This window comes from Argiope bruennichi, chromosome 4, assembly GCF_947563725.1.
Source record: "Argiope bruennichi chromosome 4, qqArgBrue1.1, whole genome shotgun sequence".
Classification (NCBI taxonomy): domain Eukaryota; kingdom Metazoa; phylum Arthropoda; class Arachnida; order Araneae; family Araneidae; genus Argiope; species Argiope bruennichi.
The window spans coordinates 100,379,164-100,451,252 of NC_079154.1; the positions used below are offsets into that span (position 1 = coordinate 100,379,164).

Below are 72,089 nucleotides of genomic sequence, written 5' to 3' on the forward strand. Positions count from 1 at the left end.
AATTGAAAATTATATGCAGAGTTCGTGACATTTTAAAAATATTAAATAATGTGTATCTGACATAAGTTCTAATAGTTTCTTCAATAGAAAATTATGTGTATTTTGAAGTGGTAATTAAGTAAATGAAAATATAAAGACCTCCTTTTATACACACACTTCAATCTTTGTATAGTCAGATAGATAATGTTCGTCTAAAAATGACTGGAAAAAATAAATTATATACACAATCATCAATTATTACCTATAGCAATTAGTAAAAATTGACCTCTCTGATAAATGTTCATTTGATTAACATTTTATAAAATTGCCCATGTAATTTTTTTTTCCCTAAAAGAATATCTTCAGCAAATGAAAAGAGTTTTTCTGTATAAGGTAAGGTATGTTTTCTGTATAACTGTATATTCAGTTTTTTTCTGTATAAGGAACTTCCGATTAGCAAACTAATTTCCCAAATTGCTTTTACCATGCACATTATCTAGCATAACAACTGGACATTGCGTTGATTTTTTAATCGCTCTATTACACTTCATTTGCATTTTTGTATTTAATTTCCTCTTATTTCTATGTTTCTTATACACTGTTTTAAATTAGTGATAAGAAACATACAATATAACTCGAATATCTAAAAATAGTAATATGTAAACTTTTTAAGTTGCATTTTTCATTGATGATGCTAAACTCGATGCAGAAAACTCCCTCCCCCTCTTACAAAGAAAAGTCGACAGAAGGGTAGAAGAACCGCTCCCCTTCGTGTTCGGAACACTATTTAATTAATTGTATATTCACAGAGGCATGGAATGGTGTATATTATGCTATGCTATACTATATTATGAATGTTATGGTGTCATAATATTGTGTTTAATATACTGATGTGTAAATAAAATACATAATTTATTTATTTTCAGTCATTATTATTATTATCTATTTCTATTACCATTTAATTTTAGTAATTTGTCTATTTAAACATAAGCTAGTATATAATTTAAAATAATTATATTTATCTTATAATGTAAGACATTAGATCATAAGAGAATGAACAATTATATGTATTGAAAAAAGCATTTTAAATAATTAAAGTAATTGGTACTTCTGTGTTGAGAGCAAACCTTTAAAATTTAAAAAAATATTTAATGTAGTTATTGTTTAAGAACAATTTAGTTCATCACATGTTTTAAACAGATAAGGAAATACGCCTTCTTCTGTTAGTTTTTGGTTTAAAAAATAAAGACTATTACTAGAAGAAAGAGAGTGGGTGAATGCATATTCTCTATAATTTCGGATTTAATCTTTCTGGAAATGAATGAAGGTTATAATTATGTAAGAACAATTTAAACCTGTGGATTTTTTTTTATTGTTATTGTTTTGAAATTTCTAAAAATTATCTTTTAAAAAAATCGGGAAAAAAATTGTAGGATGAAAAAATTCAATCTTCAACAAAGTTTTTTTTTTCTTTCATTTGTGATTTTATTGTTTTTCAATAGACAGAAACACGAGTTTTATGAACCATCTGGATCGATACTTCGCTAAAATTAATTAAATTCAATTGTTTGCTGTAGTCTTTTCAGTATAAAAATAATGAAGCTGTATCAAGAACTTCTTATTCATTCCTAGTTATTCTTGCAAATTCTTTATTAAAACACACTGTCTCTATTCTGATGTGCAGAAATGTCCGTTTAACTAAGTAATCTGCATCATGTCTCCCTTTTGTGACCCAAAAGTATTCTTAAGGATTAACAGCCCCAACGGTGATATGGAATACACGGTTAAGAACTTCTTATTCATTCTTAAATATTCCTCTACATTCTTAAATTTTATAAATCATATTGTGATTCACCTATAGTACGAGGATGAGAAGTATCCATGTATGTAAGCTGGTTCTTATTTCCCTTTTACTGCTCGATAATAGGATTCTTTGTTATCAACATTCTCAATGATGATGGCTAGATTTCCCTACAAGGGATTTTGTCTAAATGGGATTCAATTTCATCTGGTTCTGGCATCCTGGCATAGGGGTAGCGCGTCTTCCCCGTGATCTGGGTGTCCTGGGTTCGAGTCCCGGTTCTGGCATGGTTTTTCTTCATCTGTGTTCTATCTGTGAAGTGTATGAATGTGCCCCCCTGTAAAAAGGGGTTGTGCAAGCGAATGTGCGAGTTTCATCTTCATATGAGTTAGAAGTCAGACTCGGGTGCTCAGGGGTCTTTACCCTCTGAAGCTACTGCACCCCTTTCCATGGTAACGCGGACACGACATTATCATCATCATTTTATCTGGTTTTCAATGTCTCTGTTACTATTTGTGGCAATCCGGTCATTAATGTAAACACAGTACTGCAAGGGCGAGTGGAGTTTTATGATGAACAATTATGTATAAAAACCATGAATATCATGCTTCATATTTTTTGAATATTTAATAATAAAACTTAATAATTATCCTCATAATTTATTAAAGTCCATTAGATTTCTATTAAAGAGAAATAATGTATTATAAAATATATAATTATAAATCATGAACAAAATATATAATATATATATGATTATAAATCATGAACAAAATTGTTAATAGATGCTCTCGCACAGCAGGTAAATTTTTTTTTAATTTCTGAAGAACTCAAAAGTATTCTGAGAAATTTTGAAAGACAGATTTACAATGCATACTAATATTTTCTTCAAACATAAAATGTAAATTGAAACTAAAATACATATGTAATATAAAAAATCCCCACATTCTCAAGAGAAGTCATGATGTGAAAGAATCCAATCTTCGATCATCATTTTCAGAAAGTTCGAGAACTTCAAATATTCTTCTCCGCTTTATTGACTTTCTATTGTCAACGTCATACGTAACTGTCAAATTCACTATCGGATATCCGATTTCTCCGCTAAAAGCTCTAACAGAAATTTCTCGCTGAAATCGCATTACACATAACATCCATTAAATCTTCGCCGAAAACTCTATCCTTAACATTTTAGCTTGAATAACATGTCTGCAGATTCAATTGATTCCAAGGTGGAACTACATCGGTCAGTCTGAATTCTCGTCTTTTCAAATTTGTCGGAAAATATTGACTCTGTGTCACAGTTTGACATAAAACGTATTATTTAATCTAAGACTAGATTTATTCTAGGTATTTATTTCTTCAGCTGTGGCCTAGTTAAAAATAAATTACATTTTTTAAAGCTAACATTGAAAAAATTATATTTCCTGATTCAACTCTGTTGAAAACATTTTTTTTTTAATTTTAGAATGTATAATCTGTTTTTTTTTTAATTATTTACGTATTTCATGGCCAAAGCAATAGAAATATATTCGGTATTTTCAGAATACGTTTCTAATTATTTTCAGAGAATTATTTTTAATGAAAACCAATGTCTCATTCTCAGAAGTGATTTTTTTTCTTTGTTGGTATTGTTATTAGCCTCCCGTAAGTCACGACTTTCTAATCTGATGTCGAAAATGGATTTGATTTAGTTCCCTAAACAGTTCTTATCTTTCGAGAGAATTGAAATAAAAGAATCAAAGTGAAAGAGTTTCAAAATATTCTTATTATGAAAACATTATAATGGTTATTGAGTAAATATTATCACAATAATGGCGTTATGTTTACTAAATATTCAAGAACTCAAGACATATGTTTCTTTTTCTGGCAACTTTTCATAAAATTAATAAGATATGTTTTAAAATTACTACGTATATGAAATACAGATGTTTATTCTTTTTTATCATGATCAAGGAAATAGTTCAGTTTTTAAGATATGTTTAAAAATGTTTATGTTAGAGACCTACAATAGATGCAGACCAAAAAGAAAGGACGAAAGCAAGAAAAAGTATGCTGAATATATATATAGTTTTAAAAGGGAATTTGCTGAAGTAGCGTTTTGATTCAACACATGTTAACTCAGAAGTAAAATGAAACCTGAACTTCATTCATTAGAAAATAATTGTTTTAGAACGCAGACAAACTGAATTATTGTATGCATATATGAAAATATTTCTATACTAAACCATGGAAATTATTATTTCATTTTACTGTATATTCATTCAATATGACCCTATTCTCTTTTGTTATATGTTGATGATAATCTCGTACGCATTTATGCCTTTGCCTTTCCAATAATTGAATCCAAGAATTTTATAAAGTTTTGCATTCCAATGCCGAGACCGCATGTAAAATTTTGATCATTTTATTTATTTTGCTTTTCACTAATTGCGTCCGCACACTCGTTAACAGATAAACCAACCGACAGTAAATTCTTTGACGAATTTGGTTCATGTTCACAATTCTGGTGTTTAAGGGAAATCTATCCGTCAAACCCACTTTTCTTTCTTTTTCTTTCATTAATGCATATTAACTGCATGCAGGCGGACAGAGATAAACTGATACATTTCTGACTCAGTTGCATTCGAACGAAATCTACAAATCTAATGTAAATACCAAACATTGAAAATATGATTTTAATTATCCGTTACATTTTTGAATTAGTAAATTCACAGACACACACTTTCAAAAATATATTTTTAAAAGCTTCAGTGAAATTTAAGCGCTGAGGTTTATCAAAAACTCAAGCTCTAATTTACTGATGATTATAGTCCCATCTTTATTTCATAAACAAGAAATCAAATTGTTATTTTACCAACCATTTTTCTTAATTAATTGAAATTCATGTAAGACTAACTGAAATATCCAGCAATATTGGGAATGAAAGTTTTTTGGTTTTATATTCAATAAAAACATGCTATTTAATTATTGTCAACAAGACTTCATTAACATCTAGTTTATATTCCAGCGAAAAAAATTAAATTATACATTGCATGTGAAAAAATAAAACTTCATTTGATATTAGCATTCGGTGGAATCCCGAAGAGTACATAAAGAAATGTTTTGAAATAGTTTCTTTTTATCGGAAGAGTTTATTTTGTAAATATTAATGAATGCAAAATCACTCTGTCATCTACAATTTTATCTTTAATAGATAAACTTTAAAATTCTTTTAAAACCAATAAAAGAAACTGCCAAAAAAATATTTCAAAAAATAAAACTGAAATATCAAGAATTGAAAGTAAAGAGTTCAATGTCTCATTGATGCCCAGACAATAGAATATCCGTATTTTATTTTATTTCAAAATCATCTGCATCTATTCAATTATTCATTACATTTCGGAAATTTTATAAAACCCGGAGAAAAAAATGTTTGCTGAAACGAAATTGAAAAGATAAGAGAGTGACTTTGAGAAAGGCATAAAAATATTTATCGAAAAATGATTTGCTTGTACGGAAAAATGCAAAATTTCAATGAATATCTAAATAGTTGAATTCTTAATTAACTTTTATGTTTTAAAAAACTAATATTCTTTGCACTTGTTTGCATATGACATTGTTTGCATTGTATTCATGATCATAATTATTTATTAATATTAATAGCACAATTTTTTTTAAAAAATATATCAGATCATAAGTGCAGTAAAATATAAATAAATAAATATTTATATTTAAAATTTATCGTCCATGTTACTAAGCAATGCACAAGCTGCGAAATTTTTTTAGGGCTATCCATTGTGAGATACATTCGAATTCTTTGAAGGCACCTTGTTAATCTAAATTTTATCCGTTTTTATGTATGTTATTTACTTTCTAGTATACTAAATATACAAGGAAAAACTATTGTAATAATTTTTTAAAATCCAATTCGAAATTTTGAAGGATTTTCACGTATCAAATCTTCCTGAGATCGAAGGACTCATTTTTGAAATTTTATCTGCATATGAATGTGATGTCTGAAAAATGAGCAATAAGAAATTAAATTTGGTGCTTGGTTTTTTTTTAACATCAAAATTCTAGATTTATATCTAATTTTGAACTAAATCCCTTTTCATCCCCTTTCGGAGAACAAGTGAACACGAAAACTACAAAATGTATAGATCTACATTAATAAAGTTTGGTAAAAAAGTTTTTGAATCTAAAATGTATAATTAAATCAAATTTTCAATGAAATTCACCAACGAGTTGACCGTCTGTCAGTCCCTATATTTAGATGCATGTAAATGTTACTAAGTAATGTAATGTAAATGTAAATTTAGTAATACAAAAACTTACAAAAATGATATTTAGTATGTCACCTTGTTACTGAAATTGTAGTTCTGTGACAAAATATGGTTTCAATCGATTAAAAAAATGCATACAAGATGCATATCTAGTTTTATTTATTATTTTCGAGATGCGCTGAAATTCGGGACTCTGAAAATAAAAATTAGAGTACTTGAGACATCCGTAGGCAAAGTTTTACAATTTGTATGAAGGAGGATGGAGTTTAATTCAGTTTAGTTACATTAAAATCCCATTGTAAAGCAACACTAGGGCTATTTTGGAACGGACCTCGCAATTTTGAACCGCGATTAGATCCCCCCCCCATCTCCACACCACACCACTCCAGTGGGAAAAAGTTTTTCCGACAGATTTAAAGTGCAACAAACCCCCTTGCACGACGGTTCTTCGGTGGAATCGGGTCTCGAACCTGACATCCTACGGCTCACGAGCCGAGACCTTATCACCAGGCCACCACGGTTCTGAAGGCAGATGGAGGATAACACCTTTATTTATCAGTATCCGATATAAAGTTCCTTATCATTATTAAAAAATGAATTCTGAGTATAATAAAATTAAATTAAATTAAAACAAACGGAAATTAAAATACAAATTTGAATGGGAAGCATGTCTATTATTGCTCTTCATTTTACTTATTTTCTTAAATCAAATGATATTATATATAACATTTTTTTTTTAATTTTCAGGAAAATTTCGGATAACAAAATATTGAAAGTGGCTTAGTTACATGTGAGACAGTTTGTGACTACATGCGAGACAGAATAATGAAATAATTTTTAATAATATATCAAGAACAAATAATTCAATTTAGAAGCGTTTATTGCTAAGTTTGAATATGGGCACATTAATTATATTTAGTAACATTCTGAAGCACATTTTAAAAGTTACAAATTGCACATTTCGCGTTAAAGTTTCCCAATGTTTCTAATGCATTTTAAATAGATTATAAATTAAATACATGCCAGAGATTATATCTAGTTATAGCACAATGTATTGGAAATATACGGATTTGGCAATTTCTCCATTAGATTCATTTAAGTATATGCTATATATGTACAGATCAAATCATCAGAAGAGTTGATTTATCCAATCCTGTTAGTTCAACTTTTGTCATACACTGTTTTACATTTGAAAGATATATCTACCTTATCAAAATAATCTAAACTAGAATACTGGACTCTGCAATAATTTCCAAATAGATAGATAGATAGATATAATTCAATGGGATGTCTCGTCCTCAAACCAAAATTTTGGATAGATTTTGCATCTTCAAAAATTAATTTTTAATGCAAAAGAATTCGTTTCCACGTGTTTTGCTTTAGGGTGTATGGATTATTTAAACTTATGCAAAACTGCAATTTTACATGCCTGAAAGTCAAACATTTAATATTGTTCAGTTACAGTAAAGATTATTACAAAAATTGGAATAGTTTTCCAAAATGTAACCAATAGCATCATACACATTTTGAAAAATATCAGCTTTTGCAGACCGTTATAGAAAAAAATGTAATATAACATCTTTCCAGATTTCATTATTGTTATGTCAATGGTCTTTTGTGAAATAAATTTTATTCGCCTGGTTTTTAATCAAAAAGTAAATACACTTAGAATTCAATCTGCGATAGTGAATCAGAAATTCTTTGTAGTTTAATGTTCCAAACTGCATACATTGTTTACAACTAAAATTCCCAAAAAATCAATAAAATTAACTATAAAATATTATGCTTCCTTAAAAAAATTTTAGATATGAAATAATTAAAATAGGATTAATAAATAATTGACTTCGCTGCTTCATGACCAAGCATAAATGCAACATCAATGAGGATTTCATTCAAAATTTATTATGAACAATTGTTAAGGTTAGAATGCAATGCAAACATCAATTTCCTTACAAGAATAAACTTCTTTTCAAATTTAAAATTTTTATTTTTGAGCAAGTGCATAGCTTTATGCCTCTGGCTATTTCTTTCAAAATTACTTGAATTCGAATCTAAAGCTTAAAAAAGGGTGTATGAAGAATTTTAAGAAATGGTTTTTAGCACTGTTAAGTAGAAAAAGTAGAAATCATTTTTTTTCAAATATTCATATGAATATTTTATACATATGTGTTTTTCGTAGATCTTGGATTAATTCAGTAACTCTACGACGTAGGGTAACATCTTTTAAATCTAAATTAACAAGATTTCTGAATCCAGTTTATCTAAAAAGGGGTATCATAGCAATTAGTTTCTAAAAAAAGAATAATTCTTCTAGATATTATTTGAAAAAAACAAAGTGAAATAATAGAATTTAAATGTTCAAATAATTTAGGACAGGTTATTAAGTTTTTGGTGATATACATAATAAATTTTGTAAGCTACAATAAAATTTAAATATAATGTATAAAAATGTTTTTTCTACGTTCATAAGAATTCGGATGATTTTCAGAACTAATTTTTAAATACTGAATAAATTAAACCAAAACTTTAAATTGCGTCATGTCATATCAAACGCTAAATAACATCAAAAAATTTTGGAAGACAAAACGAGATGCAACAATGTAACATTAATAACTTATATATATTTATATTAGAAATTACACAATTGTCATTATGAATACAGAAAATTTAAATTTAAAAAATGTATTTATTTATTCATGCCAAAAAAACATTAAGAAACGTTTTATGAAAAAATTATGTTAACAACTCAAAATAACAATTGTCACAAATATTAATGACACTACAAAATGAACTTAATATTAAAACAAAGGAAATTCCTTGTGAATTTATGACCAATGTAAACATGCCATTTGTACTTTTCTGACAATGGCATTAAAAACTTAAAGTAGGCAGATAATACTGAAAAAAAACCAAATTATTTTTGATGTTTCGCAATAGGAATACATATTGATTATATCAGAGTTTTTCTCTTGATTCATCGTTTCAGAGATTGTATTTGTCTCCTGCATAAAATATTTAAAAAAAATTAGGATAGTGTTTGTTTGTTTTTTTTCACTATTAGGAAACCATATATTTTAACAAAAAGACATAGAGAAATTCAGGAATCAAAAGTTTTTGATACTTTTGATCACATATTACATATTTAAATATTGTTTCGTCATTTCAGAAAAAGAGAAATATGGTTTTATCACATAACTTTAAACGGGCAATTTATATATATTTCATGCATCTCAGAATGATTTGGATAAAGCTCTAATGATTTGGATAAAATTTTATATTCAGATAAGGTTTTGCTTTTTAAGTTTAATCTTTATAGATGTCTTTCCGGAAAAAACGTGATTTTACACAAATAAAAAAACTATTATTTTATAACTATTGATTAGAACCTTTTACTATCTGCTCTCATGCTGATAATGTTATATAGTGCTATCTCGGACCAAACTTCAGCGTGGTAAAACTGAGTTTCAGCATATAAGTAATGATAGATAATCTGTACAATGAATACTGTAATATACCAGATTGTTTCGAATAACATGTTAAACTAAGTGTATTTATGATTTTTTATTTAAATGTCCTGTTCATATATAGGTAAGATTGAAAAACATTCATATGTAATCAATATGCGATTTGTATCTAAATATTTTTATTGAAAAAATATAATTTTACAAAAACCTGCAGAGAGAAACTTTTTCCAGATATTAATCAGTTAGAGGGTTATCTAATACCAATCAGTTAGAGGATTATCTTCACTAATAATTTTTTGCTCTACACGTATTTTTTATTAAATTCCCATTTTTACAGTAAACTCCGAAGGGAGGGGGGTAGTGCTTAATAGAATATTGATCAAACAATAATTATTATTACATGTTATGAATTTTTATTCTAATAAATGATTCTTTCTTTAAAAAAGGGTCATTTAATTGTGGAATTTCATCATCTAAATTAGATATTGGGCAAGAATTTTAAAATCTCTAATATGGCAATTAATGGAAAATAAAGACTGTATTCATACTTCAAGGTGAGAGTAACAAATATGTATATTCTTTTTTCTCTCGTAGTTAATCAGTTTTTCTTCCTCAAAATAATTTTCTACTCCTTTAATTAATTTTTATTTTTAAAATCTGTAAGATTAATAGTTTGCACTTATTGTACATTGTTTAAGAATATAAAAAATGATTTAATTGCAAAATTTCAGTATTCTATAAAAAAAAAACAGATAGCCAAATACCTGATAAAATTGCCAATTATCAAATACTATAGAATAAGAATAAGAATTTATTCTATAAGAAGAATCGTTTTACTTTCTATAGAACTTTATTTACATTCCGGTTAAAACGCTGAATTTTTTTCATAAAGATAAAAAAATGTAAACAAATACATTCATTTTCAAATTATTCCAATACAAAGCCAGAAAATAAGATAATAAATTGAAAAGAACAAAAAAATATAATAAAATCACGATTCTATACTTATAATAAACGAATAAAATTAATGTAAACGAATAAATTAAGAATTTATTCTATAAGAAGAATCATTTTACTTTCTATAGAACTTTATTTACATTCCGGTTAAAACGCTGAATTTTTTTCATAAAGATAAAAAAATGTAAACAAATACATTTATTTTCAAATTATTCCAATACAAAGCCAGAAAATAAGATAATAAATTGAAAAGAACAAAAAAATATAATAAAATCACGATTCTATACTTATAATAAACGAATAAAATTAATGTAAACGAATAAATTAAGAATTTATTCTATAAGAAGAATCATTTTACTTTCTATAGAACTTTATTTACATTCCGGTTAAAACGCTGAATTTTTTTCATAAAGATAAAAAAATGTAAACAAATACATTCATTTTCAAATTATTCCAATACAAAGGCAGAAAATAAGATAATAAATTGAAAAGAACAAAAAAATATAATAAAATCACGATTCTATACTTATAATAAACGAATAAAATTAATGTAAACGAATAAATTAAGAATTTATTCTATAAGAAGAATCATTTTACTTTCTATAGAACTTTATTTACATTCCGGTTAAAACGCTGAATTTTTTTCATAAAGATAAAAAAATGTAAACAAATACATTCCTTTTCAAATTATTCCAATACAAAGCCAGAAAATAAGATAATAAATTGAAAAGAACAAAAAAATATAATAAAATCACGATTCAATACTTATAATAAACGAATAAAATTAATTTTATATTATAATGCTTCAAAATCTCTCAGTTTTAAAAATAAAATTCTGCAATTTTTGTTTCGTCCTCATAATTCATTCAGATTTCTTTTATTCTTAAACAAGAAAAGAAGTCCTATTCAAGTTATTTCAGTTTTCACAAACTAGAAAAAGTTATTTAGATTTTTTTCTCACAAGTTTGTAAAAAATATATTAATGCTGTATTATTCTTTATATATATATATATATATATATATATATATATATATATATATATATATATATATATATATATATATATTGTTGAAATAATTGTGAGAGCAAAAAAATCAACATTGTTGAGCATTTTTGGCGATATTGCAGCTAATAATCACAAAAACAACTCTTTATACCTTAAATTTTCTTTCTCACTATTTATAAAGAAGATTTAAAGAATTTTTAAAAAACGCATATATATTAAAAATGCAATGAAAAAATTCTAAATACGAATTTAGAAATAATAACACTTACTTAAAAAAGTGGAAAATTTTCAATGTGGATATTTCTTTAGAGCTTACTAAACAAACTTTTTCCGATCGCTTTCAACAGTTAATTTAATTTGAGTTCAAAAACGTTTTGACTCTAACAAAGAACAAAAAATCTGGAAGGTCAGTTCCTCTTGTAATGAATTTAGCTGGCTTTAATTTCTTTCTTTTTTCGCCAAAAAATTTCACAGAACATTGCCTTTTTTAAATTAAATTCCCTCGGAGAAACAGTTTGATAATGATTTCACCCCAGCTTAGCTTCGCCAATTACTCAACTAGAAGAAGCGAGAAATTGCACCAGCCGTTGTCTCAAGTTACTAGCGTGCTCTTATTTTTTTCCTAACCCAAGAAAATTATACTACGGCAGAAGATAAATTCCTTAAATGATTTCCAATTTAGGAGGAAAGAAGAGAAATTGGTGAATGGAAAAAGAAAATTTTTCATATTATTTTTAGAAAATGTTTAAAGGGTTTCAAAAAAGTTCTAAAACTCATTTGCAACAAAAAAAAGTTTAAATGAGATTGTTTTAGGAAATATTTCTTTTAGAAGATATTTTGGATTTAAGCAATAGTTAAAAGCATTCAATGAAATATCTAAATATCAAGTCTATTCATCAAAATTTTGCGAGTTTCTTTTTAAAAATATTTTTTTTTATTTATTTTTTTATTTCGTTTTGGGGAATATTAAATCTCCAAGCATTTTCTATTGCCAGACTCCACATGGCATGTTTTGGGTTCGTACTTCAAAGATCAGGATTACTGCCGCTTCTTTTGATTCCCAAATTGATTAAAAACAAGTACATGTTTTATGTCTTCGCTGTTATGTCAAAAATTACACGCAATAAAATATTTGAAATTTCTGTGCAACATCTGGAAAAAATTTTGGGGGGAACTTACAAATACAACAATCTAACAGCAAATACATTTAGCTAGTCGATACAAGAATTTGCTTCAATAAAATACCCGAAATTTCCGAGTAATATCTGGATAAAGCAAAGACATGAGAGATTTTCGTACAATTTACAAATACAATAATCTGATAGCAGATACATTTACCTAATCTATACAATATTTTGTATTAATAAAATACCGAAGTTTCCATGTAACTTCTGGTAAAAAGAGTGGCATAAGAGATATTTTTTGGGAACTTACAAATACAAAAATTTGACAGCAGATGCATTTAGCTAACCAATACAAGATTTCGCAACAATAAAATACTATTTGTAAATTTCACATATGATATTTTGACATAAAATTAATAACATGAAATAATAATACCACTAATATTTCTGATTTTAACACTCAGAAAAAAAAATTAATTCTTGAAGTTCATTTTCAAGAAGCGATTGACTTTGTTAGAACTTATTTTAAGCATACTAATACAAAAACTAATAAATTTCCCTTACAATTTAACTTTTTAATTCGTCTTTCTGATATAATACCCTGCTAATCATTAAAAACAAACAATCAGTTAAATCAGATAAACAATCAGATCATCAAAAACAATCTTTCATAAAAGAAAGAGTCACAAAGATTTGCTATTATTTACCTATGCTTCTTTACTTATCCATCTTTACTTATTAATTCTTTACTAATTTTTGGACTTGTTTCATTCGGTAGGTCCCATCCATTCAGTATAAGGAGTCGAACATTCCTTATATTAGAATGACCACAACTCAAAGTGTGAAAAAAAAACTGCTGCTGGGATTTTCTTTTGTACTATTTGTCGAATTTGATAATAATAACAGTATAAGTATATTTTGTGTAATAAGCATGGGATTTGATGTTAAAATGTGTGTATTTGTGTGTTTTACTTTCTCGTTTATGAAGTATGCAAAGAGAAAATAGAGTAAGCGACAAAAAAAAATTAATTCTAGCTTTTAACTAATTTACCACGTTTCAGACATCTCTGAGTTTGAAGAACATATTTATGGATTTATGTCTGCCTATGAATACGATAACTCACTAACAGTTTCAGCTATATGGATGAAATTTGGTATGTGATCTTTACATATAATTTAGGGATTTCTATCTAATTTCAAATTGTGTCTGTCTGATTGTTCGAGCACAAATTAATACGATTGTTGCAAAACGTAAGGAAATAGATTGATAAAATTTTGTACACAGATTTAACATTTAAAGTGCACATCCATATCAAATTCTGAATAAATTCCGGAAGGAACTGACTGCCTGTCAGTCTGTACTTTTGTTTGCATATAAACATAATAACTCAGAAAAAATGATTTAGATAAATGAAATGTGACACAGTTTTAGTACTTAAAGAGTAAATCCAGGTCAAATTTTGAATGTCGTCTGTCAAAGAGTTGATAAACTCTCTGCAATTTATATATATTTAAACGCGTTAAATCAAAATTCAGTTATTTATATAAATGAAATTTGGTAACTAATTTTGCTATTAAACTTTTGCACCCGGATGTCTCCTCTCAGGCATTATTTTGATGGTTTATTTGCTTATTTTTCAATTTTGATTGTTAAGAATACCCACAAAGTGATAAGATGTGTGGTGCAAATTAATTCATTTTCGGGGAAATGAAAATTAAAACAATTATATATATTTATTTTTGGAGCAATAAAAAAGTTCTTTTAGTAGATAAATAATTATGCCTTTTATTACCTTTGCAAGGGCAAAGTGTTAAAATTGTAGTTCTGTTTCAAATTTTAATTTCAATTGGTAGAAGGAATATCATCCAAAATGCATGCTCAGTTTTCTGCACTATACTACGAAGCCCAAAACTCTCATGCGTTGAACTAATGGCATTCACTGTTTTGTCCGAGATCTGCAATTTTATGCAGGAAGAAGGGAATAACACTTTCATCAAAAATTATGCGAGAAAGTTAAAAAGAGACCACTCAACTGTTATTCTTTTTATTTACTAAGACGGTACTTTTATTAATACAGCAGACTTCTGTATTTATTTCTTGTCAGGTTATGGGTAGAATATGGTTATTTATATCAAAGAAGCCTTTTCGCTTTAGCTAAATGATTTTGCCTGTGTTTAAAATGTCATATTTATTTTTTATTAAATTTAAGCATCTTTCTAAAACTTTTGTTTTTAATAAACTGGTTTTCACTTTTTTTCAGGTTTTCAAGCCTATTATTCTGATATTTCTAACTTTCTAAAAGATGTGCGCCAAAATAAAACAAAAAATAAAAAAAATTGTATAGCTGAAATATTTGCTCACATATTTATCTATCTTGAAAAGATACATTTTTTTTTCTGTTATAAATGCAAATTTTATGCTTTTTTTTTTCTTATTTCATTTTCAATTATTATTTCGGGGGAGAGATTTTTTTTTCTATTTAACCATGTTTTTTCTCTTTCCCATCTTTCCCTTCTAAATGTAAAACAAATAGAAGAGTAGGAAACTGAATGAAATATCATGCGCGATATATTTTTATATCTTTTAGTCTTATGACCGCAATAAATCGTTTGAAGCATCTTATAATTTTGATGCTTTATTACATTTTTATTTATCTTGAATTACTCTTACTTGTGATGATAAGATCTTACAATTCATCTTCTATTCGTTTTTTAATGGCGTCCGACTTTTTATATTCTTTACATTTATAATCTCAATAAAAATATACTATTCTGATATTTTCAGAGCTTTATAGTCAGTTTATCGATTCATTTAATTAAATTTACATTGCATGCCTGTGTCGCCATCTAGTAGCGAAAGTGAAAACTTAATTTTGAAATACAGTTATATTTATAAACATGAATTGTAAATTAAGGGCTCAATAAAAAAAAATAATAAAATTTTAAAAATTACATTTTTAGTACACTAATGAAAGTATATTTTCAAAAACTATTTTTTAACTAATTTTATGGTATTTTTTACATGCTCTTGATCAGAATGGGAGATATACATTCGATTTTAATAAAAAAAACCTTTTACGGTAATTAATTCTAGAGCATTTAGTTTAACAATATACAGAGGCTTAAAACTAATTTTTTTAACACAATACCTGAAGTAATTTAGTTTAGCAATCGAAAACAGAATTCCAAAAAACTAATTTCGTGTAACTCGTTTCCAATTATTCCGTTTAGAAAAATAAACTGGAAAATATTGTTAAAAAAAGGCTTTCTCTTAAAAAAATATTTTTTTAATATTTTATGATATTTTCAAGCTAATATTCGTATGAATCTGCCCTTTTAACGATTGCATAAACAAAATAAAATACCAAACATATATCACAGATAATAGAGCTATCAAAACAGTATCAAATCAAAGAATTTTAATATCTGATATATATTCAGTAATTCTGTTATAATTATGAAATTTGATGGATTGTAATATAATTATAATTACTCTGGTTTCAATTATAATGATATGAAACTTTGGATTTCAAGGGCGAATACTAAAATATTATATATTATTTTAATGTTGAGACCATATATAACATTATTTATTACATTATTTATCCATACTATTGCAAACATATAACAAAGAATATGCACTTTATTAGCATAATGATCCTTATAAGCTAGTATACTACGCAAAATCTTCCAAAAAGCTTTACAGGCCGGTTCATTAGAACAAGAGCTAACAAATTTGGAACAATATTACTAAGTAAAATAAAATTACTGATTTTTTTTAATTATTTGTATTATTATCTAAATTTAAACCATAACTATACCTCAATCGGAGTTCTTAAGTTATATTTAAGTCCCATTATGAAGCAACAGAAAGAATATTTTTGAGAGAACCTAGAAATTGTGCAACATGATCACAAAACGAGGCTTCATCCTTTCTCCGAATTCTACACTTCACCAGCATGAAAACACTTAATCCACGACAACAGATACAGCGTTCATATACTTGTCATTCTTTCTTGCATAACGATTCGAGTTTCAAATAAAGAAAACTCCAGTTCCTAAATTTTGCCATCAGGACACCACGGCCTTAGAAAGCCATTCGCAAAGTGCTGAAATGTTTGAAAGTTGAGTTTTTTAAGCCCAAGTTTTTTTATTATTATTATTTATTCATTTTTATGTCATTTTAGCATAATATGGCTTATAGGCTAGCATACCATTACTGAAATGTGACATGCATTATGAAAAATTATTCCAAACGCTCTATAGAGTAAACTGATGGATCAAGAATTACTAAATTTAGCACAGTTACTTCTTAGGTAATAAGTGCTCTTAAAGAAAGGAATTTTCAGCATTTTAATTAAATGCATTATAAAAATTTAATCAAAGATATCGTTTTCTCTCAATAATTTCTAAGTGCATAGCTATACAAAAATCATTTTATACCAATCTAAAATACAAAATAAGGTATTTTCAGTTATATTATTATTTGCCTACATTTTTCTATTATTTTAATTTTTTTTTAAAAATACCTCAAATTTTATTTTACATCAATATTTTGCATCATTTTAATTAGTTGTTTACAAAGAACACACATTTATTACAGCGATAACAAAAGTATTTTTGTGTGCATACATTATCATAGTTATAATTAAGAAAGTATTTTTTAAAATAATGAGACAAACAAATAATGACATGAACATTATTACGCTATAATGCTTCGAGTTTAACTCATTTTTTTAATATTAAAACGACGATTCAAAAAAATGTATGCGTAATATGTAAAATAATGTTCTTATATTAGAATATCGTCATCAGCAAATATTACAACTGTTTAAAATTTAAAATTTTTTTCCTCCATCAATATTTTTATTATTATTATTATTATTATGAAGAAGCAATTATTTTTCTTTCATATTCGGTAAATCAAAACACACGTGTGAAATTTTGAAATTTATTCATTCATCTGATATACAATATAACTTAAATAAGGACTTTTTGGCCAAAATATGATTTTTTTTAATAATTAGAGCTTTCTTTTCTAGATTTAACTCTCTGTTTCAATTAGAAGTCATTGCAATAATTTAAAATCATATTAAATTAACGGGTATTCAAAGAAAGTTCCAGTTAGAAGATTAATTTACAAATTTCTTGTAAGTGCTTCTCTTTTTTTTCTTTTTTTTATTTCAAACTACACTTGAGTTTTGGCTTCATGATGCCTTAATTATGATTATAAAATGAGAAAAATTAGAATTTGTATTTATTATTAGAACCATTTATTAAAATTTGTGGCATAGAAGTATAACTATAAATTTATAAAATAGGTAAATGTGTGTGAGTGTAATTCTATTTAATTCATTCATATTCTATTTAATTTTTCATATTATGATTTGACCTTTATTTCTTTTAAAATGGCTCAAAAATCAAAATTGCCTCTGAATTATTCCACGAGTTTCTACAATTTTTTTTAATTATTATTATAATGTACCAAATGCACGTGCAAATTTTCTTAGTAAAATACGCAATGCATATAAAAACATTTAACAATCGCATGCAATTTTACGCAAAAAACTGAAAATTAGAGACTCATAAAAATTGTTTAAATCAAAGACAAACCTTTGAATCTTTTTTTTTAACCTCACCTTTAAATCTCAAACAGTCTTCTATTTCATAAACTAGTTTTTTCACACTATGTATCATCTGGTGCTTTCTGAATAAGTTCTGTTCTATGCAAAAAATAATCAATTATCTAAAAATAATCAATACCACTCGTTTCAGATCTTTTCATGTTACATTTCAAAATCTAAAATAATTTAAAATATTATGTCTTCAGAACTTTCCTACTGAATTAACTTCAAGTTATTAAAAGAGTCACAGTGGCGTTGTGATACGGTCTTGTCCTCGACACCATAAAGTTACAAGTTAAAAAATTTATTACATTAAATAGATTCCTTATGTATATAGGCCTGATGCACGTTAAAAACCAAATGTCTTTTTGTTGAAAAAAGAAGGTGTTCCTTCACAAAAATTGTCATTGTTTTCTGATCTAATATCAAAATTATGAGGTCCATCCCCAAATAACCCTCATATTGATTCAAAATTTAGCTTTAAATATACTAAATAATTAAAATTATTAAAAATTATGCATTAAAGTTTTAATTCAGTATCAATTAAAATTATATCAGACCAATAACCTTTGAACCTTCAACTTAAAAGTTTCTTTTGATTGTTTCACCTTTCCTTAAAAACAGTTTCACTTAAAAATTAATATTCTAACTCTCTACGATTGTCAATTTAGACTGAACGAAATTCTAGGGCAAGTTAATTAATAAAAGTACCTTTCAATCTTCCCTCAATTCATCTCAATACACGAGTGCAATCGTTATCTAATTGTAATCCGACTATGTATTCATAATGTACTGAAGACAAACGATTTAGCAATTTCTTGTCTTCATTTGAATTTGCATCTGATTTCTGATCAGTCAGTAAAATATTAACCTTCGAACTTTGAGCCAAGGTCAAACTACAAAAAACTTAATATTCTGCAGCAGAACACCACTATGTAGTCATTATTTAATCCATTCAAAAAGCTCTGCAATCACTTTAAAAAGAAAATCTATTTCTCCCTTGGTTTCGAACCAGCTCTCAATCATACGATAACCGAACTGTTCTCAGAAATCTTTAGAAACCAGAATATATAAATTTGAAACACAATGCAATACAAATTTTTAAAAAAAATTTGAAGCACAATACAATAAAATTTCAAAAAAAATTTGGAACACAATACAGTATTTCTTGAATTATTCTAATAGGTCAGTTTTGCTCATTCTGATTTATCTACTTTCTATGATCTTTAATTGAATTCAAACTCGAAATTACTTTAAAAAACTACTGATGGCAACTGAAAAGCGTCCTTCTCAATATAAGGGTTGCTATTTTTCTTAATTCTTTAAGCACTTTGCCACAAATGCTAGCCTAAGAGGATTTTTAAAGAATTTTTGGAAACGGGTTCAAGTTTAATAGAAGGGTAAAATCATTTTTTGTTTCAACAGCATTCTTTTTTTAAGTATTTTTATATGTTTATGCTGAAGATTCTTGCGAAATCTTTGTTTTATATGAACTTTCCTCACTTATTATCATCGGATAATGGCATGTGTTGATTGACTTTTAAGTAAACACAGTTAATATATAACATTCATTAAGAAGTAATGATTTAAATTTCTGTTTTAATTTTTTTTAATTCCAAAGGAAATAAACTAATTCAGCAAAGTAGAAATCTGTGGTTTATTTCGTTCTTAAAGGTTTGAAATATCTCCCTTTTCTCCTGCCTTGTATATGAATATTTGCTGTTGGTGCATCCTAAACTACCACTTCATGGATTTTTGGTTCATAAGTGAAAACTGTTTGTAAAAGTATGTAATTTAGAAAGCAAATCTGAACCAACCTTAATTTATTGCATAACGTTAATTTATATCGCTGATAAGATCTTATTGGAGCTTTGGAACCTGATCTTTTGACATAAGTTTAAATGTTAATGCAAATAATAAATGGCATTCAGCATTGCTTAGCGCCAATAGTCTGGAATCAAAGACTTTGATAAAAATATTTATTCTGTTGCATTCAGGTGAGGATTCATATTAAGTGCAAGATTATAAATGATCTGGGGAATAATTTAGTACAATTTTTTGAAAGTGTGAAACCAAATATATTAATAGTCATTTTTTGGAAACTAATGTACTTGTATACATCGAATTTCACAAAAATAACAATGTAATAAAATATAGTTAATGAGTCGTGAACTAGTTTCTTCAGGTTTTATGAATGGAATCCGATTTTCTAACAGTTTCTTTTCTAGTTGTAGGGTTTTATTATAGATTCTTACTAATAGCAAAGTTCCTTTTTCGCTCTTTAGTATTATTCTTAGTAACCAGCAATGTGTTATTTCATCTTTTTCAAAAGTTATCCATAAATAACACTGGTATTCGATTTGAGTGACAATACTCTAATCGATAAGTGAAGCAAGTATTTTACAAGCTAATTTAACTAATTTGATATATAATATAATATATTTAATTAAGATTTATGAAATGGATAATTCCATGTTATATTGCATCGCCTCTTAGCTGCTAACAGAAGGTTGTGAACAATTGTATAAGGTTAGTGATTAAACTTCAAGCAAAATTGAACAAACTTCGCTCTATCTTAACAGTTTTGATTTAGGAAGCTACGTGAAAAACATCTGTTTTGACACTTTTGCTAAAAAAAATAATTGTCATATATGTCAATATTTTTGATTTTGAATGTATGATGAATCCAAAAAATTTTGTTCTATGCCGATTAATATATAAATTATCCTATAATTAATAAAATTCTTTTCAATAATATGTGTTGTATAATATGTGCTTCAATAATATGTAATGTGCATTGCTGCATATCTTCTCTTTTGAAATGCAAATATTTCCTCATCTTTTCTAAAAAAATAGTTTAGCTTTTATAATTACCTTCATAATTTTGCAGTTAATGTATCGAGTGTCATTACGCACCAGTGCATCATTTAATTGACAAATCGAATCGCAAGATTCTCGGATATATCAATGGCAAGTCGTAAGGTCATAGAAATGCACTTGTAGATGATTTAATTGGATAACTTATTGGTATGATATTGATGATATATTTTACCAACTTTTTTTGTCCACTAGTATGTATTTGAAGTTTTTTTTTATTTTCTTTATTCTTTTAGTAAATTGCCAAGACACAAAAGTAGCACAGACTTCCAATGAAAAATTTCCAAATATCTAAGTTTAAAGTTTAAATCGGAGTTTGAAATGGTAGTAAAATCCTGAATCAAAAGTTTTCGCACTAATGAGGAATATATATATATATTTTTTTTATTTTAAACTCCATTTCACTTAGTTATTCAGCGACCTGTTTTTAAAAAAAATGGTTCCATTTCTAAGATTTTATTTGCGCAAATGTCATGTGAAAATGTCTAATCTATTAAAATTTTGTCTTACTACCATAAAATATAGGTTTATAAATTGAATGTAAAAATTAATAACTTTTTAGTCATTTACATTTTAAAGCCCCCATTTTAAAGATTATTGCTACTCCGAAATGTTCAAAATTATGAAAGTAAAACTTCATTATTTTTGTTTTTGGAAATTTACTATTTCAGAGCGTTAATTACTTTAATCCATGAGCGTTTGACATCTGAATTTTCTTGTGTGAAAGTTTAAATTTAGCAACCAAATTTTTTGATTCACATGAATAAAATGCAAAAAGATTCAATGATGTATTTTGGCAACAAACATTCAGAAATATATATAGCTGTTAGATTGAATTTTCAAAAAATTCATATTTTAACGATGAAAAACTTTCTATGCTAATTGCAAAAATACAATTCCAAATTCAGCCAGCATTCAAAATATTGCATCGCAATAATTCGTTTTTCCCGTTTAAAATTTTTTTCGAAATCTAAATGTTTTCCTGATTTATGAGTACTCATGACTCGAGATTTTGACGAGATATTCTTAAAATATTAATTCGTTTGGACATTATGCGAACCTAGAAAATATATCGGAATTCTAATCGAAGCATATATTTCTTATTTTGTAGAGGGATATTTATAAAATACGACTTTAGAAATTTGATACAAGCGATAGTAAGCAATTGCTTTAGGGAACAACCCGCCATTTAATTCTTACCCTAACATACTGAAACAAATGAGAACTTTTTTAATATTCATAGGCTGTATTACTGAAAAACAAATAGGTGAAATCAAATTGCGTGATATGTTATATAGAAAAACAATTCGACATATGTCTATTTTTAAATAAAATTTATTATACTATTACACATGGAACTATTATACAGGGTGTTTATATAGTCCCGGACCCATTTTGATGTTTAATAACTCATAAAATAATAAAGATAGATTTAAATTAATAACATAAATGGTTAAATAGACTCAAAGTTTCATGACCCTTGTCAATGAACTTCCACGTGTGCCCCCTTCGTCGCATGGAGAATATCAAGTCGATAGTCAATTTCACGCCAGGTAGCGACAAGCATGTCGGCATCCACAGAGCCATTTGCGCACTTTATGGCGATTAACAATGCCAGAAACATGAAAGGATGCTTCATCGGAGAACATTATGCTCTTCAGAAAATCAGCAGCATCTTCTATCCTCCTTAGCATATCTGTTGCAAAGGCCATCCTCCTAGGTCTATCGTTCGGTTCCAAAACTTGAACAATTTGAACTTTGTATGCATGCAGTCTTACTTTTTTCTTAATAACCTTGTACACCGTCGAAATTGGCATATCCAATTCTGTTGCCGCTGATCTCACCGATATTCTAGGATTGTGTAAAAATGGCTCTCTGACACGCTCAACATCAAAATCACTTGTGCAAGGACGTCTGGAACGTTTCTTATCTTCGATACTCCCAATTTCTAGAAAATTCTTTTTCCACCGCAAGGTGCTGTTTTTGGATGGAGGATCTTTTTGGTAAATTCTTCTGAAATTTCTCTGTGCTTGCACTATCGATTTCATTTCTATGAACCACCATAAAATCTGTGCTTTCTCTTGTGGTGTATGCATTCTCCTTAATATCCGCTCGAATAAAACATTACATACAAAAGTACTACATAGAACAAACACATCAAAAGTAAACATAACATTGCAATAGTTGACAAAAACAAAAGAGAGAAAAATGCAATTAATAAGCAGACAATATTTAGAAAAGTACAGATATTTAGACTGGGAAATGAAATTATCTGAAAATAACCACACGCGCAGACGATATTTACAAAAGTAAAAATATTCAAACCTGAAAAGGAAAATATATGAGTTATTCCATCAATAAATGTCATAAGTGGGTTTATATCTTTATTATTTTATGAGTTATTAAACATCAAAATGGGTCCGGGACTTTATAAACACCCTGTATTTAATGTGTTTCATGGACACAAGGTACACCTGAAGGAATTTTTTATAACTTTAATTTTTAATAAAAAAATCTAATTAATCGGTTATCATTTTTCCTCTAACTACAATGCATATTATCGCTCTAAACCCACTTTTATACCATTTTAAAAAAATGCAGAAATTTTGCTTGATAGTGATCTCTTGTTTCCTCGCAATCCATTATAATCTTACATTTTCCTAAACATTTTTAAAAATATTTTATATTTTTCATTGTTTTAGTTGTATTATTATACGTTGTATTAAATGTTTTACGCGCTCGTTATCGTTATTGCGAATAAATATTTAAAAAATAGACGAATAAAGCTTAAAATGTCATATAAACGTTGTTTTCAACTAAATTATTTTTTTAAAAATTTGTGAATATGGTATAAATTTGAATTGAAACATACATTACTATTGAAAAGGTAATTGTGATCGTTTTGAAATAGAAATGCATGATAAAATCGAATTTTTTATCTATTTATTGTATATTGTTTTCACAGGTTCATTTCTTATGATTTTTAAGCCTGAATAAATAAAATGGAATTCATCGCTAATCTGGAACGATCACAGTAAGTCTTTATTTTAATCGGTTCCTTGTTAAGTATTGCTTTTGTTGTAAAATTTATTTTGTACATAAATTAGTAGTAAAAATGTTTTATTCATTTCGTGTCACTGGTGCCTTTAAGCAATTAAATAGTCCGCATGCATTTAAATAAATGGAAATTAACAATTCCATTGAATACTTCTAGTTGTAGTTATGTTTTATTCATTTTGGGTATTTCGAAATTCTGATGTGCTAATTTGATTACAAGTGTGTTTATTTACATGCATGCAAATGTATTGGTTGGTTTGGTTCAAAATTTGACATAGAAGCTTTGTAATTGCGATCATTTGGACATTCGTTATTTTGATTCTTATAATATAAGGGGCATTTGATATATTTAAGCGTTTCTAAGTGATTTTTTCATTTTAAATACTTCATTTTAGACAAAATAAAAATTTAGTAATTCGATACGCGTGTCAGACACGTCATTGTAGGCAAAAGGGTTGAAAATACCGAAATATTTTTCTCGGTAACACTGCAAATTTGTGAGAGATGCATGTCATAAAAAAAATGTTAGATTTCCAGATTTTTTTGTTACAAATGATATCTAAAATGTCTTTAATTCATTTTTTTTTCCAAAAGACTCGCGATTATTAAACAATTGCACTTCTATGAAATCAATTGCAATGAAATGGTGTCTATAAAAATTTGCGAGTTCTTGGTTTAGGATTATTCCATTTCGAAAAGTAAGGACCTATTTTTATTCAAACTCCAGTGTCCATAATAAACAGAAAATAGTTGGGAATAAAAGGATTTTTTATCAACAGTTGTGTGCAAACATGATTACTTTTTAAACTTAATCGCCATGAAGGTTTAGGTTTTTGTTCTATAGGTGAACCAGCTTATTTTTATCCCTTCTTTGAAGAACCTTGCCATCAGTGAAGCAAGATGGCCCCTCGCATTCCTTTGAAGCACTCCTCATTAACTTTTGAATTTACATTACATTTTTGTAAGAAAAGAATATGAAGCAGGAATGACTGGAACATCTAAAAGTTCCCCTGCCCCGAATTTTGGCATGCTATCAGGCAGCTTATGGACACCCAGCATCTTACTGTTTCTTTCGAACGATGGGATTAACTCGCTGAAAAAGATCTAATGCAACAGCCTTACGTCCTTGTTTCCCTTTTTTGAGAACGAGATTTAGAGCAGAATGATTTTAATCTCTTCTGTGACTTGAAGTATCGATTAGGAATCCAAAGTTTCCAGAATAATGAACATGTAAGGAGGATTTAGGACTATCTCGCAACACTACATGCAATAATATTCTTCGAAGAAAACCTGTTTCTTCCAACAATATGAAGAATGTCTAAATTTTAAGTGGTATATACATATATAGTTGTATATAGTCTATAAATACCCATGTTCATGCATAATAAATAGAAATTCATTTTGTTCTCTACTCTCATCTTTTTTTTATGGTTAATCGGAGTTTGGAAAAAAGGGTTTCCGTATGATGGCTATGGAGTAAGGACTTCGTTGGAGCCATTTTTAATTATAGAACTAAACTTGGCTTAATCCTTTAAATTTCCATATTGCACCAGTGGGATAACATTTGCTTAGTTCACCAATACATACGCATAAAGGTTGTTCAATTGGAAGTTACTTCGAACATACAATTTGTTTGCATATTCTAGATTCTATTCTGTTGGCAACTAAGTCATTGCGGATTTTGTCAATAGATAGTCAATCTTTTGTTTTGTCAACGTGTTCAAAGCAACCAATTTATATTCTTATTTTTTGGACTTTCACTTTTAATTTAATAAAAAAAATTGCATCGACTAGCTATTTAGTTTCGCTTTTATTCCAATTTAAAGATAAAAGAACAAGACGCGCATTTCAAACATTTTATTGTATTTTCGAAAAGGCAAGAACCCATCGCAAGCACATGAGAATTTATGTGCCGTATATGAAAAAGACTTGAAGAAAGGCAGTGTCAAAACTGGTTTGCCAAATTCTGTCCCGGTGATTTTTCAATAATAAATGAGCAGGGATCTGTCCGCGCAGTTGAAGTTTGAGATCCATATCAAACCTATTATTGATTCCTATCATCATAGCACACAGCACGTGAGATTGCAGAAAAGCTCGATGTAATGCACATAAGCATTAAAAAAAATATATATTAACAGCTTGAATACGTGGAAACTGGATTTATGGATTTATTACTGGCTTAAGAAAATTCATTTGATGCAACGAAATTGATTCATTTCTTAAACGTCCAGTCCAGACGATGCTAAAAGCTGAGATTCACCAAAAAACGATTATGCTGTCAGTTTGATAGGATTATAAAGGAATTTTGCACTTTGAATTTTTACCAAGAAATCAAACGTTTAATTCAAACGTTACATTCAACAACTCACTAAACTGAGCGACGCAGTTCAAGAAAAGCGGGTAGAATTGGTAAATCAAATATATTGTTTTGCAGTATAAGGCAAAGCCTCGCACATCTTTGGTCACTCGGCAAAAATTATCGGATCTATGTTGGGATGTGTTGTCACATCTACCATATAGCCCTGACCTTGGGCCTTCAGATTACCATTTATTTAGTTCCATGCAGAACTCCTTAAATGGTAAAATTTTTAATAACGCTAACGATGTAAAATCGCATTTAATTTGGGTTTTTTTCTTTGCGAAAATCGGAAGTTTTATAAACATGGAATTATGACACTGCCTGAAAGGCGACAAAAGGTTATCGACAAAGACGGACAATGCCTAACACAAGAAAGTTATATTTTTAAGCAAAAATATGAATTTTCCTTCTTATTTAAAATCCGCAATCACTTAGTTGTCAACCCAATATTTAGGTCGTAGAAACTCAAAAAAATTGAGAAATTTCGATTTTGACATACATGCATGTTCGAAAAATGAAGGACTTAATTTATTTATTCTCGGAAAGTCTAAGACACGAACACGAATGATGGTGATTTTGAATTTAAAAAATTGCATCAGCACCGAATTACATAATGTGCAAAAACACAAATCATGATTAAATTTAAGATGAACCAAGTGTCTAAGATTGGCATCTTATTCTTGCAATAATAACAAATTAAATGACAAAACTTTATTTCAGAACTGCCAGAGGGCTCACACCTGAGAATTTAGAAAATCTTGAAAAGATTTTCCACGATGCAGTTGGCGACAAGAAAGAAATCGACCTCCAGAGCTTCAAGAAAGTTGTGCAATCAAAAAATGTAAGTTCGGGAAACTTTTAATTTTCAAATGAAAAAGAATTAATAGATAAATTACTCTCTTTAAATTCTTACTGTGCGAAAATCGGATTGAATAAAGAATATTGCTTTCAAATACTATGAACATGCTTTTGCATATAAAAATTTGCATAATCGGATATTTATAATATATTTTCAATTTCAATTATGTTATCAACTAAACTGTGCAACTACACTTAAATAAAAAAGAATGGTCCACAGTTTTTTTTTGGGTTATTTTGGTAATATCTATATTTTCACTATTAATAGAAAATGTATTTTGGCGCTCTACATAGCAGACTGTTCAACTTAGAGCTTCTTCTCTCCTGTACAGCAGACCACACCGACATCACTGAACGTAGCAGTATCGACAGTATGCTCAACTTATAGAGCTATCAAATTTTAAACAAACGCGTTTTAGAAGGTGAAAATAACATTTCAAAGCAATTTTTGGGAGCAGTTTTTAAACAAAAATTGGAAAAGATTTGGATATTTTTGCCAAAATAACTTGCCCGATATTTTTACATCATTTTCAAATTCAGAAAAAATTACTAATACCAATTTAGTTGTTCGCGCAATTTTCCTTAATTATTTTTTCATAAATATCGTTTACATAATTTTCATCAATACGTTTCATCACTGTAATGTAGTTCAAATGACTTTTTTTCATAATGTTTGATAGTACGATTTTCTTCCGTTTCTGAAGGCTAATATGCTACTCTTTTCCCTTAACACTGTCGCTGCCGGGGTTCACAATTCACATATTCGGACTGTTTGTTTAATTAGATGACCTCTTTTCTATCTCAGCTACTACAAAGGCCTCATCTAATTAGATGAAGTTTCAGTATAATGAAACAGGAGTGAATCGCGGCGAGTCATTTGATAATCAATGTATTAACACGAATGGTTGCAAGAAATTCATGTACATTATCTTAAAACAAAGTTTAAAGTAATAAAATTTTATCTTTAATTTACAGAAGTTTTTTCCAAAAATGTAGAAGATAAACAAAATCTTGCATTCTGCAAGTTAGTACAATAAAAAAAAAATTGAAACGAAATTCATTTTTCTATATTCATGCCCTCTCGATTCCATCAGCATTCAATAGCTATTTAATATTTAATTGCAGTTCTTCTTTCTCTAGCATATACATATAGTAATATAGTATATTAATATGGAATAATTAATGAGAATAAGTTCCAATATTCCGTTAATATATACAAACTAGTCTTATTCGTATGTACTTATATTGTCCTAAGTTTTCCTGAAACTCCCATGAATTTAAAATTTCATTCCTAATTATGCATATTCAAATCCTGTTAAAGATAATGTGGTAAAACACATTTATTGACATTAATTGTCTTTTAAGGTGTATGTACACACTTCAAAATTCAAAAATCGTTCAAAATATCGAATATTTTTTATTGCTTAATATGTTCTCTGATCCTTTAGCTTTCAAACGATACCAAGATGTTGTCAATATTCAAAATATTTCACGAGTTATAATTATTTTTCTTGAGGTGTTTTCATTAAAAACTCTAGTTACGGTGTTTTTAAAACTCATTTTATAAAGAATCATATTTTCCCACTATGTTGCTTCATTCGAACAATCATAACTCAACAAGAAATAAACCAAATACAGTTATTTATATATCAAAATAATCTGTATGAAATAGCGAATGTTTTGTGCCTCAATCAAAGTTATATTTATAGAAATAAATTTTTAATAGCTGTTTAAAAGTTAAAATGACAGAAAAAATCTCGCTTTTCTATTCATCGTTGATGAAAAAATTGTTTTAAAAAAACTATACATTTTTATAACTTGTTTGAGGCAGATAACATGAAGAGTAATATTAGGCATAATTTCCATCTAGAATTGTGTGTTTGTACAAATTAGAATTTAAGATATCATGTTTCAAAAAATAGGCTAGTTAGCTCATTAAATATTATTTAATTAATTAATAATTAATGTAATATGGTTTTTTCTCATTGAAATGAGTTTAAACATATATTAATAACCTACTGTGAAAAACTGGATTTTTAAAGTTAAAATTTTAAAAAAAATCTTCAAGTGTGTACGTACACCTTAAATGTTAAAATGCCATTTAAACTCATGAATCCGATGGTTTTAGAGATTTATATGAATTTAGTAGAAAATTCAGAAGTGAAGTCAGATTTCTTCGCTATAAATTTGTTAACCTATATAGGATGGTATTTTTTCTTGAACCTTGACAAACTGATAATTACAAGGGATTTAAAATGTGTATCACTTGAATGATATACACTTTAACTAAATTAAGATGTTTCTTGATGAACTTTTAACTCCAATATAATCAGCTTAGGGAAGTTAGAAATTTGTCCAGATTATTATTTGTTAAAATAATTATAACTGGAGCTTTGTTAAGTTTTGTAATATTATATATCTACAACATTATTTCTCGCAAGCGGTTCACTTTTTCAATGCATTTCAACACTGGAACCTAATATTAATGTATTTCAAGCAAATCTGAACAATAGTTTAAATCGTTTAATTTTGCCAATTATTCTATACACTTAATGAACCGATCCCCAGCTCCAAACATTGACTATATTTCATACAAAATATCGTAGCCCCTAGATGCGCCCTCAATGCTAGCATGTTTCACTTCCCCTCATTTCTGAGAGAAATTTCGAACGCTATACACTCCATGGATGTGAAGGATCCAAGACAGAATCTTTCAATCTAACTATCGTACTAACTTTGCCATTTTTTTTACTTCATTTGAGGGTTTATGTCAGGATTCTTCCTAAATCTCACCTGGTCCGTTCTATCCTATATTTTAAATATAGGATAAAATTTTAAAATATCCCCCATTTTTAAAAATTGGACCTATGTACCAATGAGAAATTGGCGAAATTCCAACGCTTTACTTCCATGACTAAGCGGAATGCACTATTTATCGTGTAAGTATAAATTATCAACTTTTGTTGTAATAAGATATTTCATCAACGTTGCTTGACATAACTATTGTAAATGATTAATGCTTGACTAATAAGGATAAGAAACAATTGTCAATATTTTTTTTAAAAAAAATTGTATTTGTAATGCTTTATAATTTTTGAATCATGGATGAATTATATGAAAAATTCATAATTTTGAATTATGGATTTTTAATATGATGTACTTAAAGGATTTTACTTCTAGATGTTCTTTGTGGAACGAATATTCAATGTGTTTGATGCTGATAAATCGGGCACAGTATCTCTAGATGAATTTATGCGGGTCATGCGTTGCTTTGCAAACCAAAGTCCTGCCGAGAAACTCCGCTATCTCTTCGATGTCTATGACATCAATAGTAAGTTCATTCTCCTCATAAGTTGTTACCAGATATTTGAAATAATTTTCAACAAATACAATCCATTTTTGAAGTCACCCAGAGTACTAATAATCTGTGACAGGCTGGAGATATGTGGTAACTACAAAATTGAGCCCAACTAAATATTTATTTACGAATCAATCTTGTTTGGAATCATTTAATTTAATAATATTTATAAGATCTCGCATAATATTAATGAATTTAAAAAAGGAAGGAGTTTCGTTTATTTGCAATCAATTTAGATAACAGGTTAAACAGCATCTAATAGAATAAACAGTAATTTCTTTGCTTTTCTATCATCTGCCTGGTAGAAGATCATATCCCTACAAAATATAATTCATATATAAACGTAATACGTCCTTAATTAGAAAACAGCAAATAGCTTTACTTCAAGGAATGCCATTTCGCAGTTACATCTGTGAAAGCGACTGGTATTCAATCGAACCTCTGATATTACGGACGTATCGTCCAAGAATATTCGCTGCTTATCTAGTATCATATAAAACAAGCAAATTCATTCTTCACATGACCAATAGGACTACTGAGTAGTAATGATCCTCGTATATTATTCTAACCCCGTTTATGTTATTCTTGTATATTATGATCCTCGTATATTATTCTAACCCCGTTTATGTTATTCTTGTATATTATGATCCTCGTATATTATTCTAACCCCGTTTATGTTATTCTTGTATATTATGATCCTCGTATATTATTCTAACCCCGTTTATGTTATTCTTGTATATTATGAACCTCGTATAATATTCTAACCAACTAATTCTTAAAGAGTTAATACTTTTATTAGTATATTTAAACTAAGCAAAAGTAAATATTTACATTCCGCATAAATAAGTTTTCTATATTAAATTATATTCATTACATTGTTTTCTTTCACAAAAAAGTTGCCTTTTAGTAATAGATGGATCTGGAAAAGTTGATTTTATTGCAAAATTTAATTTTAAAATATTTCAAATTTAAAAATTAAAATAAGTTTGTCATAATTTAGTGTCTAATAAAGGGTACTAATTGTTTACATTTTATAAAAGGCGTTCGGACTATGTTGTGAAATAGTTTCATTTTCTTTCAATTGTCTTTGCAAAATAGGCTTAAGTACAAAATACTTCAATAAAAGGATCTTTTTTTTTTTCTTACGAGTGAATTTAAATCCAATTAAGAACCAATAAAAACTTCAGATTGAACTTAATTTCCCTTTGAAATAATGAATATGAATAATTTGATTTTCATTCGCAAATTCAAATATATAATAAATCCGCCATGATTTGCTGCAGTCATGGTCTCAAGATTGAAGGCTGATGGATGTAAGGCATGATTCACTCAAGATTCTTCGTCTGAGCAAAACTAGTACTTATTAAATCTAGCCTATCTGAAAATGCTTTTTTATGTATGTGTTGTGGAAGTATACAAAATGAGGTGTCCTCACAATGTTTCAGTTAATTACTAGATTAATTCCAAAGTAACCCTAAGGTAACCCTGAAATAGGATGTCAATATACCGAATTAAACTTTAGCACAGAATTAATCGAATATTCATCTTGGATCCATCAACAAATTTTAAATAATTCATAAATTTCTTTTTTCCAGATGATGGAAATATTGAATTTAATGAGCTTCGGAATGTCATAAGCGAATGCATGAAGGAAAATGGTCTACAGTTTGGTGAAGAAGAAACGGATGAATTAACACGCATGCTTTTCGACGATGCCGACACAGATGGCAGCGGAACCATCACATTCACAGAATTCAAGAATCAACTGGAAAGACAGCCAGCTTTTATGGAAAATCTTACACTGAGGTATGTAAAGTTAAATTTCTTTAAAGCGAAAATAACACTTTTTACTTTTAGAAATTAGACTCAGTTTTTTCGATTTTTTCTACTGTTTTTCGATTTAATCAGCCGAAACACTTATTGTAATAGATCTGGTATGGGCACATGTCTCCAAAGAAAGAAACACGAATTTTATATGCATAGAAATTTATTAGAATCTTTCAAACATATTATCATTACATTAAAAGTTTACTCTCTGTATGGTATTACATATATAATTCGCTTAAATAAATTTTACAGAATCGTAAAAAAAAAAAAAAAAAAAAAAAATCGGAAATTAGCTACGAGTATGAGAATTTTTGAAATTAAGTGATTAAATGCTCACAGAATAAAAATGGTACGTTATCATCAAGAATACACAAGTGCAAAATTTTAAAGTTCAGCATGATCGGAAACGATAGAAAATTCGATTTTTAAAAAATTCCATCTTCAGAGACATGAAATAAATCGCATAAAACTAAAACTTTTTTTTTTTAAAAAAGGGGGGGGGGGAACACCCCTATAACACAAGGCTTAACAATATTGTTTACGATACCTCAATATTGAGCGATACTCAAAATATCAATTTGTAGATATCGTACATCTTGTGCCAATAGGGTCATGCCTTCATAGTGCTTACGTAGAACTGAAAACAGTCACACATCAGAAGCATTTATTCATTCACTGTAGCTGGGATTTTTATTTTATGTTCGAAACTAATTTTTTTTAAAAATTTCTAGATGTTTAGAATCGGAAAAGAAACAATCCTCTAGCAGAAAAGAAAGTTTTTGTAATAACTTCAGCCATTGAATTACTGTTTGAAATCAGTCCTGTTTTGTTAATCTCACGGAAGAATTATTTCCTTTTAAATTTGACAGCCCTATTTTAAAAATATCGAGTTTCATTATCAACAATTTGATAGAAATGACCCGATTTCTCTTAAATAACATTTTGGGAGAATTTAAACTAGTAAACTTAAAGATCACCATTCTCAGAATCGTTCGCAGTTTTGCGGTGATCCCCTTAATGTAGCTTGTATCATGAAGTAGACAATTAACCATAATCTGAAAAATAGCATTTTGCGTTCCATTGCACAAAGAAGCATTTGTTTATTCAGTACAAAATATTTCTTGGCAATGAACCATGTTTCTATCAATTAAACAAAGCTGTAAGAATCCAACTATGGTAACCAATGCATCAATATCCTATATTATATAATGATTAATAATGTATATGACAGAATAATGAATTAAAACTATTTCAGAAATGAGTTTAAGAAATTAACTGTAATATCATTACAATATACTTTCAAATTAACTAAAAGAAAATTATATAAAATATACTTAGTTCAATTTCTATACACTTTTTAAAGATCGCATTACTGTAATCTTGACTTTTAATGGATATATGGATAAGAAATGTTTTCCTAATTATTCATTAATATTTTTAAAGTATTCACCAAATTTTATTCATATTTCTAAATCCAATCAATTTTTAGCATTGAACGATGGCTGCTTCCCCCAATGGAGACAAAAAGGATCAGTCAACCCACCACAGGTCTACTTAGCTGCAGGAGGATAAGATGGCGTTACATCCGAAACAACTGGACCAGTGTTGCATATTTGCTGTTGTATTTCTTAATAAATATAATCCTATTTTCTACAAGAGCTTACGAATATAGAGAAAGCAATAATTTCGTCGTTTTAGCCAGGGCTTGTGGTAAGTGCTCTTTTGAAGATTTTGCTTTCTGTAAATTTGCAAGCAGCTGTGATTGAATTCGATCTCAATTAATTACATTTAAAGAATCCTTCAAAAGTATTTAGACAAAACTTACTGGGTTCAGGTATATAGAAACGGATTGTTTTTGATTATCAAGCACAAAGGCCACAGGATGTGCAGGATCCTTTGTCATTAAATCAGTAAAAGAAAATATTAGCCCAAGATACTGCATAATATCTCAATGTTACTCAATATTCCGAATGCCGTAAAATAACGAAAATATATTTTACAGTATCTTGGCAAATAAGTAAAGATAGACATATAAAATGTACAACACAGGTAGAATAGAATATAAATCTCCGATATATACAGGGTGTTCATTAATTATTGTCGGGGTTTCCGAACCTCATAACTTTCGAATAAAAAATATTACGCAAAAACCGATTACGTATTCGTAAATTACAATTCAAAGAATTTTATTAATGATATAAAAGTGTAAAGCTTGCACAATTTGCACTTTGTATGTATTCAGCTGAAGGCTATTCTTTGAGTTGTAATTTACGAATATATAATTCTTTGAGTTGTAATTTACGAATATATAATTCTTTGAGTTGTAATTTACGAATATATAATTCTTTGAGTTGTAATTTACGAATATATAATTCTTTGAGTTGTAATTTACGAATATATAATTCTTTGAGTTGTAATTTACGAATATATAATTCTTTGAGTTGTAATTTACGAATATATAATTCTTTGAGTTGTAATTTACGAATATATAATTCTTTGAGTTGTAATTTACGAATATATAATTCTTTGAGTTGTAATTTACGAATATATAATTCTTTGAGTTGTAATTTACGAATATATAATTCTTTGAGTTGTAATTTACGAATATATAATTCTTTGAGTTGTAATTTACGAATATATAATTCTTTGAGTTGTAATTTACGAATACGTAATCGGTTTTTGCGTAATATTTTTTATTCGAAAGTTATGAGGTACGGAAACCCCGACAATAATTAATCAACACCCTGTATTTCAAAATGCGCAACGTCGATAAGGCAGCAATCATAACATGTCGGACTGAGTATCAAAAAGAAAATTTGGAAAACTACTTACTAAGCGTCAGATGACTTCCGTACGATGTAATGTTCTTGTTTCGCCTATTCTTGCAACCGTATTGCTTGACTTTAGGAAACTGCATTCAATTAATGTATTCATCTTGATTCTATTAATTATCGATATTGTTATTCAATTTATATAAATATATATCTATATTTTTTATCTGTATTTAGCAAAACTTTTTACTAGTAAGATTTTTTAAAAATTTCCCCTCTTAAGCGCAACCAAATGCTATCTAGTTTCATTATTTCAGGCCAATGAACAGTCACATTGAGGCAATGAAATACTGCAGATCATCTTAGAAGCAATTATTGAAATTGAATTTCATTATTTTAGGCTATTTTAGACGAGGCTTTCATAGCTAGATCTGTTGAGATTTCAGAAGTACGAAACATTTTCTTGGTTAAAGTGCCATTGCATCAAAATTCGACAGAATATGAAAAATGGGTTGAAAGAATTCCATCAAAATTTACATTTCATAATTTTTTCATTGATGCATTTATTGACTCGAATTTTTTTACCTTCAAAATTTCCCCATGGTTTAGAAATTACCCATTGGGCTGCAATTAAAGCAAATACAATGTAGTGAATAAATTAGGATTATAAAAAAGATCCAATGTCTTGTTGCCTTTTCCAGAGTTTTTTTAATTCTATGCACTTAGCATCAAAAGGATTGTATTTCTCATCAAAGATACTACCAAATGTAATTTATAGCAAAAAAATAACCTATTTTTTTTTATAAAACCCTAATATATTTTTATTTCGTACTCGATTGTCTTAAAAAAAAATTGCTTTTGTGTGAATTCGCTTTTAACTATTTGCAGGACAATGTCTGAATTTTAATTGCGCTTTTATTGTCATGCTGGTTCTTCGGCAGAGTTTAACGTGGTTACGAACTCACGGCTTTGCACAATACTTCCCCATCGACCAACACCTCTACTACCACAAACTCACCGGAGTCGCCATTCTCATTTACAGTGTGTGGCACACTGCGATGCACATTGCTAATTTCAGTAAGAATTTTTTCTTTTGTAAATTTCTTATAAATATTTTTATAATGAAAATGGAATGTTGTTCATAATTTATATTTTCGTAGTATTGAGAACAAAATCTAATCGTTCAATATTATCACATTGATTTCGACATATTGGACAACGCCCCTAACGTAAATTTATAATTTTGTTTTTATTAAATTTCGCAATGTGACAAAATTTTAAAAACCCATTTAATCTGCAAAATTCTAAGGAAATCGTGATATCCTAATTTAAAATTTTTTAATTTTATTTTTTGAAAATTTATAATTTTAAAAAAATAGTCACATACTATATACATTTTTTTGATATAGTATTCGGCATTCTTTGGTTTACATATCTCATTTTCACACAATTTTCCTATGCTATTGTCATCTAATGGTAAAACTGAATTTTGTGCAATATAATTCCAATGAAACCACTCCACCATGATAGTCAAATTTAAAAACTGCAGCCTGATTTTTAAAATTGCAATCGGAGATGGTTTTTAGAAATCAATTTAATATTTCAGTTTCAAAAATATATTGGATTCTTACATTATGAGCAATTTTATACATAAAAAAATATATACATGGGATCATGGTTACATTATCTAATGTTATTGTATACAAATGAATAAATTTTCATGATTTCTACATATTTGCTTTCTTTATAAATTATAAAATTCTTCATTTTTTTTTTTAATCATTTGAAAATGAGATAGTGTGATTCAGTTTGTCATTTGCAAAACAATTTTAGAACAATAACTATAAAACCGCTTAGGCTAGAAATTCTAAGTTTACCTTTATGATGGCACAAATTTCTTTATTTTCTGAAACTTTAGGTATCTTGTCAGAACAAAGGAATATTCCTCTTTCCGAGCTTCTAATATCCACTCGCCTGGAGATTGGATGGGTAGGCGGTGCTGCCTGCCTAACTGGATGGTTCCTGTTCTTTATCCTCATAGTAATGTGCATCTCGGCAATGCCTTTCGTCCGAAGAAGCGGAAAATTTGAAGTAATGTCTATCTGCAATCATTCACTTTCCTTTTTAAGTATTTCCAGCACTATGAGCTTGCATGTAACTTTACAAACCCTTTTGTTCGTCTATGTAGTTTTTAAAAAAACTGGAATAAAAATTTATTCAGAACATGAGCTTCGCGTAGCGTCAGTAAATGCAGATATATTTACTGTTTAATGTACTTAGAATCCAATTATTATAGATAAGGGTTGACACCTCTCAAAACTGGTGTTGCAGCTCCTGAAAATATTACCTCTTTCTTTCGTAAGTTACGTTTATAAGTCAAAAGATTTCAGCTGATGTCTTGAGCTGCTGATGCAGTTGAATTTTTGAATGTGGTCGAAACGCCTACATTCAGGTTCATAATTAAAATAATCCTTAATTAACTACAATCAAATAGATGCAGTGTCATAAGGCATTTGGTTAAACCATCTTATTTATAGAATTTGACTCTTTCCTAGCATAAACTCCAGCTCTTGTTATTCTAAATTCTTAGGAAGTGGTTGTTAATCCTAAAATTGCAACCCATTAAATACAACTTTACAATTTTTTTTATTCCTAGATTACAGACTTCAATAAGAAATTGTCCCACTGTATGAGAATCTCAACGAATGTTTTTAATGAAGATCCTAATTGTGATTTAGCTCTAAGATTTAAGATATCTAATGAGCGCGAGATAATCAAATTTCATTTAAAAATATGAATTAATCTAATCAGATAAATATAACATCGCTTCATGTATTGCACTAGATAATTTCTTTTTAAAATGACTCTAATAGTTATACTAGTGGGAAAATGAATGCTTAGTGAATTTTGAAGACATACGATTTAAATCTTTAAATTTACCATATTTAAAGAATTGTCATTTAAATTTATTCTCCATGTCTTTTTAATTCAGTTCTTTCAAATTTCAATTTAAAAAAAATATTTCTTTTTCAAGCTTTCTTCTTTTTTTTTCTCAGTAAATTCGGGTTTCCATTCATTAAACTTACGCTTCCAGTAATTAAATTCTTAATTCTGTTGATATAATAATGATTCATATTTAAACTTTAGAATTAAAAGTTCTTCTTGTCAGTATTTTCTTGTATTCACCGAATACTATTAACACTAAGATTAAGTTATTATTATCGAGATATTACTAGTAATATACACTACTATTTATAATGGAAATTTTTGAATAATTTACTATTTTATATTTTTGTAATGTTTAATGCTTCTATAATGTTTGGTGCTATGCAGCATATAACATTTCTGTATTTTATGTTGTATATTTAAGTTTAATTTGCAAACCAATAAGTTCATTTGTAGACACTGCAAAAAAATGTTATCAATAAGTTAAATTTGAAGGTAAGAGCAGGCCTAAAATCATTAATACTAAGAATTTATTTAAACGTTATATTCATTTAAACTAAAATCCAGCTTAAGAAGTTGTATAAAATTTAGTTAAGTTTTCATTTGGATCTTCTATTCATAAGCATTGAAAACCGTCCCTCTACTTTAGGTATTCTATTACCTCCACCTGCTCTCTTTTGTATTTTGGGCGTGTCTCGTAATACATGGTCCAAATTTTTGGAAATGGTTTCTGGGACCCGCCGTTCTCTACCTGGTTGAACTGGTCGTCCGGATAAGTAGAAACCTGTCTAGTAGCAAGGTAGCTTATGTACAGCAAGGTGTTCTGTTACCTTCCAAGGTATGCGATCATATTCTAATATTGGTATCAATATTTGTATCTTGACAAAATTATTCTTGTATATTAACTTTTCAACAGTCAAATAGACCTTTCTTGGTGATCATCCATCTGTGATCATTTTTGTTGAAATTTTTAACCATAAACACATTAGTTATTCTTAAGAATGGAAGTCGAAACTTGGTGCCAAAAATCGACATTTCTTAACGGAAGACATTTACAAAATGTTGGATGTCTATGGAGAAAGCAAAAATGCCATCCTTAACATATATTGATTTTACAGAAAGCTTTACAAAACGTATAAACTGAAGAGATCAATATTACTTCTATTTACAGGGCCTGGTTGAATGCATATGCAGTGCCACTTAGTGGCAGTTTTAATTCACTTCATTCTGCAGAAAAGGCTTGCAATTCTAGCCGGCTTCCTGGCATAGGGGTAGCGCGTCTTCCCCATGATCTGGGCGTCCTGGGTTCGAGTCCCAGTTTGGGCATGGTTGTTCTTCCTGTTCTATCTGTGAGATGAGTGAATGTGCCATCCTGTAAAAAGAGCGAATGAGTGATGCGTGAGTAGTCAAGTCGTACTCTTGGCCCAAGTTGGCTCTACGATAAAAACAAAAGGCGCTCCCCCTTAGGCTTAAATCGGCTGTCTTCGCACAGCGGGCTTGTCCGTGACAAGTGCCATTCTGAATGGCTTTCTTTTTCTGAAAATAGTTATTTTGGAAAATTAGTCCGATTGATGTACAGTAAAAAGTCCAAGTATGATACTGTTTAACGACACTTTATTACACGAAACGGGTAGCAAACCACAATAGAAAAGTGCATAAAGATAACACTTGCAGAAATCAACAATGCACAAGCAAGCAATAAATAGTTAATAAAAGAAAAATACAGCAATAATGGTCAGATTGCTATTGGAGATCTCCATGATTACGTTTCAAAGAGATTTCGTTCAATGGACTGGCTCACACATTTTTATACTCTCTACAACAGGGTATCGAACGTCCTAAAAGAATCCGTGGATTTTTGATTCTTAAGTCAGTTATCGCCATACGTAACTCTTGTATTTCCAAGAACCATCAGCTTTGTAGACAAGGGCAGTTCATTGACTTCGTAATAATTAAAATAATTGCAAAATTTATTTATGAAATCACTGGAAAGTATTAGATTCGAAACATTATTAAAAGAAACCCTAATTTATCATTTCTAATACATTGAATTTTATCTGAAAAAATTGGAAATATTTGAATGAAGTATTTTTTTTAAATTACTTTTTGTGCTTACTTAAATGCTTCTTTCTTTTCATGTTTTTGAGACGTTTGTTTTGCGTTTGAAATACCTATATAGACAGAAAATACCAAACCAAGCCGAATTTGGCTTTAAAAGATTAAGCCTCTTGGGTTTATGGACTGATTTGGATATTTTAATACTGGCCTTTTGAGAGTGCTTAGAAAATATTGAATATATTTATTAAATGGTTTTAATCTACATAGTAATTTTCATTCAATGATAAATCATGTAAGAATAATTTAACTTTTTGAAAATATAATCTATAGCTTCTTGAATTTGTCTAAAATTAATTTCCAGCTACTTTTATATTTCTTTCCATTACAATGATATACTTTAATAAGTTTCATTTTACAAAATTGTTTCAGGTGACTCATTTAGTGATAAAGAGGCCACCAAAATTCGACTACAGACCTGGAGATTACGTTTACGTCAACATACCTACTATTGCCAATTTTGAATGGCATCCTTTTACTATCAGCAGTGCTCCAGAATTGGATGGTGTGTACCGAGTAAACTTTATTTTTGCTTTCTTTTCTTTATTGGATTTTTCAAAGTTTTAAATATATCTTGCGTGCTGCATCAATTCTAAAAAATGTTTATTCCGAATACCGACATGAGAAATTAATCTTTACTTGACATTTTTGATGAAGCACCGTAATTTGATTCGCAGGCTTTCACGGCAATTTGCATTTGGTATAGAACAGAAAGCCGTCTCATACCCCCGTATCCGTGACCATTCTGGTCACTGAACGGTTTGGTAGGCATGTTACGGGAATTTTATTTAATTAACAAAATATTTACAGTAGGAAAACGAAACAAAAATAACTATTTACAAAATTTACAATTATATAAGAAATTATATTATGATGAGACCGTTTACATAATTTTTCAACTTAGAAATATAATGCAGATTGAGAGATAAAATTTGTAAAAATATACATATAATCTGTGTTTACATTTTTTATGTTATAGTAGATCAGGATGCAGTTAAAAAAATCAGATGGAAAATGATTTGAGAAATGGAAATGAAGACAATCTCTGTTTGATTGAAATGTGTGACAGGAGACTGCAGTGCTTATTTTTTCCCTTAGTCTTTTTTGGTATGAGACTTGATGTAATAAGTCTCTATTTGCACTTATAAATTTGATTATACTGTGGATTTTTTGCCTGGAAAGGAAGTTGCCGGCGACTCTTTTCAGCCATTCCTGTTCATGGCTTGGTGATGGTTTTTTCATATGCCAGGAGATTGTAAGGATGCATTCCGTAGCATAATGAAGTGCGGTGCCTATCCCACCACAACTGCACTGGTCACTCTCAGACAGGTTGAACCTTTTGAGGTAGGCAGGAAAAGGGACGTGTTCTGAGAATAAAATAATTTCCTCTCTGTTCCAGTTAGTGGGATTAAGGTTGACTGAAGGTAAGATATTAAAAATTTTTCTGCCTGTGACACCATTGCTCCAATATCCTTGCCATTCCTCAAGCATGTCTTTCCGGAGGAGGGCTTTTATATGTGGTTTTGGTATCTTTGTTTGCATATAAAATTGTCCATTTTGCGTTGCGTCCTTTGCCAGTTGATCTGCTTTTTCGTTGCCTATATTGCCCGCGTGTGCTTTAACCCATGAAATTTTTATTGTTGGTTTTGAAAGCAGGACACCAAAAATTTCTCTTGCTTTTTCGTTTGTGCTCTTTGGATTTGAAGATGCCATGATACTAGCTCTATTGTCAACATGTATTTTAAAAGTATTGTTGTCTGAAAACTGAGATGTATATTTTACTGCTTCATGAAGTGCAGCGAGTTCAGCTTGGAAAACGGTATTGTTGTCCTTCAATTCGGCAGACCAGTGGTAGGACCAGGTATCATTGAACAGAACACAAAACGCAGCTCCAACTCCATGTTCTGTTTTTGAGCCATCTGTAAAGATATTGATATTATTTACTTGAGATGAATTTATTCCTTCATCTTCCAATGAAATTTGGTTGGGATTGAGATGCTGTGAAGGGTGAGTAGACCAACCAGTTGCTTTCTTCTCTAGATCTTCTGGTTGTATCTCTGTTATATTATGAGGAAGAGGGATTCTTAGGCGATATATTGTCGTTAGTCTGGCTTCAAACAGTAATTGCAGGTGCAGGGGTGGAATGCCGAGAATGGTGCATTTGGTATACACGAAGCATTGGAATGGTTTATTTACATGCAAAATAGCTTTCTCTTCGGCTTTCTTCAAATTTTACCAAAGTGCCGAGTTATTAATAACGATGACAAGAGTGAAAATTTACTAGAAACTGGATTGATGAGATTATAGTTAACAATAATTCAAACTTTGGATAAAGCTACGTGCGATTGAGTTACAAAAGATGGGGGAAAATTCATAAAATGGTTATGCATGTATAATGTATTGCATAGAAGCATTGTAATGCAATTGTGTTTGAAGAGTACAGAAAGAGCTCCATAAAATTGAACTTCTTTCATTTTTGAGTAGTATATCAAAACTGGTGTTGAAAGCTACCTTCAATTCAAATATATACCAATTGATTTTAAATAAATCAAAATCGTATACATATCGTTAATAGATTTCGTCAATCCATCGGCTGGAGTGACCACAAACTGTAAAAAAGTCTTATTCTTTTATTACAGACTTTATTTTGGGTCAGATATTTATAATGTAAAATATTCGGTCTACAAGGAATAGTTAAAAAATGGCATAAATTTTCAAGACGCATGCTTTTGTCCAAGAACGAATTAATCATCACGTTTTTGAATCATTTGAAAGACTGGTCCACATCTATGTTTTAGAATTTTGTATTTTGAAGCATAGCGAATATTATGTAATAAAATACAATGAATAACTTTTATTTAAATAGTAACTCTAAATATATATTTTATATTGTCACACAGTTAATCATTCTTTAGATGATTATCACTGTAGCCGTTATATAGTTCAGAAATAAATTTGAAGAATATGTTGTAGTATACAATTACGAGGATAAAGGAAAATATCCATCAAGGGGTTGAAATTTTACCGAGGAAAATTTTGGAATGTAAAAATGAACTATAACCAATCCGAAGAATTTTTAACAAAACTGAGAAGATTGAGTATGCGACGTTATTTTTATGGTAGAATGTATAAACAAGTAGAAATAACACAATCTCCTTTCGGTACAAGAATAAAATTTTATTCAGAATGGATCGTTTGCTTTAGAGATTTATATTTTTAAAAATAAGTGGCACAAAATAAATAATGCATGAAGTCAAATGAAAAGCTTTTTTTATAGATATTCGATACAACTTACTTTGGTTACACATTTAATGAGGTAGTTGGTGTGTTCTTGTCGATCATATTGTGATACAGTCTTGATAACTTATTCTAAACTGCAGGAATGTTGGAATTCACTTTATAAGTAATGGTGACATATGAATCTGATCTTTTAGTAACAGCCAAAAGAAGAAATTGCCAAGAAGGCAGTCAAAGTTGCATTGAATATTTACTGATTAGCATAGAATAAATAGTTCCCAAAAATGCTTTCTGCTCACCAAATGCCATTTCCCTTATTTTTAGTAAAAGAAGCAAGAAATCAAATAAGAGTTCGAGTGCTAATCATTGTTCAAAATTTAATCATTCTCTAGCTTCTTTTTAACCTCTTCCAGTAAGATTTAATAATAAAAAAAGTGGTGCGAGAAATAACCATTAAATTTTGTTTAAGAAAACTCTATTTTATACTTCTTGTACATTGTTAATTGTATCATTGATGTGGATACATTTGTAAGTCTTAAGTTCACTTCCTATTAAACACACTTCTTCAAAAATTCTAATGATTTCGGAATGTTCCCTGGTTTTCGCGTTTACGCCAGGCATTTCTGTAAATTTTTATTTCAGGCACATTATCAAGTCCATTCTGATGATGTGTCTACAATTTCAGGGCATTCATTAAAATCGCTTTTTAATCACTAAGCACGTTTTCGTCTTCGTGGTAATATTTCACTCTCATTAGTTCCATTATCAGGTAAATGTATGCTTATTTCTTGCGATTTTTCAGAATCTCTCCAATCACCTTCATCTTCATAGTTTACACTACTCTTATGCATTATGGGGTTTATTTCACATGTTTTTCCTTTAGTAAGACCGATGTTCACACTAAATGTTTATAAGAATGAAATCCACTAAAAACAATTTGGCCATAACTTCAACCAATACAATCTAACTTAAAAAATGTGATAGTGATCTATTATATCGACAAAAGTAATAAAAGTGCTGCCGGATTTAGCACAGTAGAAATTTTAAACTGCATTTATTGTTATATTCAACAGTAACTTCAGTCGCAATGACGAGTTACTCGTCATTGTGATATATGGCATGAAAATTAAATAACGAGTTACACTCGTCTTTGTGCTATATGGCATGAAAATTAAATAACGAGTTACACTCGTCTTTGTGCTATATGGCATGAAAATTAAATAACGAGTTATACTCGTCATTGTGCTATATGGCATGAAAATTAAATAACGAGTTATACTCGTTATTGTGCTATATGGCATGAAAATTAAATAAAGAGTTATACTCTTCAGTGTGATATATGGCATGAAAATTAAATAACGAGTTATACTCTTCAGTGTGCTATATGGCATGAAAATTAAATAACGAGTTTTACTCGTCATTTTACCGGAAGGGGTTAAATGGATTTTTTTTTCTTCAGATTATTCCTTCTAAGTAGCTTGATGTTTATATTTTTATCAGAAATTTGAAGGTCGCATTCAATTCAAATTATAAAGCATGGCTTCAATAAGTTATCCAATATCTTCACCTGTTGCTTTGCTATTTTTTAGATGTCATCTGGTTGCATATACGGGGTGTGGGAGAGTGGACCAACAGCCTGTACAACTATTTTCAGCGTGAGGATCGAGAAGCTGTCCTCAGTGATGAGTTGGTCAAGAATATGAATGATCCCGCGTACTCTCTGAAGAATGACTCCTTGGCATCACGGGGTGTCATCTATCATTCCAGCTGCACTGAGACGCCCCCTGGAATTGACATTCCTAAGATCTGTTCTTTATCCCAAATCACGGATAAGACATTCAAATGTCAATCGCCTCATAATGATGATGATGTCTGTATTCCTGAAAAACATGGTTCAGTAGGTTAGTAGTTTAGATGTGTCTGTTGAAGTTTGTGCATGCTTATTGTAAAATTTGCAAACCTCTGATAAAACGCTTTGTACTTTTTGGTTAACAGTTTAATAACCTTTAGGAAAATGCTTCTAATGTTCATAATTTTTTCTTACTGTAATGAGGTTGGTTGGAAGTATTTCAGACCAATTGCCAGACCAGATCATGCTGTTAGTGATCTAATCTGCATAGTAATCAGACATGGATTTCAAAATTTTTGGCGTTTACTATTACAGCCACTTTATATCTGTTGTATCAGCCTTAATTAATAATCAGGAAGACATTCCATTAATATGCAATGAAATATAATTTGCATTTTTCAAGATGAGCAATGGTATTGGCAAATTTCTATTCAATCCAGTTAACCCTTTGCACTCGAAAAGATAATTCGATGCATAATTCATTGAATACATGGACCTGTTTATTACACTAAAAATATACACATGCAACTGTTTTAAGTTGAGTTTCCTTGAAAAATGAATCTACATCTTTCTAACATTCTATAAGTATCTTTAACAATTAAAATTTTTAAAAAAATACATAAGATACCAAAATGATGCACAGTCTTGAATGGTGACCAAGAGAAGATATTTCGAGTGCAAAGGGTTAATTTTAACGTGAGGTACCTGCTATCCATAAGTTATCATTCTTGTGTTCTAAAGCTGTAAGCATAATGATGGGTAGGTGCATTAATCTGCAACTTTAAATTCTAGAATGTCAAAATTCATATCAACTTTTTAAGATTTCAAACATATTTTCAGATACATAAAACAAAAGTTTGCTGTTTTGAGAATCATTTTTAAATGTTTTAATAAATGAATATTTATGCATTGTTCGACCAGGGAACATTGTTATTTAGCCATTATGGCAGAAAACTGAAAAAGTTAGGATAGTGTTTTTAGCCCACGCTGTTTGCTTAGATTAGAATACTTAAAAAGAAACCGGCACTCATTCACCGATTTTAATAGCAAGAAATCCCGGAACTTTTGTTGGGTCATCCAGATCAATTTGAAATACACGTGAAGCCAAAAAAAATGTAACTGCAAACTATAGAAAGGCATGTGACAGAATAGTTTCTCAACTTATTAACTGATATTTTATTACATATTAATTTTCTTATATATAAAATATTTTTAAAATTTATTTTGCTAATTTGAATCTATGATCTGTTCGATCATGCTTTTCATCTAATCTAACACCAATCATCTTTTCTAACAATATTAATATCAATTATCTTTGTAGGATCTGATATAAGGCTCGAAATGAATGATTCGTCATTCCTAAATCCTTCATTCTTCTCTGACAAGCTCAACCAGACTGTTATCGAAATGGGTAAAGGCGACAGAACCTTTATATATTCCAATCGAGACAGTGAAGGGAGTGTCATTGGGAACACACTTGCATCTACTTCTCAATGGAGGCGGACTTCCTTCGCTTCTTTCTCTACTAGTCGTGCCATTCAGCAGAAAAACAAGGAGGACATCAGGAGCATGCTGGCAGAACACGGCCGACTTTCGGCCGGGGAAGAAGTGTTCTCGAACAATTCGCGATTGTCCACTAAAAGCAAGCGACCGCCAAAGGAGAAGAGGAAATCTGTGCGAGTGTCCATGGCCAAACACGGCCTTCGAAGGTGTCAAACTGTCATTGTGATGCCGACCGTCAGCGAAGACGACGAGGAAGAAGTGAAGATGGAGATGGAATTGGAGAAAGATGCTCTTGCTACAGAAGAGGAAGTAAAAGATTTGAAAAGAGAAGTGGAAGTTGAGAATGTTGTTGTGAGTCTGAAACCTCTAAGGGTAGGTTGCCATGAGAATACAGTATTATTAAAATATATACCGTAGTCATAGAAGACACTTTATGAAAATGTAACGATATCTTTACAGCATTACACAATATCGCGAAAATATAATACAATGTGTTTGCGCTATTAGAGTAAATAAAACAAAATTAGAAATATGAAGTTTAAATTGGAAAAAAATAAATGAAGGGAAACTAAAAAAAAAAAAGATGAATCCGGCCTGAAGACTTTATCAAAGGTCACCCTTGGGTAAGAATTCAAACCAGGGATTTTTTCTGTGAGGATCTGACTTTCGGCCAAGTATTGGCCTCGCGCGACCCGAAAATCAAAAGAAACTGAGGTTTCTTGAAGACAAAAATTAATATAAACAAAGAGTGACATTAAAGTTAGACAACATACAAAGTAGACAAATTATTTCAAAAATTCAAATCCAAACAAAATAACATCAAAATCGAATCAAATCAAACCACGATAATACAATTATCAAACTCTAAAACCGAAGAACATCAATAAAATATACAAGCAAAGAACATACCAGTTGAATGTAAATATACTCCAAAAGTATTTATGAAGAATACTAAACTTATTAATTCAGATATTTATACTTATTTAAATACCCTGGTTTGAATTCCTGGCTCAGGGTGACCTTTGATAAAGTCTTCAGGCCGAATTCATCTGTTCTTTCCTTTTTTTTTTTTTTTTTTCTTTTTTTTTTTTGCAAACTTAATATTTATTTTAATTTTGTTAATTTTGTTATTTTAATTTTGTTGCAAACTTAATATTTATTTAAGTTTTGTTAATATTTAAGTTAATTTTGTGTTTTAGAGCCAATGCTGCAAGATCTAAGTATAATGTAGCTTCCTTTTAATAATTTTCGACTCACGAAATATTCAGTTTATACGTTAGGTTTCATAAATATTGCTATAATTTTATGGTTTGTAGTTTCTTATAGTAAGTAAAATTAATTTAACTCCCTTTCTGTCGATGTTTCATTGAGATATAAAATGCCGATATAGGATATGAAATTTTGAAATGTAGCTCTGAAAGACGCTTTTCATTTTCAAAATATTTCACTCTTAAATAAAACGATAAAATGGAATCCCTTTCAGATCCATTTTTTTAGAAGTTGCTGACGCATTTAACTTTTTTTTATTCGCTAACGGGTGAGACTGGGTTACGATTATAGTTACTTTTAACCGTCTTTTAAATATACCTGTATGTAATCTCGCATAGCACTTCAATAATTTTACAGGAACGTTGTGTAAGGTTACATAAGAGTAAATATTTATGTAACATTAAAAACTGTAGGAAAGAGGGGGGAAAATTTAAAATATCAAGTTGCAAGAAAACTTAGAACAATATTCGAAAATAAATTCAGGATAAGTCATGTATGTAAAAAGTAGTTCATTTTATTAATGCATAACTTATATTCACACTTATATTTTTATAAAATTTATATTAAATATAAATTATATTAAATATTGTGTAATTAGAATAGAATTCAAATTTTAATCCAATAAACATTTATCGTGTTTATTAAGAAGCCTTTTTTCTGAAAGTTTCGATTAATTTATATTTTGCATAAGTTATCAAATCATTTCTAACAGAATAAGTATTAAACAAAAAGTTAATTACAACTCTGACTTTTGTATTTATAGCAAACGGTATTAAAAAAGCATTTTATTCAGCACTTCTGTAGTAAAATTGGTTCTCCAAGCAAAATATTTACAGAGAAAAAAAGAATCTAAAAGCTTAAAATGCGCATAATACCAAGATTACATAAATTTATGCTTTCCTTATTTATAAGGTTTTGAAATAACTGTTTCCTTTCAATGAAAAAAAATGTAGGGGAGAAAATCGATTTATTAACGGCATATTTTTCAGTTATGATATTTCATTGTCTTAGGTGTATTATTCTAAATCTGTTTAGCCAAAGATGGATTTATGTGCATAAAACATAAGAAAAACTCACTCCAAATCCGTTCCGGTGCAGGTCATCCTAGATGGACCATATGGCTCTCCAACTCGCCACATCTTCCAAGCTCGGCACGCAGTTTTGATTGCAACAGGAATTGGGGTTACTCCCTTCGCTAGCATCTTGCAAAGTGTTATGTACCAGTACCGAAAATCGAAGCATACATGTCCGAATTGCAACCACAAGTGGTCAGACTCCATGCCAGTATCCAATGTTCATCTCAAAAAGGTAACTAGATATTTTTGCAACTTATTTGGGAAAAGAGAACTGAAACGTCATTTGTAAATGAACTGCTTTATGATTGATGTTTTGAGAATTTTAATAAGTCAGTCTGTTGTCTGTACTCTTCCAAACAGGTCTTTATTTATTAAAAAAATAAAAATTACTTGACATTTTACAAAATATCAAAGCAAGGTGAGTCAGCGATTAATCAAAACAGTATGGTAAATTTTAATCAGAACAGCAACAGTTAAATCAGAAACAGCATGGTAAATTTTAAGCAAATTAAAACAAGTACAATTCGATAGTTTTAAAAGAATGAGCATGTAAGTGGGGCAAACATTGACATTAAAAGCAAGAAGTTTAAATATGCTCTGAATTATAATGTCAATTCATTATCATTTCTTCTCCAAAATGATATTTGCGTAAATCTTGCCAGGTTCAAAAAGCTGAGTCGGCTTTTTGTTGCTTATAGAAGACCAGTTCTCTAGTGCTGGTAAAGTAGTATGAAATGTACTTCTTTTTAGTGTCCATTAATTTCTCAAATTAGCGATCAGTCTTTGCATTATTAAATCGTATAATTGGATGGAAAGAGGGATTTTTCAGCTTTATAATTTTGTTAATTTGCTTATCTTGGATTGTTTTCAAGAAATATTTTAGTCTTAATTTCTCCTCTTATAAAACATCATACGCTTTTACATGAAACTATTTTTTAAATCGCGTGTTCTCTGTATGATCTCTGTTCTCTCATGATTAAACGAATCGATTCAGCGTTAAAATTGGAAAAAGTACATAAAACGTTAATTTACCATTTATGTAAAATTATTTCTACGAATCAACTAAATGGCTTGTTACTACTCCTGTCTTTTTGTAAAAGGTTGGAAACTGAAAAGCTTCTATTCATCAATTAAATTTGCAAACTAATACAGCAGTTGATTGGTTTAAAAGTAATACCGTAGCATTTATATTCTATCCTTATTACAGAAAAATTTTATAGACTATTTTAATGTGTTCTAGCTTGGAATGGAAGCATGTTATTTTGACTGTCTAATGTTAGTTGAACATAGTGCATTACTTATAGAAAAGAATAGCATAGCTAGTCTCTTCAGTTTTATAGCATAGTTAGTGGAAGTTGAATATAAGCATTACCCATATTATACTGTTGCCAGTTCGTTAGATTTTCCAACCTTATTTGTCAAACTGAACCTTGAAACAGCTCGACTCCAAGAGTTATCAATGGAATTTTTTCACACTGGTTGAAGACAAAGAATGACATGCTCAACAATTCTTAAACATTAAGTTCAATTTCAATTTGCTCATGATAAATTATTTATAAATATTAAAAATATATTTGTGTGAAATAAACAAATTAGATATCCAAAGCATGCATAGAAAATGCATGCTGATACTTCAAAATCTTTGAGCAAAAGTCAAACGGGAATTCTAAAAGACGCAGCAGGAACGATTCCATTTCAGAGTCAAATTTACCATGATATTTCAATATCGCGTATTTTACCATGATATTTCTTATAAGATCTTCAAACAATTAAATATATAAACATTCGAATTTTCATGTACCAGTTACAAATAAGAGTGCTATTAATTTTCTGATAATACAATGCAAATATATCATTCTCTTTTCAGGTGGACTTTTTTTGGCTGAATCGGAACCAGCGCTGCTTCGAGTGGTTTGTCAATCTCCTCAGTGAACTAGAAGTGGAACAGGCTCAGCTTGAAGAGAAAGACCGCTTCTTGGACATCCACATGTACATTACCTCCGCCCTGGACCGTACCGACATGAAAGCCGTCGGCCTGCAGATGGCTCTCGATTTGTTGTACAATAAAGAGAAGAGAGACCTCATTACGGGACTTAAGAGTCGAACCCAGCCCGGCAGGCCCGACTGGAACAAGGTAAGATCTTGCTTATATATGATCATATAGTGAATGCCTATTACCTTTACATTATGAGTGACATTCAGATTATTTCACTCTCTTCATGAGTTCCAAAAGATAATGTAGTAGTACCTAAAAATTGCCATTTACATTTTCCTATTAGTATTAGAGACCAAAGTGGTCTAGGATAAAATCTTGCCATTGGGACCAAAGTATTTCATCAAAGATCCATTGCATATGGTGGATGCATAATCATAATGGGTGCATTGAATATGGCGCTTTAATACGATGCATATGGTGATCCATTGAATGTGGCTCTTTAATCCGATGTTGAAGATCATTGCAGGAAAGCTTGAAAATGTATCAGTTGTGGAAGTTTTGAGTATAATATTGTAATAAGTAGGTCCTTTATCTTCTTGCAGTCTAAATCTTCGGTATGACACAAAACTTACATGAATTCATTTGCAAATAAGGTGGTTAAAGCGACGGTTTGACTATTAATGTTAAATAGCCTATCCGAATTCATTATTTAAAATGTCAAAGTCGGTGAAATAGCAGTCGTAGGTTGTCTTTTGCACACTGAACACCACTTCTGAAGAAACTGTTACATTTTGGACACATTATTAATAATAATAATAATAATAATAAACAAATGCGTTATCAATTTTAAACCGCAGTTTAGAAGACATTTTGAAAGGCTGAAAGTGACATTAAGCAATCTCCTTCTATACTTTCTTATTGCTTACATTTGTTGTAACATCTAATGAGATTCTAAAAACTTTCAGTTCAAAATTGTAATTGTAATAAAACAACTTCTAAATTTATTTTTCTTTTCGTAGGTTTTCACATCAATAGCAGAGCAACAGAAAGGCAGAGTAACAGTTTTCTTCTGTGGGCCGAATCAGTTGGCAAAAACACTTCAACTTAAGTGTGATGAATTTGGCTTCCGTTTTAGAAAAGAGATATTTTAAAGAATTTAGTAGCTGTTTTACTATTTTTGTTCCCATCTTTTAATATTTTCTTGTATTTTTAATATATTAAATATGAACAAATTTCAAATGTGAGTCTTCTTAAATGCTTTTCCTTAGTTTGTCTTACAATATTAGCTTTAACCCTTATCGTGGCAAGATTGGTTTTTTGAATAAAAGCAAAAAAAAAGTATATAGGTATGTATATATAAAAATGTATAAGAAAAAACATTTAGGCATGTGTATTTTATAATAAACATACATATTTAGGGGTACAAACATAAAAATAAAATAAAACTTACCTTAGATAAACCTGAGGGGCGCATCTTGACGGTTATTTTTCACACCTGATTTAAAATTATGACAGATAAACTATTTTTATTCTTGAAGTATAAATAAACGTCTAGAAATATCATGCGTTTAATAAAACTAAGTTAAAAATTATTTTATAGTGGTAGTATATTTTTATAAAGTTGTATGTATGGTATACTATACAAAATGAACATAGGGTTAAAATGTCAATGATTTTCCAAGCGATTAATTTGAAGACTGCAGCCGATTTAAAGATAAAAGGTAAGCGAATGTTAAATGGTTAAAGCTCTACATAATTCCTGGAATTTCGCCTCTTTCCAATATTAAATTGAAATTAAACGAAACCTCGATAGTTAGTTGTCTCAATTTTACTTTCTCGTGTACGAAGTATAAAGAAAGTATAGTAATCATCCAAAAATTCAAACCCAAGATTTTGACGAAACACGTGTTTAAAACCTCCCCCGTTGGAAAAACGAGTTTTTAAAAAGCTAGTTGGTTGAAATTTGGTATAAGCTCTTTACATCGAATTTGCATATTTCTATCAAATTTTGAGTAAAATCTGTCCAGAGGAAGTCCGGCTATTCGAATACAAGTTAATACAATAATGACAAAACGAAGAGAGCTAGATAGATAAAATTCGGTACACAGATTTAACATCTACAGTGTAGACACTTGTCATTTTTTGAGCCAAATTCGACAAAGAATTGACCGTCTGTCGGTCAGTACTTTCAGAAACCTATAAACACTGTGATTCAAAAATGAGACAAATGTATCAAATTTCGTATGAATTTTGTTTACAAGTGTAGTTTTATACAAAACTTTTATTTCAATCAGTTGGTAAATATGCGTTTGAAGTACAAATTCGATTTTCGGATACGATTAACGCATGATAGGCATTAATCGCCAAATAATTGGTTAAAGATCACAGGATGATTCAGTAAAAATGTTAAATTCATGTCAAAAGTTAATGTCTGGTAACTATTATACACCAATGCAAAACGTTCTTTGGCATGAAAAATTTATTCGAGAGGATGCGATAAAGTTTAAAGGAGACCACTCCCCTTTTTTTTCCCTTTGTCGGCTATGAGAGACATTTTTGCATTTATTAGAATATTTATAATTTGAAAACGCCCAGAAATGTGAAGTCAGGCAAATATTAAGATATAGAATATTTACGATAAAATTTTGAATTTGTACGACAAATTTCTCAACACCATAGCACGTCTTAAATTATTCTAAATGTTTTGTCTCTTACAAAGTAGGAAAACGTATTTTTTCAAGCGGTTGAATTGATAGAATTTCTAAATCACGCCTTTAACATCTTAATATATACTACGCCATAATCTTCAATTAATATTAGAATATAAAAACAGTCAAATATATTAAATGCCTATTTAATCATTAGAATTAAATTTTAAAAAAATCATTATTCGATTAATATCTTCTGAGCATTCAAGCTTCATTTCTCCTTTTTGATTTCATAGACATAAAATGACAGTCAAACTCATAATCGAATATCTAATTTCTTCAAGTAGTACTAACAATATATAGATATTTCGCAATAAAATCGCACCACATCATTTATTAAATCTTCAACTAATTTCTCAACATCTTGGCTCGATATTATTTACCATCTCTTTTATGAAGAGGTCTGGATCAGGATGAAATCTTGTACAAATAGTTTTATGGCACCAACTATGCCTTAACTTAAACCACATTTATTCCAATATAATATTTCTTTTGGCATAGAAATTACTTGTTATAATTATCTTAAAAGAACTGTTTGCTCCGTTAAGAATTGTTTAACATATTAAGAGTTCACCAGCATGTTCCAAGTATTTTTTGATCTGTGCAGTGACAAATGAACTCGACAGTTACAGAAATCTCACTAAAAGAATGCTATTCTAATTAAGACCAATTAGATTACTCCCAATAAATAATTTCTATGATGTTGCCATTAGTATTCCGTTCCATCCTAGCCTTTGAGTTTCTACTCAGAAAACGAAAGAAGGCTTAGTTGATTAAACATATGTGTTGAATACTCGTTCTTTCCGATTAGTTTAATCATAAATATTGATTGATACTCAACCGGCGGCGTTTCTTCATTTCGTTCTATTGGAAAACGGTCCTGTCTCAAGACAATGTAGAAAGAAAGAAAAAAAAAATGGCGATTCTGACAAATTTCTTCGTTTGTCATGATCTGATTAAATAAATTTGTTTCATGATTAAAAACGCTGCTAGTAACTGTATTTTCACGATACTGTTTAATAATCATGACACTTGTGGCTTGATTATTGCTTGATTGCAAACATTTCGGACTATGTGAAATTTGCATTGCCAAGTTATAAAAAATATCAAATGAAAAAAAAAAAGAAAGTGCTACTTTTTAATGCTTTCAAGAAGTATTGCCACAAAGTAAAAGTTATCTTTTCAAATTTAATTTTTTACACTTTTTGAAAAGTGACTATTATACGATTTGAGATCGTAGAATACCACTTTTAGAATTAGATTTTTTTCTAGATTCGCAAATTCTGACTGATAGAAAACTATATATATATATATATATATCCATCATTCGGTGTCTCTTTTTTTCCAGTCGTTCGAATGTTTCAAAACACAATGCAGATATTGATCTAACAAATTTTTTGAGTTATTCCCTTCCATATAGCACGTACCTAAAATTTCAAAATTGTTACAGAAAAAAAAACTCAAATTTTCAGATTTTTAAAATTTACTCCTGAACTCCTGATATATTTAAGCTATCAATACTTAGCCCATTAAGTCTTTTTAATATCTATGGGTTAATAACTTTTTATTTAAATGCAAGAAACTGGTATTAACATTTTCACCGTCCTCTCCTCACAATCCTTTGTTCCGTAATACTTCCAACTACAGACTTAAAAGCCGGCGCCCTGCCCTAGGAGTAGTGCGTCTTTCTCGTGATCTGGGCGCCCCGGGTTCAAGTCCTGGTTAGGGCATGGTTGTTTTTTACCCCGTGTTCTATCTGTGAGGTGTGTGAAAGAGCTTCCCTGAGAGAAAAAAAAAAAAAAGGGATTGTGCAAGCGATTGAGTGTCGTCTTCATACGAGCTAGAAGTCAGACTTCTGCCCTCGGGTGCTCAGGGGTCTTTACTCTCAGAAGCTACTGCACAAACTGGGTTTAAATCGCTGCCTTCGTCAGCGGACTTGTCTATGACAAGTCCGCTGACAAGTAACAATAACAAGTAACAATAAGTAACAATAACAACACAAACTTAAAAGCATGTTTTAAATAGCCAGTTCAGTAACTTAAGTCAATAAAATTGCTATAATATATTGTTTCAGGGGGGAGGGGGGAATACAACTTGATTGGACTATATAACGCAAAAGTTAGATTTTAAAATCATGTGCACTTGGTAAAAATTAAAAGTTTGAAAGATTTCGAAATAAACAATGAAGGGAACTACCAGGAACACGATTACACTGGAAACTAATGTTAAATACATTTGTATTTTCTAATGGTATTCTACTTTCTCTCAATTTCTACTATCATAAATGAAAAATAGTTTTTAAGAGCATTTTTATTAATGCCCTAAAACGTACTAAGAGTAGAAAATTAATTAAAAAAATAACTTAGTCTTTAATTTTTATAATTCATTTTTGTACATATTATGGAATCTAGAAATCGTTTTTTTTTCTGGCAATAGATGGCGCCGCCTTTTCAAAATCAAAATTTACTTAAATAACGATTAATTTCTCAAAATCTTAAAATATCGATATCATCATACGACACCATATTTGCACCATTACCAATGGGGCAAGAATGTAAATAATTTCAAAGTTTTAGGAAATTAGGAAAGAAGTAAAAAATTTATTACGCTTTTATAAAATGAAATAAGTTAATTTAAATAATAAGTATTAAATTATATTCTCTTTCATCGAATGATTGAAAATTTCATTTTAAATGAATATTCAATAATTTTAGAAAGTTTTTATGTATATTTAGAAAGATTTCATGACAAAACTTCTGAAAAATGAGCGAGAAAAATACTATGAAATGTATTCTTTAAATATAATATGGGTTGCATTATGAGATTTATAGAAAACTGCATAAATTTGAATTTACACAAAATAGTAATGTTGTGCAAATTCAAATATAAGCTCCGAGTTTCATCAAATACATAGGAAACGAAAACAATTCGGAAAGACAAAAAGGGGTATAATAAAAATTAAGTCTTAAGCGGGAAAAAAACATTGTAAATCTTTATAAATCTCAGTGTCACAAAGAATACTTTTTCAACTTTCATTTACTGTGCCATCGTTTCTCATAGTTAGCTCTTCGTAAACAAACAAAAAGTGCAGTACTACAAATTCCTTTCTTTTCTCATGTCTTGAAAATAAAATATTTGTATAATTTTGTTTTTCTATCTGGAAAAAAAAAATTGTTAAAATTTACTTTATTTGTAAATATCGTAACTTAACTTTAAATAAGTATATATGATGAAAGGGAAACTCACGACTGGAATTGAAATTTAAAAAAAAGAATCCGAGACAGTTTTGTAATTCTGAAGGTGAAAAATTTTAAAATAAAGCATTTTATCCCTTTCCTTGTTATTTAATGGTATTAAACTAGTAGAAATTGAAGAAAAAAAAATTGAATAAATTAAAAATTTAGGAGAAAGCGCATGTCCAAGAAATAAGTGATATGCTATTGCATGAAAAAAGCATTTGGTGAAATTTATTATGAACCAGCATGAGCATTCTTTTCTGTATTTTCTTATACATTATTAAGGTAATACGCCCTTTTGTGTTTAGTTTCTTTATATAGTGAAGAAATTTCGGTATATAGAAATCACGTAGGATCTATTAAATAGTTTTGCAATTGATTCATTAGAATATTACAGTTAATTAACTCTTTAAAATTAGCTTTATATAAAAAGGCATTTTTAAATTTGTATTTATTTTTCATTGAACTGTATGAAAGCAAATAATAATTACAAAAAAAATCTAAGAAAAGGAATGCTTATTGAAAAAATTTAAATTTTTTCGGAGTTTATCAACAAAGATAAAGGTAGAATAAAGGAAGTTGGAAAAATCTATCATAAACAACACTTAAGAGCTCTTTAAACAAAAACTGCCCAATCGCTTTTAACAGTTAATTTAATTGGCCTTTGGTAAAAGCATTTTAACTTCAGAAGGAAGCGAGGGCTGCGAGGTCAATTCTTCCAAAATAAATGATCCTCTTCCAAATTTCTTTCTTTTTTGGTTGAAAAATTCTACAAAATTAAATCTCCTCCGGAGAACCGTTTGATCGTGATTTCATTCTGAGTTAGCTTCGTCAATTACTCAACTAGTAGAAGCGAAAAATGACTCGAACCTTTGACTCAAGTTTTTCCGCGTGCTTCTGTTTTATCAAAGAAAAAGAAAACTATAGTACAAAATAAATTCCTTAAATGATTTCCAATTTAAGAAAAAGAGCAGACGATAGTGAATGAAAAGTGATTTTTCACTTCACTTTACTTTTTGGAAAAAGTTTAAAGGATTTCAGAAAAGTTTTAAAAACCATTTCTGTAGCAAAAGTTTAATAGGATTATCTTGACGAATATTCCTTTTGCAAGATATTTTGTTTTTAAAGGAATAGCATGATGGACAATCTTAGAAGTTTTTCGATATCGTTTTGTGATAGTTTTGATTCTGCCTTTTAAATCTTATGATTTTATTAAACATTTTTATGATGCTGTTAATGTTTGTTAGGTTAGTTTTTGAATAGTTTCTCCTCATTTATTAATTCTAAAAATGTATCGAGGCTTTTTTTCGAAATAGAATATTTAACTAATGAATTTTAAGGTTCGATGAATTAATTTTGCTTCAATTACAGAGATTAAAATTTAAATAACAGAATATGTAAAATTCAAATATAATTTTTTTTTCAAAAATAAAATATTAAATACCTGTGAACATTGAAATCTTCTTTATAAGTTATAATACAATTTATTTAACAAATAATAATAATTAAATACAAAAATAATAGTAATAATTATTATTATACTCATTTAAAAGGTTAATTTCTACCTTTTATTAACGTGTATTTCTTCATTTTGGACCATGGTTTTAGAAGAGCGCTTGCTTTATAAGAACGGAACAAATAGGGCTACTAAAATTATTCTTTGATAAAATGCATTTGAAATACAATTTTAAACATCAAGTTCGTTCATCTCTAAGTAAATCTAACTTTTTAATCGCAATTATCTGATTTTTATTCCTGTAAATTACATAACTCCTTTTTCTTTCTCTTTTACTTTAATCACCAAAAAAAATCGAATTTGAAATTTACATTTTTGATCTCCTTAAATCCGAAAAGCACATTTTAGAAAACTGAGCTACTGTGATAAACAAAACACTTTGAGCTAGACTGAGGAAATCAGATATGTGGAGTTTAAATCAAATTTGTAATGTCTATCCAATTTTGAGCGATATTTATTGACAGCAAGTCTGTCAATCTGGTTATCTTGATATAGTTGAGCATAATAAGTATAAAACGGAATAAAAGTAAGTGAATAAAAGTTGGTACATAAATTTAGCATCTAAAATGTAGCTTTCATTCAAATTTTGAACGAAATCCATCAAGCGGGTCGACCTCTGTTCGTTAGTACTTTCATGCAATAATTCAGAAATACATCAAAAATAAATGAGATTTGCTACATAGTTTAAGTTTTGATTTATTTTTTTCAAATTGTGAATCAAAGCGGTCCTAGAGTTGACCATCTGTCAGTCTGTTCCTTTTCATGCCTATAAATGCTTTAGCTCAAAAATGTAACGATTTGGATTATGAAATTTAAAACGCAATTTCAGCATTTTATTTTTGAGATGGTTTTGATTTGGTACTTTTTCTCAGATATTCACATATGTTGTATGTCAGTATTAGTCATTGTCAATTAATTGCTTTGATTTTGCATCCCAATAATAATTTCATTAAAATAATTCATATTATTATTATTGCGGATGTAATTTTTTTCACACAAATTACGATAGTATGTTTATTGCAATAAAAGCTTTCCACTTAGTCAAAAAAGAATATATACCAACTAAAATCTATTATTTTTTCAAAAACTCTCACAACTTCTTTCCTAGGTTACCGAGTATGTTTGTCTGTTTCAATAATTTTTACGTTTTAAGGTGTACGTACACACTTGAAGATTTTTTTATTAATTTTAACTTTAAAAATCCAGTTTTTTCACAGTAGGTTATTAATATATATTTAAACTCATTTCAGTGAGAAAAAACCTTATTACACTAATTTTTAATTAATTAAATAATATTTAATGAGCTAATTAGCCTATTTTTTGAAACATGATACCTTAAATTCTAATTTGTACAGACACACCATTCTAGTTGGAAATGATGCCTAGTATTAGTCTTCATGTTGTCTGCCTCAAACAAGTTATAAAAATGTATAGTTTTTTTAAACAGTTTTTTCATCAACGATGAATAGAAAAGGCGAGTTTTTTTCTGTCATTTTAACTTTCAAACAGCTATTAAAAATTTATTTCTATAAATATAACTTTGATTGAGGCGCAAAACATCCGCTATTTCATACAGATTATTTTGATATATAAATAACTGTATTCGGTTAATTTCTGGTTGAGTTATGATTGTTTGAATGAAGCAACATAGTGGAAAATATCATTCTTAATAAAATGAATTTAAAAAAACCGTAACTAGAGTTTTTAATGAAAGCACCTTAAGAAATATAATTATAACTCGAGAAATATTTCGAATATTGACAACATCTTGGTATCTTTTGAAAGCTAAAGGATCAGAGAACATTATTGAGCGATAAAAAAAATATTCGATATTTTGAACGATTTTCGAAGTTTCAAGTGGGTACATACACCTTAAAATGTATACCATGTTTGTGAACGGGGAGAGAAATATTTATTGTTATTTGTTCTTTCATATTTTATTAGTTATTTTCCACCTTTTGCATTTTCAATTTATATACCATTCAAGTATATGTTCCTAGGAAGCCTGCGTGAAATATAATTGAACTAGTTAAGCCCCGTTTTATGCCATTTAACCCCAGGACATTTAGTTTAATGAAGTATGCGTAGGTGTGCAAGAGACAAAACGTAATTTGGCTGTCGCAATAGTTCCGACGCATTTAAGTAATCCGATAGGAAGTGCGTGAAAACTAATTATTTCTCACAACTAATTTCCAACTGTTCAGTAAATGAATTACAGAACAAGAAAAACATTAGCCAAATAAAAACTTCATCTTAAATAAATATTTTTTTTTCCAAATCTATATCAAAATGGATTTTTTTTGGGGGGGGGGATCGCAATCCAATTAATTTGTTCTTTTAAATTATTTATTGGTATTTTCAAATTCTCGATAATTATTGTCGTAATTAATATGGAATGGCGTTTTATCCATTTGGAAAATTTTTCAACTGTTCGATTAACGATTACAGAGCTATAAAAACTGCAGCTTCATCGATATTTAATTAAATTTTCCAAAACATATCAGAATGAAATGTTTTCTTATTCGTAATTAATTGTATTCTTTTGTAAATATTAATGGCTATTTTCAATTGTTCCGCAAATATAATGTTTATTGATAAAAAAAAGATGCATTATGTCATTTTGAAGGATATTTCACCTGATACAATAAAACATTTGTATTTGAATGGCCAATATTAAAGGTACTTCGTACACATCCTTTGTTTTAGAATAATAATTATTAAGAATAACCTGAAATCTAACTTATCTGCTTCATCTAACTTTTCCATTCTCTGAAAAAATAGAACTCGTGAATTTCCGGATCAGCAGAATTATTTAAATAATTCACCTAAATCTCCGTGTACAGATTATGGTAGATAAGCAATTTAATTTCTTGAGCATCAAGTCGAAACCATTGATTCATTTATTACAAATCATAACGATGTTAAAGATTTTAAGAAGAATCTATCGATGTATCTGAAATGTGAAAATTCTATTCTTATGCAAATATAATTCTACATGGAATTTTCCTTTCTTTGTGACGAATATATAACAGAGTGCGTAGTTTACCGTAAGATTTAAGCAGTTTTATATAAAGAAAATGAATGTTGAAAGCATACTTTGAATCTCAATTCTCAGTCTTCATATCACTAGGATATTAATCATGTTTATTTGCTTATATCATTGTAATTTTTTTATTTAATTTCTCTGTATTCGAGTTAATTCTAGTAACACAAATGCATTCTTATAGTTTCTTCGCTTAAATAATAAATAAATAAATTATTTTTCGACGTTATTATATTATCTTTCCAGTCCTTCATAAAATATGCCAGCCTTAGCTTTTCATTAGCTTTCAAAGCTTCATTTAGCTTTGTTTTTCTTCGTTTTAACATCGCAACATGTTCTCGTCTATTTTTAAATGACTAGTTTTAGACTTATTATTTGACATTAATCGTAATTTTTATTTCTTATTATTGATTGGATTTTTATTCGTTCAGACTTTTATATATTCACATGTGTTTGAAGTAATTTGAAAAATTTTGACTTTATAAAACAGACGCCGGAGATGGATTGATAAATCATAATCCCACACAAACTGCTTTGATTAAATCTTAAGAATCTTTAAATTTTATTCTGGATGATTATATTTTATAAATAACTCGATTAAAGAACTAATAATTTATTAAATAATTCTAAATCTCTAGCATTTGATTAGAAAAGCTAAGATTCTGTTTAGTAAAAAAATAAGATCTAAAAGATATTATTGTCAGATACTTCATATATAATACTAGCAGACCCGGCCACGCGTTTCTGTGGCTAAGGTTTTTGTTATATTACATAGTAGTAAACTATTCAAGGGAAACGGTAGGAGAACACCAGTCATGGGGACCACCATGCTTTTTTACACAGATGCCATTTGTTAAAGAAAATGGGGACCTCCATGATTGATTTTCTACTACCGTTGATATTGAGCAAAAATCAATACAAAAAAAATTTTTAAATTTCTTTATTTTTTGTATTCAAGTTTGTAACAAATGTGTACATTACAAAGTTGTTAGTAAAAAACACGTAACACTTGAACTTATAAATGAGGTAGGTAGGGCAGATAGTTTTAAATCTTTGACAATAATGTTTATTATTTTGAATTATACTTTTAATTTCAATTTGATTTAGCACTACTCGGTGCACACTATTTTTGGTTAGCCTGTCTTTAGCTAACACAAATAGATTTGACGGTTTTCCTACACGTGAACATGCAACATATAGTTGTCCATGAGAAAAATATGGATTTTCCAAATCTAAACCACAAATGGACATTGTTTGGCCTTGAGACTTATTTATAGACATGGCAAAAACTAAACGAATTGGAAACTGTAACCTTTTGAAGGGTATCGTAGATTCTGATGGTATCATCGGAATACGCGGTAACAGGAGCACTTCTCCTTTAAATTTTCCAGTTAAAATGGTAGCTTCAAGAATATTTCCGGTGATCTTTTTGATGACCAAACGCGTACCGTTGCATAATCGAGGTGGATTCAAATTACGCAGGAGAATAATAGGAGAACCAATCTTTAATCGAAGGTGGTATTCAAGGTATATCTAGTGAATTTAAAAATTCAATTGGAAAATTTACACTATCATTTTCATCAACAACAGTATCGATTGATTTAAAAGACATCAGATCGCCTGGTAACAACTGTTGTATTTGGAAGTTAATTTCGTCAACATCAACATTTTTGGCAGCCAAAATAGCCCGATCACTGAGCCAGTTATGATTCAAGTAATTACTCTGTATATCCGGAAAAATACTCTGAATCAATTCATTTTTCACCTGAAGAACAGTGCAGAAATTGGCTGGCAGTTTAATGGATTGCGTATTTGGTTGCATTTCTATTTTACCGTTCCCGGCTATGATAATACCAAAAATTGAAAAAGTAAGAACAATTGAATTTCACTATATTGCGTTTACTACGAAATAAATTTAACTTATACTTTAGCCTCAGCAACACGTGGTGGTTATGCCATTAAATTGTAGCTTATGTGAAACGTTGGTACTTTTAACACAGCGCCATCTGTTAGAATACTTACTCAATCCAGTCAACAGATACCGCCATCTGTTAGAATCGCTTGGAGCTAACAGATAATTGTGACTGTCAAATAATGAACAAATAATTTGTTCCTTCTTAGTATAAACCCTTTATGATGTATAATAAATCCTCTAACTTCAGTGATACAGATTCTGGCTTCCTCAGCTTAAAGGAAAGATTTTTTTTTAAAAAAAGTTCTATATTCCACACATGAAGTTGCCATGAGATTTATTCCGTCATGGATACATTTGTCTGCTGCAATAATTCAAAATTCATTTACAAAATGAAATCAGTTTCAGAAACATTTATTAAATAATGATAAGCATTGTAGCTGAAGTGAATGATAGCCGAGTTGATAATAGCTGACATAACTTGATACGTACATGCAGTTTATTAGTAAAGAAATGAAAAACTGAAACGATTATTGTAACCATTTTTTATTATCATATCTTCAATAATTTATATAAGAAAAGATTAAATTTCATTTAGCATACAAATGAGTTAATATTTTTTTATTATCCGATTAGAGGAACTTATTATTGACTCGTTCACTTACCTTTTTTACGATATCCCTAACAAAAGAAATAAAATCATTTAATTGAAAATTCAATGAAGATAACAAATGTTATTGCCGTACAACATTTTTCTTCGTAAACAGTCAGATAAAGAATCGGAATTCATTCAAAACGAAAAGTAATAATTATATGTGTGCACCTCCAAGTATTTTTCCAAACTTCTTTATAATTAAAAAAAGCAGAATTTTAGTATGTTATATTAATCGGAGATCCGTTAAAACGTTTGTAATTAATCATTTTCAAATAAAATATCTTATTTCTGAGAATTGCCACCGTGCACAGTAATACAAAATTCAAACATAAGATCGTAATACTTTATCCGTTGCAACGTATCAAATTTATTGTATGCATTAAAAAATAATTGTGGAAAATGATATCTTATTCCTGAGAAACGTTTTCGGATAGGATCATAAATAATTCGAACATTCGGATTCGAAACGTAACGCAAATGCGTGAGTTTTTCTACGCCAGTTGGGGTAACGCTATGCAGATTAGAAGTTTTTAATTTCCTTTATTCTGTTTTATTTTAATTCAAAAGTACTTCAGAATAAATCTGAAAGATCGTATAATTAACAATGTGCAATTTTCAATGCATCAAACACTAAGAAAATAAACAGAATCGTTTGAAATAATCGACCGCAAATATGTTAAGCCTCGTTAGCGTGGGGAAAAAATTGAAGCATTACTCATTTGACGGTGGGGAAATGAAGGGATTTTTCTGGCGGGAAAGTTAGTTTTTCATTAATAATTAAAATTCTAATTAAAAATTCAAAAAAAGGGCTATCCTATCTTTTAAGTTAGATCAAACTGCACACGGTGTGCAAATTTGATTAAAATCGGTTAAGTAGTTTAGGAGTCCATCGCGGACAAACAACGTGACACGTAATTTATATACAGTGGCTCAAAAAATTGAGAGTACACCTTACTTTTACTTCATAAATCCGACTTTCAATATAAATAACACATTACCGGGAAGTGCAAACATGATTTTATTTTTACACATAACAAATGGTTTAATTTAGAGTAAAAATAAAGAAAAATTTCTAAATTGAAAATTTTCAGAAGCATTTTAAATAAACATACGCAGAATTTTGCCTCAAAAAATTGAGAATACACCAATGAAATTTTTCCAATATCACGCATAAAAATAAAGTGTCACTATTAAATTGTATGTCTTTTAGCTCTTATAATGGCCTCTAAACGTCGTGGTATCGATTTGACCCATTTTTGGTGGTATTTGAAGATATTTTACCCCATTCTTCTTGCACCACTTGTTTTAAATGGGTTTTGTTTCTAATTTTGTGTCTTTGAACCCCCTTTTTTTGGGTATGGCCACGAATATTCAATGGCATTGATGTCGGGGTACTGAGGTGGTGTGTGTAACTGGTATTTACAATGAAAAAGACACCATATTTTGAAGTTACGTGTATTCTGTTTGGAGTCGTTGTCTTACTGGAAAATAAAATTTCCATTTAAACCCAAATTTTTAGCACTTTCCTTTAGATTGCTGCGAAGTATATTCAAGTAAACCGTATCATTTATAATGCCATCTATAAAAATTAAATTTCCTACCCCGAATGAAGCCATGTAACCTCAAATCATCACGGAGTCACCATCATGTTTAACTGTAGGACGTAAATTTTTTGGATACAAAGCAGTATTAGGCTTTCTCCATACAGTAAGATTGTTGTCACTGCCAAAAATGTTGAGGTTTCTTTCATTACTAAATATAGATTTCTTCCAAAGGTTATTGGTCTTCAATTGATGAGTTTTTGCAAACTTCAAATGCTTTTTCTGAATTTGCAAGCTGGTGAACGGTTTCTCTCTAACAATGCTACTTTTATATCCAGCTTGTTTAATGGCATTTAGCACAGTTTCAGCACTTACACTTCTGCCTATGATTTGAAAAGTTTCTGCAAAAAGTTGGATGAACCATATGGTAGCAGCAATCTAAAGGAAAGTGTTAAAAATTTGGGTTTAGATGGAAATTCCATTTTCCAGCAGGACAACGACCTCAAACAGAATGCACGTAACGTCAAAATATGATGTCTTTTTCGTTGTAAACAAGAGTTGCACACACCACCACAGTACCCTGACATCAATGCCATTGAATATTCGAGGGGGATACTCGAAAAAGTGGTTCAAAAATACAAAATTAGAAACAAAACCCATTTACAACAAGTGATACAAGAAGAATGGGGTAAAATGTCTTCAGATACCACCAAAAATGGGTCAAATCGGTACCATGACTTTTAGAGGCCATTATAAAAGCTAAAAGACATACAATTTAATAGTGACACTTTATTTTTATGAGTGATATTGGAAAAATTTCATTGGTGTATTCTCAATTTTTTGAGGCAAAATTCTGCGTATGTTTATTTAAAATGCTTCTGAAAATTTTCAATTTAGAAATTTTTCGTTGATTTTTCTTTATTTTTACTCTAAATTAAACCATTTATTATGTGTAAAAATAAAAACAAGTTTGCACTTCCCGTTAATGTGTTATTTATATTGAAAGTCGCATTTATCAAGTAAACGTAAGGTGTACTCTCAATTTTTTGAGCCACTGTATATTAAGATAATAAAATATGTAATAATTCTTAAGATTCCAAGAACTTTTTTTATATATAAATAATTACATTTTTTGCATCGGCAACTTTATTTTGTTTGTTTTTTATACAGTTTTATTTGTTCAAAATCGTTTGCTAATTTTTTCATCATGTTCTGAATTACAATTAAGTTAATATTTGTGCAATCATCTGTTTTAATTTTTGCTTTCAGATTAAGAATAGTTTGTTTCCTTATTTAATTCCATCTCCGTGATATCACTCATATCCAACGCGTTGAATTTTTAATTAAAAGTAATTTGAGGTTGCAATGAAAAAAAGAAAAGTAAATTTTTAAATTTTTCTACACAGCACACGAAATAAAAATACTTCAAAAACATATAACTTTGAATTGTGATAAATGAAACCATTTTTTTTATGCATGCTGCTACATTTTATTTTATTTGTTAAAACAATTCAATTAATGAATGCAACGGTAGCACAGAGAACAGAGTGAAAAAAGTTTTGCACTCAGATTTATAAAGATTTCATTTTTTTCATTTCGCTGTTATTACTATGAAAAATACAGCTTTGACATCATGAAGCATCTTTTACATAGACGCAGAATATTTTCCACAATTTACCTCTCTTTGCCTGAGGTGAATTTGCACATATTGAGGTGATTATTAATTCACTGAGGTGAATTGTAAATGCATTTGTTCTCATTTTATTTTATAAGATCTTATTGTATGTTAGCTAGTTTTCGTTCTTGTTAAATTCATTAAAAAACTTATTTAAAAAAAATGTCATAAAAATGAATAGTGCATGAAAAATATTTCTTGTTATTACCCAGAATTTAATTAAAAAGATAGTTATGTTTATTTACAGTGTGATATATTAAAATTTTGTAATTAAATATTTCCCTACACAAACGAGAATTACCTTCAATATTATTTCTCTGATTAAACTTAAGACTGAATTAGGTAAAAAGCCATAGAATATAGTTGTCTCTGAGATTATATTAAAGTTGTAAAAACTTACAAAGCCATTTTTACTTCTAGCAACGTTATACTCCATATTTGTTCTTTTTTTGTATTCCTTTATTTTTTTTCCTACCTTCTTGACGAAAAATGTTCTTTTATCTCTGAATTGTAATGCATTACCAAGAATTTGAAAATTCTGGAAATAAACAAAATTTAGCTTTTCTGCTCTTTGAATCAACTCAACTCGTTCCATATTAGCAAAAATGGAGCTTAGCAATCGATTTTTCAACTATCTTTTGAAGTTATAGAATTTTATAGTGCAATTGCATATTATTGATTACATAACCACTATTCAGAAATTAATTATGGTTATTCGATTAAGTTAATTACCGTTCGATTTGATACGATGACAGAGATATCTTTTTGAAAAACATTAGCTGAACAACGCTTAACAGAATACTGAAAAATTTGAGGGGGTATTTTTTTTATTTATTATTTATTTACTAGTTATTTCGTTTATATTTCTGAATGTATGAATATGTTTGAATTACTAATATTAATACACTCCTCAGACATATAGCAAGTCTTTTCAAAAAATTCATAAGTAAATTCTGCAAGGATTGTTGAGTTAAAGTTAAGTTAAGCAAAAATATTTCCATATATAGTGCTATATATCGAATAAAGAATGGATATTCACTCATTCAAATAAATTACAGTTGAGCAGAGTTCAGCACATATTTAAATTATCTTTTAATAACGATTAAAAAAATTTTAAATTCAATGAATATTTCAATTTCTTAACTGCAATTAATTCATAACACTTATCGAATCTTGCGAAATAAAGATATTCTCAAATAATGACATTTTTATAGGTACAATTTGGTTATAACGCCGGCTAAAAGAGCGAAGAAAAATTTCTGCACATTATAAAAATATGCTAAAATGTATTATTATTTATTATGAAAAACTCTGAAAGTGAGAAACACATGTTTTACAGTTTGACGACTGAAATCGCCAAATTGGCGAAATTTTTTCATGTCGCTTTTTAGTTGTCGTTACAATTGAGAATGCGTTACTAATCGCATATTTTAATATTATTTTATGACGAAAACTATTTTAATGATTTATTTAATTAAAAACTATGAAAAATGCCAAATAATTCAAATGGAAATTCTTTCACAAGCATCAATAATCACGGATAAAAAAATTCTTCATATTCAATGGAAATGTAATATTTCTTATTCGATTAAATCAATGGAAATATTTACTAAAATAAAATTATATACTTTTAAAATAAGAATCATGATTTTTAAAGAGAATTCCATCAATGAATAAGTCTCCATATTCCTTTCGTTGCTTTTCCAATCGTTGGTTTTGTGTAGACACTTGGTAAATGGACACCCATATTTAGGATAGGTTTCGCTCTTTATGGAATGGCAACAAAATGATAAACTTTCTGGCGCCAAGAAGTGTTATTCCGCTTGCCAAAATAATAATTAGATGATGAAGAAGAAACTAAATGAACTGTTAGATACTCGGTTAGCAGGGTGACTCATTGTGATTTCGCTAATGTGACAAGCCACTTTTCTGATGCATCTCATTAGCTGCGACTGTGATATTCAGAATACAGCGCATTATTGTAAACCAGAGGTTCCCAAACTTTTTTTTCTCGTGGCCCACTTTCAAAGATTTACTATTTTCGGTAGACACCCTGCTGTTACATTTCTACTGTATTCCCAAAACTCCTAAAAAATATCACTCTAAATTGGGGGTATTAAGAAGAAAAAAAAAGTAGCCCTTTTTCTTGTGTCATATTTATTAAAATAATACTTATGGTTATACAAAATTATAAACATTTATTATTACAAACAATCAACAATTGACAAAAAAAATCAATTATGAATATCCTCATCAAGACATTCTATCTGTGACAAGTGCGGAAACTGGGAGAATTCGCGCCGACTAATATTTTGCTTCACTAATTTCAATTTACCAAGAAAAGCCGAATTTACACCCTTTTATTTTATTAAATTAAGGCTATCCCCTTGTAACTTGCAAGTTAACGTCATTGAATTTTATGAACAAATCTGTTAAGTACGCAATGTCCTCTCTATATTTGATCAGATATTCTTTTAAATCTGGTGCTTTAGTTTCCAGACACTCTATCACTGATCCGAAAAGTGAGTAAAATCTCGATAAGCATGCACCTTTCAACAACCAGCGTATTTTAGTATGTAAGAGCAGTCGTTGGAAATCTTCATCATTTTCATCGCACAATAGTGCAAATAAACGGGTATTCAAAGCATTGCTTCTTATTTTATTAACTGCGTTAATCACAAATTGAAGCGATTGGTGCAATCTATCACTCAAATTTTTCGCTACAAGGTGTTGTCGGTGGATGACACAGTGAATTGCAATTAATCCTGGCATTATTCTTTTAAGATGGCTTATAAACCCACGATATCGCCCGAACATGGCAGGAGCTCTATCTGCTGCCACCGAAATAATGTTTGTAAATGGAATAGATTTTTTCTGTAAAAAAAATCCCTCAGGACATTAAATATCGATTCGCCTTTAGTGTCGACTTCAAAGTTTTTGTGAATAGCTCTTCTTGGATTTCTTCGTCTATAACAAATCGAACATATGCCAATAATAATACTTCATTACCAGGCAAAGTAGACTCGTCCAATTGAATAGAAAAATGAGTGGTTTGCAGATAATTACACAAGAAGCTTTCCATATCAGAGCTCATTTCCTCAATACGTCTTTGTACAGTGTTGTTACTTAAAGGAATTCTTTTGAGTGCGTCAAATGGAGGTTTGTGCAGAACAGTTTTTAAAACCTCTTCAATAGCGGGGAAAATTAACTCTATATTATCTATTGTTCTATTCAATTCTGTGTTTGAACTGAGTCTCGAATATTTTTGAATACCTACCTAGTGAATGATGCTACCTGCCTACGTTGATAGGTAAATCCAAGCCAAAATTTTTGTTCTTTATTATGAAAACCAGAAAATTTTTCGTGGACCCCCACTTACAACGTGTGAACCCCTGTTTTCTTTTCACGTCTACGTGGACCCCCGTGTGGTCTCCTATGGACCCCTGGGTTTCCCCCTGGACCACTTTGGGAACCTATGTTGTAAACGATGGTTAATGAATAAAATTAAATGCAGGCGGGAAATGTGTCCAGTGCTTTTATGAGGAAAAATTATAGTGAATTTAGTGAATGAAAGAATTTTTTTGCATAAAGGTAGGACTTCGGAAGAATTAGATATCCCAAGTGCAAAAAGTTCGGAACGAAAGCATTTTGTATAAGGAAGTTAAAAATCACTCTGTAATATTTACTATATGTATTTATTTTTAAAAAAGAACAAAGAATTTTTTTTAAGTTTTTAAAAGCAATATTTTTTTTTGATTTACTTACATGAAAAACACTTATATCATAATATTATTATAATCACAATAATTCTTACGATCTTAATTGTTACTTTGAGCAATAATGTGTAATAATGTTTGAATACTGTTTGTTATGTATTTCATAAAAGCATAACAATAGCTAAATAATAATTCACTGTTGTAACAATATTTCAAAGGTATAACAGTGTGAATAATGATGTGTTGTTTCATTATTTGCTTGTTTTTCTTGAGATACGGTGAGCTTTACTTCGACTGAAAATCAACGTTTGATTTTTCAAAGTGCTTTTGATTTTAAAAACTGCAATTCAAAATGACGAAGGTGATAGTAGCTACTGTTTGCCTTTTGCTCTTCTGGTTGTGGAGTTGGTTTCAAATACTCTGCAATTTTAACTTTTCGCTCTGTTTCAATCTTTTTCCATATGTGGTTTTCTTCATGATTTTGGACCATTTGGACTCTAAACGCAAAAGGCGCCAAGATGTAGCTGTGCAAGCGGATATTGAAATTGTGAAGGATGTTTCCACTCAAACGAATGATTTGTTTGATGAAATGAAAGTTCATGAACGTATGCTGCTTCTTGTCAAACGTTTTGTAAACAAATTGCTCACTCAGTTTGAACAGTGATAGTGTAACAGTTACGATGATTTTCCGGCAAATACCTGCGCCATACTTGCGATTTATATTCCAAATGAACTGAAACAAAACAGCTTTTTGGACAAATAGCTAGGAATCCTCTGCATTTTCTTCCACTATTCAGCTGAAAGGTACACACAAGATAAACTTTTTGTGACATA

General features: G+C 29.3%; 1 protein-coding gene across 1 annotated transcript; it reads left to right on the top strand.

Moving 5' to 3' along the window:
• The first annotated feature begins 19,550 nt into the window (after positions 1 to 19,550).
• LOC129967116 (NADPH oxidase 5-like) lies at positions 19,551 to 52,476 on the top strand. The gene is made up of 15 exons (XM_056081796.1): positions 19,551 to 19,615; positions 24,058 to 24,126; positions 27,229 to 27,349; positions 30,547 to 30,697; positions 32,320 to 32,530; positions 34,041 to 34,261; positions 36,211 to 36,399; positions 37,241 to 37,413; positions 38,918 to 39,106; positions 40,756 to 40,888; positions 45,210 to 45,521; positions 46,791 to 47,344; positions 49,340 to 49,549; positions 51,185 to 51,451; positions 52,273 to 52,476. The coding sequence occupies exons 2-15, from the start codon at positions 24,095 to 24,097 to the stop codon at positions 52,402 to 52,404; spliced, it is 2,895 nt and encodes a 964-aa protein (XP_055937771.1). The 5' UTR covers positions 19,551 to 19,615; positions 24,058 to 24,094; the 3' UTR covers positions 52,405 to 52,476.
• Positions 52,477 to 72,089: the final 19,613 nt, after the last annotated feature.

Bases quoted from the DNA above. Each gene is read 5' to 3' on its own strand.
- LOC129967116 (XM_056081796.1), top strand. From the start codon at position 24,095: ATGGAATTCATCGCTAATCTGGAACGATCACA. The intron at 39,107-40,755 runs GTATGCGATCAT...AAATTGTTTCAG, and splicing joins GTGTTCTGTTACCTTCCAAG to GTGACTCATTTAGTGATAAA. The intron at 40,889-45,209 runs GTGTGTACCGAG...GCTATTTTTTAG, and splicing joins CAGTGCTCCAGAATTGGATG to ATGTCATCTGGTTGCATATA.